This window comes from Equus caballus, chromosome 1, assembly GCF_041296265.1.
Source record: "Equus caballus isolate H_3958 breed thoroughbred chromosome 1, TB-T2T, whole genome shotgun sequence".
Lineage (NCBI taxonomy): Eukaryota > Metazoa > Chordata > Mammalia > Perissodactyla > Equidae > Equus > Equus caballus.
In genome coordinates, this window is record NC_091684.1 from 191785971 (window position 1) to 191858059 (window position 72089).

Sequence of the window (72089 nt, forward strand, 5' to 3'; positions counted from 1 at the left end):
AGGGCAATGGGATTCACATTTGGTTGTTGCATACACTGTGAGTTGCTGAAGGAGCACTTTTTCTTTTCTAAGCATCCAGGAAATAACCACATATTAGTTCTCCAGAGAAACAGAACCAATAGGAAGTATATGCATGTATACTTTATTATAAAGAATTGGTTCAAGGGTTTATGGAGGCAGAGAAGCCGAGAAGTCCCCGAATCGGCAGTCGGCAAGGTGGAGACTCAGAAGAGCTGATAGTATAAGTTCCAGTCAGAGCCCAAGTCTGAAGGTGAGAAAAGACTGATGTCCCAGCTTGGAGACAATTAGGAAGAGACAGCAAACTTCCTCACTCAGCTTTTTGCTCTATTTAGGCCTTCAGTGGAGTGGATGAGGGCCACCCACATCAGGGAGGGCATCTGCTTCTTCAGTCTACTGAGTCTGAGGTTAATTTCCTCCAGAAACACCCTCACAGACACACCTAGAACAATGTTTAAGCAAGTATCTGGGTGTTTTGTGGCCCAGTCAAGTTGACACGTAAAATTTCTGTGATCATGCGTAGATTGTAGGAATGACTGTTCCCACCTCTGCATCACTAAATCCTTCCTGGGATGGTGAGAAGCCATTTTACCTAACATTCCCTTTGTCCACGCCTTTGTCCTGCCTCCCCACTGCACCCAACCACACTCCCCCTTCCTTTCTACTAGGTGTTTGGAAGATGATTGACAGCAAGAAAATTGGTTTGAATCTTATTTATATTCCAAGAAATTGAGTTTGTGTTTCTTTTAGGTATATGCATTTAGAGAAAAAACAACCTATTTTTAACTCCATCTCTGATACTAAGCATAAAATAGAATCATCTTAATTACAAGAATGCTTTTTTCTTTTGATGAATATTAGCCCTGAGCTAACATCTGCTGCCAATCTTCCTCATTTTGCTATGCCCATTTTCCGCTACTTTATATGTGGGATGCCTACCACAGCATGGCTTGCCAAGCGGTGCCACGTCCCCACCTGGGATGCAAACCAGCAAACCCTGGGCTGCCGAAGCGGGCCGTGCTGGAACACGCAAACTTAACTGCTGTGCCACCAGGCCAGCCCCCAAGAATACTTTTATTTTTAAGGAAACCACCTATGAATTTGAACTGAACCTTTGCCTAAAGGCATATTCAGGAATTAAGAAAAGCAGACATGAGCTGTAAATACTTAGGAGAAAACCATATCCATAAAAATGACCACCCGGATCACAAAAATCACAGAAATAATTGACTAAGCTGTCACGTGTCAAACAGAAATTGTGCTGAATTATAAAATATACTTCTGAACTGGATGTGGTGGGGGGTGTGTGTGTGCTTGTGTGTGCACGTGCAGGACAGGGAATTCAGACACGAGAACTCCAAAACAAACGAGAAACATGGAAAAGAAACATATATTTATTAGAAAACAAAAACAAACAAAATCACTTAATTAGAGTCATTAAAAGAGGGAATTTCCAAAATACAGGAAAGCATGAATCTGACTTTTTTCAAGACTTCTTTTATTATCACTTTTCTTTCACTTAAAACATCACAAAGATAAAAAAGACAAAAGAGCAAATCAAAATACAGGTGTTTAATTTTACACTAAAGCTGTGTAACAAATCAACGTTCAGGTCAGGTGGGTTCCAGCCCATTGTTTTCCATAAAATTAAAGGCAACTCAATCTAGTTGTCACTGAGAGATCGTGGAAATGATTTCCCATGATAAATCACCCTGTTTTGTGTTTTTTTTGGGCATATAAATAAGAAGAAGTTTAAAGTATTAAGTCATTTTGCTATAGAAAAATTATTTTATTTACATTTAATTATTTATTTGAAAAAGTTTCTCACCATTTACTAATTGCAGCATTTAAAAATTACATCCAAATACATAAAATGAGGAGAAAAATACATAATACTTATTTCATTAAGTGAGGCAATTCCAATAAATATGAATTTTATACTTCTATAAATTGTCTAAATATTTATTATAATTTGATCAATTGCTTATTACTGATAATTATTATAATGATTACTGAAGTCAGAAAAATAAAAAGATTACACTTATGAGCACAACAATATAAACACATAAAATTTAATGTGTGTGCATGGTTTTGTTGTAGAGAAATATAAAGGCATAGTCAGACTTTCAAAAATACATGTCACATTAGGCTAGACCGTGAGGTCAAAGTAGGATAGAAATATGAGTCCAAGGGGGAAAACAACTTGTCGTAACATTGGTTTAAGTAAATAGTCTTCAAACTCCAATTTAGCCCTAATCTTGTGCTTTAAGTAGTATGTAATAGAAGCCCTGGGGGAAAAAAGATTGAGTGGAGCTGTGCTGATTAAAAGAGAATGGGGCAGATATCTATGAACCTGACCTTCCTCAATCTCCCAGAGCGTTTCTGAAACTGAGAACCACTGTTTTGAACATGCTGCATTTGATGATTTCTATATTCCTTTCCAAGAATGATAATTTTATGAAACATGATTAAAATGTTGCCTTTAAATTGGAGTATTCACATATTTCCTCTTCAATGTGTTTATAATCCAGTTTTATAAAATAGTTTGCCTGTATTGATTGTACTTAAATTCCATTAAAATTTTAATAAGTATTTTTGATTATAAAACAATTTAAATAAAGTAGAACTGTAATATATCAAATAAAGAAAGTCACCATGTCATACTCATCTTCACATTTTCTCCTCAGGAATTCATACCGTTACCAGTTTCGTGTGCCTCTTTCTCCATTTTAATGTACATACACATGTATAATCTGTATAAATACGTGTACAATTCTGAATGTATGCTTTATATAAAGATAAAGCATCCCTGTTTCAAAAAGCTGGAAATATTGGGTAAGGTGGAACCAGGTTTAAAGTAATGTTCTGAACTCACAAGAAAAATCGGTGCAGACGCAGTGCTGGTAAAAAAGCATGGAAAACCAGAGTGTGGGCATGTGAGCTGAGGCGCAGCAGCCCTGGAGAAGCAGGGGAGGGAGGCAACCAGAAGGTTTTAAGATACATGCAAAGAGAGGAGATAAGGGCTATGTCCACATGGGGCAGGGAGCTGGAACTGAGAGCCCCACACAAACGCATCTCCTGTACAGAAGGCCCCATACTTTCTACTTCATCTGTCCCACTTAGTCTAGCCCAAAGCCCCATGAGTACCCATGTTAGAGCAAATTTGTCCCCAGAGTAGATAACATGATTAACCAACTATGACAAAAATGTTAATAACTAAATGGGAATCTATCTATCTATCTATCTATCTATATATCCAACTATCTATCAATAACTTACCAAAATGTAGGCAAGAAGAAATGAGAAATTGGAATGGTCATATAGATTAAAGAAAGTAAATCATTAATGAAATCTCCATGTCAGAAATATCTAAGTATCTTCAAAGTCAATTCTTTTAAAGTTGAAATAAAGAAATTGCAACAATCTTGCAGTTATCTCTTATAGAACTGAAAAACAAGTAAATATTTCCCTCACTGTATTATGAGACCAGAACTGTAATAGTAGTAAAGATAATAAGTTCTTTATAAGACAATAAAATTATAGCTCAAAGTCCCTCATACACATAGAAAAATAATTGAGTTAGTAAAATAAAAAATTTCTTTATTTGCAGATGATCTGATTTAATATGTAGAAAATTCAAAAGAATTTGTAAAAAATAGGATTAATAAATACATTTAGCATTATTCTTGAACGTAATAAAAATAATAGTTGTATTTTGAAACACTGCTAATAAAAATTAAACAATTGACAATAAATGTCAAAAAAACAAATATCTAGAGTAAGTTTCATGAAATATCTGCAAGATTGCTACACTGAAAACTACAAGTATTTCTGGGAGAAATTAAAGAAGTTGGTCAGAAGCATACCAAGTTTTTTATTGAAAGAGCCAACACTTTTTAAATGTTTTTTTCCCAAACTGATCCCTAAATTCACTACAAGTACAAAACAAAGAAGAAACACTCTATAGAACTAGATTGCATATATTATTACAATGCCACAGTAAAGAAGATAGCGTGGTATTAATGCAAGAATAAAAAAGTTGGCAAAAGAAATGTATGTGTGAGAATCCAGAAAAGATCCACATGCGTATGTTTACCTGATATGGCACCACAACATAGTAGCAAAAAATAAATTATGTTTCAATAAATTATACTGGATCAAGTTGAGATCTATATGGAAGAAAATGTATTTGGGACTTTACCTCATATGTGAACAAAGATCAATTCCAGATGGTTTACAGATATAAAAGTAAAAATCAAAATAATAAAAACTTTAGAGGAAAACATGGAGGGATATATTTGTGATGTTGGATCAGGCAAAGGCTCTGAAGCAGGATGAAAACTACCTTAATCATTAAAAAAGATATGCTGGATTATATCAAAAATTTAAAAGTTCTATTCATCAAAAGACTCTATGAAATTTATTAAGAAACATTCAAAATATTTTTAAAGAAAACTGCAAAACATTCTTGAAAGATCCTAACATTGATATGAACATGCCTGGTTAGGAGGTCTCAGCACCATCAACATGAGGTATCTCCCTGAGTCAGCTTACAAAATTAATATGATCTCAGTAAAACATCAATGCTTTTTTAATGGTTCTACACAAGTTGACAATAAAATTAACTTAAATTTATAAACATGTGAGAAGTAGGAAAACTCTGAAAAAGAATGCCGTGAGGAGGGATGAGTTCTGGTAAATATGCGAGATTCTCTAACTAAATCAATATGGTGCTGGAACATGAACAGACAAAAAGACAGCGGAATACAGGAGTAAGTTCAGAAACATACTTCCATCTGCGTATAGAAACCTCAAATCACAGAGGCGAACATAGTATCATTACATGATCATGTTAAGACATCTGATTGGCCATTTGGGAAAAGAAAACATTAGATATATTCCTCATTCTATACAAAATATTAACTCCAAATGTATCAGTGGTCTTAATAAATATAAAGGAGGAAATTATGCAAGTAGTGGAAGAAAATAAAGGCAAATTCTCCCATAATTCTAGCACTGGAGAAACTATGATTTTTAAAAATAGTCCAGCTATAATCAAGGAAAAACAAGTGACAGAATAGACTATACAAAAATTTGCATGAGAAACAGCATAAACACAAATAAATATCTTATATCACCAATATATGAAGAACTATTAAAAATTTAAGTAAAAAAAAAAGTTCTATAGAAAAATGGACAAAATCCCTATGTAGATAAGAAATTACAGAGACAGAAAAATGGTTCTTAAACATATAAAAATATGTTTAATATCATGCTCAGAATAAGAGAAATACATTAAAATCACAATTAGATACAATTTCTCAAATATTAGTTTAGCAAAAATTCAAAATAGACTGTTGCTGAGACGAGAGGAAAATAGACACTCATATGTGGCTGCAGGCAGGATAGAGTGGCTCTAACCCTGTGGAAGAAAATTTGTCAATAACTAACAAAATTATATACCCGTTTTCCCTTTAACTCAGCAATATGTCTTAAAAGACAGTACCCTAAAGATATGCTTCTAAAGATATGAAAATACATAGGCACAAGATTATTCATTGTATAACTGTGTAATTACAAGCTATTGGAAGCTATATAAGTGTCCAATTTAGGAGATTGGTTGCATAAACTATGGTATATCCACACATTATTTGCATACCTACACTACGTACATATATATATATTACATTTTTTCCTGAACAATTTGACAAGTTACACACATCATGGCCCTTTACCTCGAAATGCTTCATTGTGGTTCTAAGATTAGAGATATTACATATATTTCACATTATAAATATTATTATCTAAACTACGTTCAATATTTCAATATGGAAATTAGGTAATGACTTGCATCACATTTTTCTCCTCCTCCTATAAAAATACACTCTGGAATCAGATATATCATTTCATTGTGATATCTTTTTAGTCTTTTTTAATCTGAACTATTTCCAAAGCACTTGTGTGTCTTTTACGATATTGGTAATTTAAAGACACTTTCACCCCTTATTTTCGGTAAGACATTTGTCATTTAAGGTTTTCATTGACTGATGTTTCCTTATGTTTACATTCAGGTTATGTATTCTCCAGGTGAATGCTACATAAGTGATTGCAGATTCTTCTCAGAATATCACGTCTGCATTAATATAATGCATATAGTGGATGCATATAACGTCCAGCTGCCCCTCTCATTGCTGATATGAATTTTCATCACTCAGTCATGGTGTTGTTCAAGTTCTCCATTATACAGTTAGTGTATTTTCTCATGTAAATACAAACAAATATGGGAAAGGTATATTAAGAGCATGGAAATATCTTGACCTCATCAAAATTTTTCCGTAGAGTTAGCGTTTATTAATGATTTTCACCTAAATCAATTTTTATAATTTTGATGGATACAAAATGATGATTTTCCAACTACATGACCCATTTTACATTTACCAGTTGGCATTCCGCATTCTACTGTAAACAGGAACATCTTCATTTATTCATCCATTCATTTTTATTATCATTCACGGGGTCTCCAATTTTTAATAATTTATATTTCATTACTCTACTTAATTATTTTTAGCTCAAACTGTCCAAGATTTGGCACTGGGGATTCATTCGATTTGGTGTCTGTGTCTTTGTGACATGTCCTTACCACTTTTTAAGCGTGGGCTTACTGTCTGGTATAACAAGATGCTCCTTGTTCATCTAGTACCTACCCCTCCTCTGCCATGTACAGAGAAGTTTTTCATGACAGTCCTGGTTCATTTTAACGGTCTTTAGATCAAGGTATGTTTATTATTAGAGGGACATCTTTGCTTCTAAGCCCTTTCAACGGACAGAGTTTAGGAAACAGAATATACATACATACATAACAGCTATATTTCAATAGAAACTTGCAGAAGAAAATCAGAGAGTGTCTTAAACAGCAAATTAGGTAATCTGGGAGAACAGTGTTACAGACAATAAAAGCAATGGGATGTCACTAAGGCATAGCGACTGTGCTTTCAAGGAAAAATAAGGAGATCGTGGTGAGCGCAGATGGGCAAGGGGGACTATGGTAAAACATGAGGCCAGGGAGGGCCAGGAGGCCACATTATCTAGGGCTTTAAGGAAAACACACTTCTAATTTCTCAACGATTTTCAGAGTTTAGAAACATATCAGTGAATGGTCTCAGTTCCAAAGCCAGCATACTTTAGCCTGATTTAACTTTCAATTACAGATCCAGTGACTCTAACTAGAGTCTGTCTGAGCACTGACCAAAGTATGAAGAATAACAAATTAAGGGATGTGTGGAAGAGTTTGCTAAAATTTTAGCTTCTTCTCAGGAGAGCTCTGTGCCTGTATCGCTGCAGGGATTCTTAATCAGAAGGCATTCATAATTATTTTTAAAAAGATAAAGGAACTCAACCACCCTAAGCCTTGTATGGTGGTTTATTGCTGTGAGGTTGCAAACTTGCTCTTCATGCGAACTGCAGAAGACGTGGCCATTGGAGGAATCCAACATCTTTGGCTCCAGGAAAAGTTTCACTGGTGACCTAGCCCGAGTAGTAACTGGATATAAATATGTTGCTCCAAAGGGGATGCCTGAAATACTCTTACCAAAAGTTTCTAGTATAAATCATCCTAAAAAGAATCTTGTTTCATGTGTTGTTTAAAGAATAGAGAAAACAATCGCTGTTTAGTTAACAGGATTAATTTCTTTAAAATATTATTTCTCAGGATCAAGACTTAAATACATTTTATTTAGAAACATAGACTGCTGGAAGTTGGAGAGACTTTTGGGATAGTCTAATTTAGCTGTTTCTTGTTGCAAATTGGGCTGAGGGGGGTTAAACGATATTCCCCAAGGTGACATTAATTGACAGGAAAGTTGAAACTAAAACAAAGTTTCCACAGTTCTGTTCTCCTCCGTTTTAAGTGCCAGTTCTAGAAACTACTTGGTCTAAAAGGAGCATCTTACCTCTGAAAATTTTCTTGCCACGTTCGTCGAAATTGAAGGACGGGTTGTGAGAGTAGCTGCCATGAAGAGGGAAGAGCTCAGGCAACATGCTCCATTTTTCCCAGTAGGAATTCACCAAGCAGTATATTCCTGTAAATTTCATAAAGTGAAAACACTAGAAAGGATCAGAATTCATATAGAGGACAGAGACAGTAGCTTGTCTTTTGAACTGGTATTCTGAGATATTTTAAAGACATATTTGGATCATTTTTCGGCTGAGAAAATTCTTTTTCAATCAACTATTAATGATTGAGATGTAGATTTGTGATTTCATTACACAAAAATAAAATATTATTTTTAAGTTAATGATTGTCAAGTTTAATACATATAAGAATCACCAGGGTGTTAAAATACAGAGTTCAGGGATCCCACACCCAAAGACTACTTCAGTAGGTTTGTGATGGAGTCCCAATCTTTGCATTATTACTTGTAACTAAGGTGATTCCAGTGCATTGGTCCCAAGACCACCTTTTGAGAAAAACTGTTTCAAGTCATCTAGACATCTTTAGGAGGATTTTCTAACTTTCCCCTGACTGTTGTTAATTCGCATTTGGTTGCCCTTGAGAAATTTTGTGATAGTCCCTCACCATAGATATACCAAGCCTGACTTTCATCAATATGTTTTATTCAGTTTTTTCTGTCAGTCAAAACACATTGTAATATAAATGAATATATACTTAAAAGGGCCATATTTATTATCACCTTTGAAATGTGTATCATAAACTGAATATAATCATGTATACACTTGTACTATACGAAGTCCCTCCAAAAAGTTAAACAGGAATTTGACTATCAGGACATCAGCTAAAGAAATTGATGTTATGCAGATTTGGCTTTTGATAGGAGATTCAAAAACAGACACTTATTTCAAAATTACTGCAAATATCTCTTGCTAATTAGTTGTGCTATGTTAGAGTTTCAGTTAAACTGTGCATCAAATTATGTATCCCAGAATGTGCTTTTTTTTTTTTTTTTTTTTTCAGAACAGTGTGTCTCTCTAGGAGATTTAACTTAAGAATTTCCTGTGAATTTGCTTTCATAAAATGAAGATTCTGCTTCTGTAGGTTTGGAGTGGGGCATAGAATCTGTTTCTACCATGCTCCCAAGTGCTACCGATACTGCTGGTCTATGAACCACATTTTGAACAACAGTGTTTAGAAGATAGTTTTTCACCAAGATGTGACAACTCCATATTGTGAATTTATTTATCATATTATTCTAACAGTAATGTTCTGGTAGAGTTTTATTTAATCTACCTGTGGAGCTCATTGACAGTATATGTTGAAGATTTCTTTTGTCAGTTCCTGAAAAGTGAAAAGTGAAATGTTTTTCACCATCTCAGGCAGTTTTTTTTCCTACCCACTTGTATGTGGAATGCCCTGTCCGTTTGCATTTTCTGCAAGCTAATTGATCTAAGATAAGAATCACTGGACTCCAGCTTGCGCTGGGCAAAGGTGAACTCGCCAGGCATCACTACCTTAACCTAATAAATCCTTGGTGAGAAACAAGGCAAGATCAAAATCTTTCCGTCGAACTAAATGGCTCATCAGATGAAGAAATAACAATATCCACCCTTCCCGAATTTTCTGGTCAAAAGGTCAAAAACAGAGGTTTCACATTTTGTGTACTAGAGGAGAATAGTTGGAACAAATTAGAAGGATATTTTGATTCATCCAGTTGAAAAGACAAAAGAGTATAGAGAATACCCTTTCAGGAAGTCCTGAAATGAACTATTATAAACCACGTACATGTTTAAGAAAGTCTCTCGACACATCAAGACGGAGACGTACACATGTCCCGCCACCACGATGAAGTCAGAATAGTATGCCCTTTTCCTAATTTAATATTCCATCTTCTTAATTGAACATCTTGTTTCCAGCTTGGTCACTCTGCCTCCTGCTATTTCCTATGACCTGCTGAGAGAAGTGAGGCTTATTTCCTGTTTGGTTTTTCCCTATCCCCGTGTGAAATGTCTCAGAGAAGATAAACCAAATTCATATCTACCTTCAAGGAGAGAAACATGTTCCTGGAATCTCCATCCTCCATCTGTGGGTTCCTGAAACCTGGAGTTCTGCTCCACAATCTAAAACTCGCTGAAAATTAAAGTAATGACCGCTGTGGTCCAGTTAGAGTTCTGCTTCCTTTGTCCGTCCTAAAATCTCTAGTCAGAATTACTGGTTATTTGCGCTGTGTAGGGTGTTTCCAGTTTACTTCCCATTCAGGACTCTCATGAGAAATATATTGATTCTTCTCTAACTGAAGCTGGTAAACATTTAAATGCTCTGTTGTGCACAGTAATATACTTTGGAAGAATGGAGCAAAAAATATGGTTCCTGATCTATAAACAACCGAAGCTTGTAGAACCGTAACAAAGCGTTAGTGGTAATACTGATAGAACGGCATTCTCATATTATTAACTGGGAAACAGAAACCAGCCTCTCTCTCCAGCTTCATTTTTCTCCTCAGGAAAATGAGGCCAGTTACACCTGCCTTCTTATTTTTCCTACGATGCTCTGAAGATGATTTTAGACAATGTGTGTAAAATGGATTTATAAACTGAAAAATTAGATATGAATATATTTTAAAATTTGTTGCTTTTATCTTCTACTTACGAGTGAGATCATATGGTATTTGACTTTCTGCCTCTGACTTATTTCACTTAGCATAATACCCTCAAGGTCCATCCATATTGTCACAAACAGCCGGATTTCATCATTTCTTATGGCTGAGTAGTATTCCATTATGTATATATACCACATCTTCTTTATCGATTTGTCCCTTGATGGGCACCTAGGTTGCTTCCAAGTCTTGGCTATTGTGAATAAGGCTGCGATGAACATAGAGGTGCATGCATCTTTACATATTTGTGTTTTCAACTTCTTTGAATAAATACTCAGCGGTGCAATAGCTGGATCATATGGTAGATCTATTCTTAATTTTCTGAGGATACTCCATACTGCTTTCCATAGTGGCTGTACCAGTTTGCACTCCCACCAGCAGCGTACAAAGGTTCCCTTCTCTCCACATCCTCTCCAATACTTGTTTCCTGTTTTGTTAATTATAGCCATTCTTACCGGAGTGAGGTGATACCTCATTGCAGTTTTGATTTGCATTTCCCTGATAGCTAATGATGTTGAGCATCTTTTCATATGCCTGTTGGCCATCCATATATCTTCTTTGGAGAAATGTCTGTTCAGATCTTTTGACCATTTTTTAATTGGGTTGTTGGTTCTTTTGTTGTTGAGCTGTATGAGTTCATTGTACATTTTGGGTATTAACCCCTTATCTGATATATGGTTTGCAAATATCTTCTCCCAATGATTAGGTTGTCTTTTCGTTTTGTTGATGGTTTCCTTCTGCACAATGATGTTCATGGCAGCTTTAATCATGGTAACCAATAACTGGAAAAAACCTGAATGTCAATCAACAGAAGAATGAGTAAATAAATTACGGTGCAGTCAAAAAACAAATAAATAAGTTTGTTGCAAGAACATCATAGTATAAGGTTGAAAGAATGGGTCCAGAAAGTAGTTCTTGTGCTTCCTAGTTCTCTGCCTTTAATCTGTCATGATATCTCAACCTATCCCACACATGAAAACAAAACAAAAACATGAAACAAGAGCTGGTTCCGTAGAAACATAGAGCAAGTGACTTATAAGGAAATACAGAAGAAGAAGAGATAAAATTGATAATAGTCAAAAAGTGGAAGAGAAAGATGTTGTTTCAAACTATTTAAAAGTATGTCATAGTTCCTTAACTTGTCATACCTATGAATTTGTCAAAACTCTTGCGTAGAGAATGATCCCGAGGGAGAAGAAAAAAGAAGGAACGTCTCCACTGCAGTTTCCTAAAGGGTGCACTAGGCATGAACGCTACTTGAAATGTTACAGTAAGTGCCGTTTATGCCAAGATGCTGTCCTTGACTTTGGGAAATTTTCACATTTCATATCAAGTAATTGACTCGTATTAAATAAAATCATTTTTCATGTCCTTAAATTTGTTACCTCATTCTCAAAATACAGTATTCGGTGCTGCAATTTGCTAGTAATTTTTAGATAAAACAACACTTTTTAATAGCTATTTTTATTTTCATAGAGTTGTGTTATATCCTTATGGAAAAGTTTATAATTCTTTTCTCTTTTCAATTTTTTTCTTCAATGCTCTAGTGCACATATAAGATAAAACAGCAGGAATGTTATGAATGTAGTTCTAGAGAGATCATTAAGTTTACTGAGACTGAAACTTTCAGTATCCTATAAAATATGCTATAATTTCTTAGAAACACAGCAAACCCTTGTTTCTTAAATTGTAGTCAATTAATCTTTGTTAGAAATATTTAAGATGCTTTTTAAAATAGACTCTTGTTCCCACCTTTTGCTCCACCTTGTCCTCAGTGTATCAGATCCCTTTGAATAGCATACTTGAATCCTTTTAATACACATTACAGAGAGTCTTTAAACACCTGAGCTGGAGAAAACCGATTCCTGCCCAGCTTCCCCCAAAATAATCCTTCACAAGAAAGATTGCTCTGTAGAAAACAAAGCAAAGTTTAAAATATAGTGAGAGATCATTACACAATAAAATTCAAAGAGTGTGCAAAAGTGAAAAGGGCAAGTCCAGTAATTTTTATTTCTTTCTCCTCCAGTCTACTTCTGACTCATGAGTCAGATGCCATGCTTTTCTTTACAATCCCTTAGAATTCTTACGACAGAATGCATTCCATTTTTGGAACGTGGTAGATTGAATTGCCAAACTGGGGAAATTGGCTGGTTTTCACAGAATTGACTAGTGTAGGCCACAACTGAGAAACACAAACTATCAGTATCCTGTATTCTGAGTTCGGAGAACAGCAGTCTGTGAGACCAGAGCCTAGTGAAAGGCACAATTTCAGCAAAACTGTCATTGCAATCATCTCCCACTTGCCTTCCCCTATCTAGGAGAACTACAGTTGAGATACAGGGACAAAGGTATCAAAGGGACAAAGGGACAAAGGTATTTCAAGGCAGGACAGACCGTGAAAATGAGTTATCCTCAAGGAAGGGATATTGACTGCTTCTCATTACCATCCTGACAGGTAGTAGTCATTGGAGAATTGCTGGTAATATCTGTGGGTATCTGTAAGGCAGCCTTAATTATTTGCTTCCTAAGTAGGATATTGGCTTGGCCATTGGCCTTAATGACTTGCACACGTGATACTGAATTTGTGTGGGATCAGGGTGAGCAGTAGAAGGATTGAGGAGAAATGCTATGGCCAGGCTAGGATTAGGTAAGGAAAATCCTTAAAGGTATGTTTCCCAAGAGGTGTAAAAAATGGATTACCTTTGCCAATAAGACAGGCCCATAACCTCCAGAGTTTTGGAGGACAGAGTACAGGTCTACTTGGCAGTTACACATTTGCTGGGACTGCCAGAGTGTGACTCAGAGTTTCAGACATATTAGGAATATGCCACTAGGCCTTTTAGCTGTTACATTGAATAAGTTGACTCTTCTAAGTGTCCACTGATGTACTGATGTTTAATACCTTCTTCTTCTTAGCCTTTCAGAATTTAACAAGCAAAACCAATTGAAAATTTAAAGATTTCTGTTGATATGTCATTAAAGGAGTCCATGACCCAGGTGGAATAGAACAGGTGGGAAAGATGTTGAAAAGTCACAGAGATGGCAATCAACCAATCAATTCTTAATGTTTATGTTTGAAAGAGCTGAGTGAAATTAATCAAACTATTCACGCTATCCTGATTTTCACTAACTATCCCTTATTCATCACTTTTACTTTTTCAAAAGAGGAAATACTACAGTCCTCTGTAAATGATTTGGATATGCAATATATCTTCTCTAAGCATTATTTCTCTCCTTTTATTTATTTATTTTTTTACCCATATAAACTGTGGAGGGTGAGGAGGAGAAGTGTGACATTCCCTTTGCTTTCAAGGTCCTTACAATATTGCTAGCATTTAAGAGAAATTACAAACACAGAGGTGTGCCTATCATCAATGAATTGCCTGTCAGTTTCAAATCCACCCTTCTTTCCCCACCCTGTGATACTGCATCTGGACCCTGTAAACATTTCTCCTCTGCCACATGGTGCAAGTCAATAGAAGTGCTAGAGATAAGAGGTAGGTCAGAGGGGTTCCTCTTCCCAGTGCAGTTTTCTGTTTCTTGCAGCGCACAGTGGCCAGTGCCATCAGAACACCCAGAGGCGCTCACTCCTTGGGGAGTTTCAGAGCCCCCCCACAGGGGGCTTCCTGCCAGTGTCAGTGGCGTTCTCAGAGGCAGCTTCCTAGCAAATGCCATTGGAACCCAAAGGGCAGCTTCTGAGAGTGTTTGGGCAACTTCCTGTGAATCTCTTCAGCACCCCAGCAAGCAGCTTCTTAGTGATTTTAGTCGGCACCCCAGCCACCAGTTTCCTGCTTACTAGCCCCTGTCTCAGCAAAGGTAGTAATGTTCCCCACTTTGCAGGGTGCCCGCGCCAGCACCCTGCCCACTGTCATCTGAGCCTTAGCCGGGGCTGACAGGGCTCTTCCAAATTTGTTCCTGGCTTAGGGACTCTGCTTCAACCCTCGATGTAATGGTTACCGTATATCTGCTATCCATGTGTTCTTTAGAATTATCCTTTACTCCTTAGTTGTTAATCCCATTATTAGTTAATAATTCTTTATACTAAATTCTCCTGTTTATTTCTCTCATTCTTAATATGCTAATAATACTGTTTCCCTCATAGGAAATATAATACTTAATTCCTGGCATGGACTACTTTGTGAGTAGAGGACTAAGACATTTCTGACTGATCTTCCGAGTGTCTTAGTCCATTAGGGCTAAGGTTGTAACAAAATACCACAGACGGGGTAGCTGATGAACAGCAGAAACTTCTTGCTCACAGTTCTGGAGGCTGGAAAGCCAGGATCAGTCGCTGTGTGGTTGGGTTAGGGCCCTCTCTGGGTCACAGGCTTTTCATTGTATCCTCACACGGTGGAAGGCGCTACGGAGCTCCATGGGATTTTTTTTATAAGGCTCAAATGCCATTCATTCAAGGTTCCACCCTCACAACTTAAGCATCTCCCAAAGGCCCCAGCTACTAGCACCATCACCTTTGAGGATTTCCACACATGAATTTGGGAGGACACAAGTATTCAGACCATAGCACTGAGGTTGAAATACATAGAAAAAAACCCAGCTTGATTGATCATATGTGAAAATGTGGATGAATTTAAATGTAAAGTAATATTCATTGTATTCCCAAATTTTCATGTAAACTTATATTCAAAAGCCTATATTGACTCCAGATTCTATTATTAAACATAATACACCATTCCAGACCCCATTACAAAAGGTCCATATTACTATTATATTATCTTTGGCAAGAGGGTATTTGCGTCAACCATCATAATGTCAAAAGTTCTAAATGTTTGTCCTAATACCACAATTCTACAAAGTTCAAAAATATGTTCTAACTAGGCATGGTAATCATCTTCTAAAACAATTTGACTTCTAAAAACAATTTGTAGGAAGCAACTATGAGCATTACTCCCCAGGAGTATTATATCAGCCAAAAATCCCTTACTTTTCACTTAAGCTATTTCTTTAATTTATTTTATAGAGTATGTCTATAAATTAATTGTACTTACTACCCTAATTTTGAATTGTGTCTATACTATCCATCAATAACAAATCAATAAGCATCAATGAGCCTCTGTGGCATACTAGGCATCATATGTTTACCACATGCTAGACAAAAGGAAGAAAAGAGTACATTTCCTTTTAAAATTTCATAATTTACAGATGTTTCATCTTTAAGATTCTTCAATTGATTGGAGTAAACTGAATGCTTTCATATCCCATATTATACACGAATTATAATTTTTAATCTGTTTAGCAAAACTTTTGTTGATTGCTTTTTATCTAATTAGAATACTTTGCCAAACAGAATAAAAATTACAATTTTCATATGCCTTAACATGAGTAGTCTGTTGGTGAATTTTTAAAAAACCTAAATAACTAAATATTAAAAATGAAATTAAAAATTATAGCAAAAATATAGTGGATTAGCCATCTTAATTTAATTATTTCTCAGAAAAGATATAAATGAAAATTAAATTATATGAAAAAAATAGCTGAAAATGCTTCTGGTGATTAATTTCAATCTAAAAATTTTTCTTTTTCTTCCATATCATTTCCAGGGCAGTCAGCTATTTCCAATATAGGTCATCATTCTGAGGTAAGTAAATATTCATTATAGTCACCTTTTCTGTTTCATTTCTATTTCAAAATTCTCATTGGTACTCTACTTTTCTGTCATTGCAAGGATTAGGTGACTGATTAAGAAAATTACAAAAACCTTGCTGTAAGGTATAATGTGAAAATTTTTGAGATCTGCAGTGTGTCTTAAACATAGAAAAATCCCATGTAAATGAAAATTATTACAATGATAAAATACTTGGCTTCACATCAAGCTCACATCCTAATGGATATGAGAATTTAATGGGGATGGCGGAGCATATGCATTTTCATCTGGCACTAAAGGACAAATTGCAAAAAAGTTACAGCTGATTGAAATTGCTTGGCAGAAACATTCGCTTGTACGGTCCAAAAATATAATGTCTAATGTTATGCTGGCTAGATTTCGGAAACAAATGTACTTAATTGGCACTTATGTGGAATATTTCAGATATTGCTGCAGATAATCCTTTATGAATGATAATCTGTTTAGAATAAAGTGCAGACAAATGTCTTGCCTAGCTGAGCCCTGCTCTTCATTTCTGTATGTTATGCCAACTTGAAGACACATTGTTACTGGCATGCCTGCGAAAGCAATTGAAGAGAATAGAAGCACTTATAAAAATTACCTGGAAGGAAAGATTTTATTGCAGTTTTATAATTAGGCACTTAAAATGCTCATTATGAGAAAGGAAATAAAGGCAACACTAATCGATAGTGCTATTTTTCTATGTGCTAAGTGACGGGGATGGAGCAAGTTTATTTAGTAATTTCTTAAATGAATTGCTAACTTTTAAAAAAATAGAAATTCTTTTGCTAAAATAATGGATGACGTGATTTTCAGGAGTCCATTAGCCTTTTCTATACAGATAGTATTTGCACAGTATGTATTTCAGGGTGCCATTTACCCCCACACCCCTGCCACAGGAAGGCAAAACATTTTTCTGCCGTTATGCTTAATGTGACCCACACAGGCTTGTTAGAAATCCTGGTATGCAAATATTATTCCGTTTTAACACACGTTATTAGCCTCAAATAAACTCTCTTGAAGTTAGTTAGTGTTCTGGATAATAAAGCTCTCAGTTTGCCAACTATAGATAGTACTTTTTAAATGTAGATGTTAGAATCTCCACATCTTTTCAGTACGGAGATTTGTAAGTTGCGGTAAGCTGCTAGTTACTGAAGGCATTCTGTGCTCACATATTGAACTCTACACATCATTCATGTACTGCTTCTTTAATATTTACAAAAATCTTGGGAAGTAGGATATATTCTCAAGTTATATCTGAGGAAACTGAGGCTCAGAGCTGTGTTATAACTTGTCTTTTTTTAATAAGCTCTTATATTAGGATGATAAAATTTTTAGGTTCAAAGCTTGCTGTAAGAAGACCGTAACAGCTTAGTGCTGTAGTCAAGATCTGCCTTAAAGCAATTTTGATATTTAAAAAAAGAAAACCAGGCATTGAAAGCAAGGTTATTAATGAACAGCAAGCAAGGGATTTCTGCCTGAAGACGTGTCATTACACAGAAAAGTTTGAGATTAATGGGCCCAAATTAAAAACCAAATAGTGCTATGGAATAATGTGTATATATTACTTTATCTTTCTGAATGTCAGGCTCACATCTCCAAAGTGTAGAAAATAACACTTGACATACAGATCATTCTGTGATTTAAATGATAAAGGATACACAAAGCATAATACCCACTAAAAGTCTATGCTACAATACTATCATCTTTTAAAAATTTCAGTCCTCCTCCTTTTCTTGTTCCTGTGAGGAAGTTGGTTATAAGTAAGCTAATAGCACAGGTATGAGAAGTTTAAGTTTTATCCAACTTAAAACTGTAATTGCAAAACTAGGGTAGGGCCATGATAAATTGTTGGAACGAAACAAAATATGCCAGTAGCCAACAATAGAGTGAGGGATTTTAACAAATATCTCTCAGGAAATGTGAGGACAAGAAGGCAGATAATCTGTAAGAACATACGGTTAGGAGACCATTCTCCATGGATCTCTTACATTTCTAAATATCTTGTGAGCAAAGGCACTGACTCTTGTCTGAACTATCTTTTCAAGGATATTGGTAGAGCAAACACCTTTGAAAATATAGTGCTTCGCTCCAGAGAAAAAGGCAAGTTTGTTTCCAGCTTTGGAAAATAGAGATAGCGTTTCCTGCTGAAACCATTGTCTGACAATCATATTGTTCAGTATCAAAGATTTGGATTCCATAGGCTCACAGGTCCTCTTTTATAACACTACTTCCTGTGCGGCCAGGTGTTTCCTGGCCTTCCTTCTGTTGGCTTTTGGGAATTGGGGCTTAGACAACAGTCTTAGTTTGTTCAGGCTGCTGTAAAAAATACCATAGATGAGATGGCTTATAAACACGGGAAATTCATTTTTTATGGTTCTGAAGACTAGGAAGTGCAAGATCAAGACACCAGCAGATTTAGTGGCTAGTCAGAACCTTCTTTGTGATTCACAGATAGTCTTCTTGTCACTGTGTCCTTACATGGTAGAGTGGGGCAGGCTTTCTGGGGTCTCTTTTATAAGGGCACTAACCCAATTCATAGGGACTCCATCCTCAAGACCTAATCATTTCCCAAACGTCCCACATTCAAATATCCTCACACTGGGGATGAGGTTTCATCATATGAAGTTTGAGGGGACACAAACATTCAGTCTATAGCATGAAATGATGCCAAAATAATGGTACCACAGCTACTGCCATTGCTGAGAGTAATGAACTGTCCATTGACCTAGAAGTCCTGCATCCTTTTTTTCTTGAGGAAGATTAGCCCTGAGCTAATACCTGGGCCAATCTTCCTCTACTTTATATGTGGGTCACCGCCACATCATGACTGACAAGTGGTGTAGGGCCATGCTAGGAATCCGAACCCATGAACCCTGGCTGCTGAAGTGGAGTGTGCTGAAATTAACCACTACACCACAGGGCCAGCCCTGGAGTCCTGATTCTTTTGTCATCATCCATGATAATGCAGTAGGCTAATCTGTTAGGTTGCATGTTGGTTAAAATCTCATACCCTTCACAATTTTTTACTGGTTGTTTTTGAGGAAGTTTAGCCCTGAGCTAACTACTGCCAATCCTCCTCTTTTTGCTGAGGAAGACTGGCCCTAAGCTAACACCCATGCCCACCTTCCTCTACTTTATATGTGGGATGGCTGCCACAACATGGCTTTTGCCAAGTGGTGCCATGTCTGTACCTGGGATCCCAATGGACAAACCCCAGGCCATGGAAAAGCAGAACGTGTGAACTTAACCACTGTGCCACCGGGCCAGCCCCGTTTACTCTTTTGATAATGAGGAGAAGATAATGAAAGAAACATGACTTTCCAAAAATGAGGAATGAGGGCCTCACAGCTGCTTAACAGAATATGTGGGAAGCCCACGGGATTCAGCTGTCGGCATGTCAACCAAATTGTATGGTCAACTAGGCAATAAATCATCTCCATTTTAGTGCCTGTTTCTGGATCCCAGGAAATAAGTTCAATGATTGTTACCCACACAGTGCAGTGGTTGTTCCTAACTCTCTTCCTTGTGGGAAGGCTTCCTAGCCAATCTGTTCATCAGCCTCCAGCTTGTCCCTGTATAATAACTAAAACAGCACTAAGATGCATCTCAGATGGGCAGAAGATTATGACTCCTTTCAGACACCAGTTACAGAAGCATGCATTTACATTGAGCAGGTAAGGAGAGAAGCTCACAACCATTGTGAATATGCACCAGGTAGATTGTTAGAATTTTGACTGGTCCACTTAGCAGATAAGAGGTGAGGACATGCAATGCTTATTAAGGAACTATAGCAACAACTGCATTGTCTTATGGCCCTATTCATGCTGCACTTATCACGCCAACCTTGGATCAATTTGGAGATGTCAATGAAAGGTCTCATCCTAGTTGGAATAAGGGAGCTTAGGTCCTCTGAAGGAGTTTTCCTTGAGACAGATAAACTCACCCAGGAGAAAAATAGGAGAAGGATTGACTAGAATCCATGCTCTTACTGTCCGAATTGGGGGTGACCCACTGGAGAATAAGAAAGTAATACAAAGAAACCTAAATAAATTGTTGTAGTCAACTCACCGCTTTGGAAAACTCCATTGCCCCTTATGTTGAAAATGGGTGAAAGCTTAGAGATATGATATGACTAGGTGATCCAGAGCTTTGGGTTCACAAAAAATATCAGAAGTTCATTTAGTTGAGCTCTAAGCAATTGCCACAATACTAGAAACCCAAAATAAAAGCATCTTGTTTACTGGAATGGAGCCAATCTCTCCTATGTCCCCTAATCTCTCTATCCTTCCCAATAACCGTAACTGCTTTAAGCACAAGGAAGGAAGGAAGGAGGGAGGGAGGCAGGCAGGAAGGAAGGAAAGAGGGAGGGAGGGAGGGAAGGAAGGCAGGAGGGAAAGAAGGAAGGAGGGAAGGAAGGAAGGAAAGAAGAAAAAGAGAAAGAAAGAAAAGAGGGAGAGAGAGGGAGAAAGGGAGAGGGAAAGAGAGAGAAAGAGAAAGAAAGAAAGAGAGGTGGGACAGAGTTTTCACTGTCCTCAAGAGGAACCAAAAGCCATATGAACCCATCTGAGCATGTTGGGAAACTGCAGAAGGGGGAGGAGACTCAAGCTTTTATGAGTCTCTTGGATGCAAGTGTCCAAGTCATCGACTCACTGAGTCTTGTAGAGGAAGGGGAGCCGAGATTTAACTGATGAAGTGTGAATGAGGTTCACAGTGGGAAGGGAAGTTAACATGACCTTGTGAATGGCAGCCTTTGGGCCAATTCAATTTATAGTTTTAGCCTTCTACTGTTGAATGTATAATGGTATTGACATTTTACTTGCTTGCTCTCTGAAAGTATTAAAATATAGAAAGGATTCTCCTGATCAGGAGAAGTCATGTATAAAAGTGCTAATGGGACATATAAATAGCTCCACAATTTGTCTCCCAATTCACTTTCAGGCAGTCCAACAAAAACGTTATAGGATCACAGGAGGGGAAAGGAAAATCACAGCCTTGAATTAGAACTTAAACTCTACAAAAGTAGTAAAATAATGTGATATCTCAATATGAAAGCCCTGTATGGCCCGTGAAAGAGCCAAATGGAGGGGAGGTTTACAGAGGATTATCATCAACTAATTTCAGTGTTGATCTGTTAGTCCTGGTTGTTCCAGATATTAAGGCTATAACTGAATCCATGTACGAACTGATCGCCCTTGATATGCTCTTTTGGACATTTCAAAATCCTTCTTTTCTACCCAAGTGGCACCATCATCAATTTATATTCATATGGCAAGGCCCCAGTAGTCATCTTCAGTACTCTCCCAGGAGAACTTAATATCCCCTGCCAATTCCCTCCAGTAGCTAGGTCAGTAGCAAGCACCTCTACCCTCAGATGTCCAAAGCTTTCACTAAATAAATGATAACCTATTGGGTAGCAAGTCAGAATCATCCATATCAACAGCCTTGAATTCACTGTCTCACCTCCACCAGCACAGAGAGCTGCAAATAGCTGACAAAACTCAGGGACTGCTCACGAAGCAACATTCATTAGGGCTACATAGGAAGATCACCTTGTCAATCCTTTGGCAGTGAGGGGAAAATAAATTGCTGCCTCTTCAGTCCCCACCACCTAAAAAGACTTTATTGAATACCTGAGGCCAGATGTGCCTCACTTGAACATTCTACCTGGTGCTGTATATCAGTAAACCCGCAAACCAGCATCAGTTGAATGGGACCCAAACCAAGAGGCTGTGCTTTAATCTGCTCAGCAAGCTGTGACACACTCTATTTTGGGTGCCCCACAACCCCAATACATATTCCATACAAGTAAAAGGCAAAAATATTCAAAATTTAACTATAGTTTTTGAGACGAATACATAGTTGGTAAAACTGTAAGGAAAAGTATGAACATAATTTATAAAAGTAACTTTCATTGTAGTAAATATATTTTCTACATTTTATTTAGTTGAATGATTTCTATATTGATCAGCCGATTTAAATACTGAAGTGAAAATTAAGACTGACAGGAGTGGCAAGGGGTTTGGTGGGACCTGCCATGTCTAGGTTCTTTGACTACATGCCGTTTTCAATCTGCCTACCTTCTAACCTGATGGGGAAATGTTTTGGAGTCTGGAAAACCTGAGAATAAGCAAATTTCCGATATGGACCAAACTTCTGCTGCCATCAATTTGTTCGACTCCAGGCAGATCTGTAATGTGTGTTTCCTAGTTATAGTTGAGACAATATTGCTTATAACCGTGCAAATATTAAACTTTGAAGGAAATAATATATGCATTAAGACCAAAACTTAGTGTTGATATTCTTAACTCTATTTTTGGTCATGGATCCCCCAATGAGTACTTTAAAAGTGCTGGCTGGCAGAAAGAAAAAAATCCTTGGTGTTTTCTGACCTACTTCCTACATGAGATAAATAACTGAAAATCAGCAGGAGAGACACCTGCTGAGTGACTAACAAGTGGAGGGACTTGAAAAGGAACTCCGAAAATGAAGTTAGAAGACTTATTTTAAACATGTAATTGGGATATTACATAATCTTTAAGGCTGTTCTCATATAGCCTTCCATGCTCATTATCCTCAATATAATATCTTCCAAAATGAAACAGAGGCAATAGAATTCAGAAAAATGTCAGCTGAGAAGTAGGAAAGAACTTGGCCCGTCACAAAGTGCTTGAGGAGAGACGAAATAAATGGACTAGGCTAGAGATTAGATTATTTTCCAATTTCTTAAACTATTTACATTTTACAAAAGAAATTTGTTTTTCTTTATGTGTATGTAAATTGAGAAAAAATTAGACATGCTCAAAATTGTCATCAAAATAGCCATTCTTTAAATGAATCCTTCTTCAAAAAATGTCCTTAAGAAATAGAAGAAATCATAAATTTGCTGAATTAGGAAATTAAGTTTGCATAATGGCATCAATTTCTCCAAACCAAGCACAATTCCTTTCTTTTTAACGTCAGGATTTTGCAAATTTTTAAAACTCTACCAAAATCTTAACATCCTGTGTACATAAACCTACTATCTACTTTGTTCTTTGAGGAACAAAAGGGGAAGTTATGGGAAGGGAATATATTGCCATCGAAAGTAGTCACTGCTCTCAGCTGAAGTGGGTAGAAATATTGAGCCAAGAGACAACACAGAATCACACAGCCCAGTGTTTTTCAAACATTACCATGAATATAACTCATCCGGGAACCTTATATAAATGGAGATTCTGATGTAGGTCTGAGGGAGGTTTGATATTTTGCATTTCTAATAAGCTGCCAAGTAATGCCACTGCTGTTGGTCCCCACACTGCACACCTCTATCATTTTATAGGAGACAAAAAACAGGTGAAAAAAATTGAGTGACTTTCTCAAAATGAAGGCACACCAGGCAAGAGAACACTTCAGGGCGACTGTCGTTCACTCCATCGTCCCTCTCCAGAGGAGGAATTACTTCATAGCCAGGCTGGGAAAGCCCTTAGACATAAAACTTAAGGGTCTCCAAGGAATAATTCTCATCCCAAACTCAGATCCATTTTAAATTTCACAGCATTGGTTTTTTTAAAGCCGTGTCTGCTGCAGGGATGTGCCGTTACCCAAAAGCCACAACTATTTTAGCTTCAGCACTGGTGTCTCGTGTCTGTCAGTGGTTGATTTATTAAAAGTTACATGGTTTAAAAGAAGAGGGACAGAGGTGTAAAGAAATAAGGGACTGGGGCTGGCCCAGTGGCATAGTGGTTAAGTTTGCATGATCCACTTCAGCAGCCTGGGGTTCACAGGTTCGGATCCCGGGTGCCGACCTAGCACACTCATCACGCTATGCTGTGGCTGCATCCCACATAAAATAGAGGAAGCTTGGCACAGATGTTAGGTCAGGGCCAATCTTCCTCATGAAAGAAAGAAAGAAAGGAAGGAAGGAAGGAAGGAAGGTGGGAGGGAAGGAAGGAAGGAGGGAAGAAAGAATGGACTAAAAATGTAGAAAAGATTAGTTTATCAGTTTGCCATTTTCTAAAATGGGCTATGTATCTAATTATTAGTTGACACTTAAACCATGTCATCCTCATGCTTCCCTAAGTGTTGGTTATCTTTCCAAGTATCAAAGACATGAATTTTGTTGGGCTGAGATTTGATTTCTGGAAACTCGGTATTCCCAATTACTTTATAAAACTTATTTTCTTCAAGAATTCAAATACTGGAATAATGAAAGCTATTTGAAAAAGGTTTGTACTTCCATTCATGAATTTTTCCTGTTTACATCATAGAAAGTTCAAATTGCTTTTCATTACTGATATTTGCTGTATATAAGTGATCTCTGATTTTCAAGTGCATGCTTTCCATCTTGAAGGACAGGAATTCAATTTGTCCTTTTTGCTTGTTTATTTTTCTAATGGCACTTCGGATACTGCTATAGACATTGCGAGTGCTCAATAAATGAGTATGGACATCCTGAGAGTTAAGTCCAAACTTTATGACTGGTCTGTTATAAATCTGAAATTTCACTGCTTGGTTTTCACATGGTTCTAATGCTTAAGGGAGCATGAAAAGAAACAGCTGCATCTCTATTATGACACAACCAGTTGCCGAAATGACTGGACAGGTGGTTGATGGACCCAGTGGCAATTCTGGAACAAGTGTTAAGGCTTAAATTATGTGAGGTCACTTTTCCAAGCTTGATGTTCCCCATTTGGTACAAGCATCTGAGAATGTTATTTTGTCATAAAGTGTATCATGTGCTGAAGTCATTCTCTATAGATGGAGTTGATGTTAATGTATTTTTAGTTGAACAAATAACTCAGTTTGTATGCTCCATCCATTTTTCATTTTTCTTGTTGTCCATTATCTCTTACCTCCAAATTTTCATGCTCTGAAAGCAAACTTTTATCTCATTCAACTTTATATACATGCTACATATGTATCCTGTCTATATTATACATAATATATATACTTTATATGTTATATATACTGTATATACTGTCTCTCTTGCTCTCTTTTGTGCTCTCTCTGCATATATATATGTATATACTGTAAATAAGATGCTATAAATAACTTTGACAAAATTTCTTTTCAGCCCTAGTTTATGTCTATTTTATTGCATATGTTTATTTCTTGTCATTCATTAAAAAGTTGAAAATGTGCAATCATAGTAAATTCCATCCAAACAGGACCATATAGTCAAAATTATTTTTGAAGTTTTATAATAGTCTTTTTGGGATAAAGTGGATAAAATGTTATTCTTATAATAAAATAATATATTTTTATGATGCAAAATTTTAAAAATACTGAAAAAATTACATGAGGGAAAACAAAGCCTGTATTTCCATTGTTCATTGATAGGTTTTGTTAGAATTTTGCTTCTTTTCTTCCAGCATCTCCCATCCCGCAGGTACAAACATAAATATTAAAAATGCACTTGTGAGGGGGCTGGCCCCGTGGCCGAGTGGTTGGGTTCGCGTGCTCCACTGCAGGCGGCCCAGTGTTTCGTTGGTTCGAATCCTGGGCACAGACATGGCACTACTCATGAAGCCACGCTGAGGCAGCGTCCCACATGCCACAACTGGAAGGACTCACAACGAAGAATGTACAACTATGTACCGGGGGGCTTTGGGGAGAAAAAGGAAAAGAATAAAATCTAAATTGCTATTTAAAAAAAAAAAAATGCACATGTGGTTTGAGATTCACTTCCTACATTTATTCTTGAATCATGATATTCTTTTACCATTATAGTGTGGCATGGGAATTATTGGTGATTGTCTGCATGATATTTTCTCATATAAATGCAGTCTAAGTTATATAAGTATTATCTGTGTTTGAACATTTCAATTATTCACATGTAATTACTGCTTAGCCTTCATGTTAGATATTTTAGATATTTAGAACTTGGAATTTTCTTGGCATAATAAATACTGATAAGTTTATTTCCAGGACAGTCAAGTTATTTCATGCTCACACCTAATATTTAATCAGAGTCCCTCTTTCCGCTCACCATAATAACATTGAGTGTTTGCTCTTTTTTCATTTTTTACTATTTCTGTGTTTGATAATTCTTCTTTAGTTGTCATATTTCTTTACTGTCTTATTGAGCTTATTAATTATTTTCCTACCCTTACTACTTCCTAATATTTGACTTGTCTGTCAAGATTAATGCGGAAAACATTACACTTTTATTAATTTTCTGGATTGTTAAAATATCTTCAGTAATTCATGACATACCTTTGCCCACAGTTTGGTATTCTCATTGCATATACATATATTTTTAATTTGATGTATAGCAGTTTTAAATGCTTATTTGCTAAAATCTAGCGAACTTCATAGTTTTCATTTCTTTGGTTGTTTGTGTGGTTGGAAGACATTCCTCAGACCAGATCAGGAAAATATTGACTACTAGTTATTTCTGGTTTGCCTCATACATTTAGTGATTTACTTTAGAGGAGATGAGGCTCTATCATATTTTTTCTTGAATAGCCATAATTATCTCATTTATTGAATTATCCATGAATTATGCATTATTCAAATGTACTTTATTTCTTTAAAAATATATTTATGTACTTTTCCAGTTACAATGGGGATATCTCTACATAGTAAACAAATATAAAAAATCAGATACAAAGGCTCTTTTGAGACATTCCATAGAAACAGATGAACTAATGTTATCCACCAATCTTTGGGAGAAGGATACAAGCAGAGGAATTTAACGCCACATTCAACTCCGCTCGCTCCTGCAGGGCATTGTCAAAATCTGAGAGCAGGGAAATGGAGCCCAAGAAAAAAACGAGAGGACTTGGAGAGGAAGAAGCAGAGATCAAAGATCGGTGTTGCCAAGGGACTTTGAGAGAGTAGGTAACAGAATAAGGACACAGAAAAGGAGTTCCAAAAATATGCATGCAGCTTCCCTGGGTTCCCGTCAAGTCCTAAGCCCCGTGAGCTCAGTGTGTGAGCCGGGAGGCCCAGCAGAACACCGCCACCCAGTTTTCTCCACAGAGCCTTCGGAGGCTACACAGTGCGACAAGATGTTAGAGCTCAGCCCCACGACAGGGGCAAGTTTGTAATAAACAGTCAAGGCTTTCGAATCCTTTAGTAATATTCAATGGTTTCTCCGTCAGTTCAGGGTGCACTTCCATAGTGAGAGTCCCATAATATAAAAAAAAGATACGTTTTGTCTCCACCCAGATGATGACGAGGAATAGTGACAGAGAAACTGCAAGAAAATTTCCAGCCTTTAGTTAAAGAGTGAGAAACCCATAGTGATGAGGAAATTGTGTTGTGAAACAATTATGAAGTATAATCGTGGAGGATACTCTTGATTGCAACATGAATCTGTATCCGGATGGAAATTTCTTGTTCATGAACTTTTATTTCTACACATAAAATGGCCGTTATGGATTACGCCCCTCTGGGGCTATACAGATGTACAGATTTCAAAGCCCACTTTATTCTGGGGCAAGTTGAGAGCCTCGAGTGTTACTTTAGAAATTCTTTTTTTCTGGTTCCAATACTCCTCCTTTCTTTGGGCAAAAGAAAAAAAGCAATAAAGGAGAATAGACTATTGTGGATTGAAGTCAGAGAGGTAAAGACCTGAAAAGAGCATTATTCCTACTCTTGAAACAAACAGAGAAAAAAACCTAGAAAAATTTCAAATTAAGGACTTTTCTTGAACCCACTGGACAACTGCAGTCATGGGGCAAAGAAAGTGAATATTGAAGGGAGGCAGATGTGTATGGGGAGAAACAGAATTGCAACGGTTGCTTCCCCGGGCCGGACATTGTAGAACACCACACAACACCTTAGGAGACTCTACTAGGCGTGTTTTACAAACTGCTAAGGGCTAACATGAAAGTAGGAAACCTCTACAGGGCATGGATATGGAGGGATTTGTACCTTCTTCCAGGCTTTTCCATCTAGGAGCCCCACCAAGTCCTCACAGTGGAGATTGAGAATAATCCTGAGAAATATTCCCCATGACACTGGTGAGGGAAGGGAGCAGCAGCTATTGACCACATTCCATCCCGAACAGCCCCTCCATACCTTATATGGAACCGAAATGGAAATCTCCAGGGGAAAAAGCCAGTAAAAATGGTTTCCTGAGGGCATAAGTAATGCCCTACTGCAGCTGGGAGGGAGGACTGTCAAAACAACTCCACCCAAACCTGTGCACATATCCTCCCTAAGGAACAAAATCCTCCATGTATGTCATCAAGAGCAATGGAATTAGAGTCTAAGGACACTGTTGGAACCCACTGCAGCTGTGAGAAGGGAACAGGAAAAAATAGCTCTAACCTGTGGAAGGGTAGGAATACATGCTGGTTCCAGAACTGCATCTGCAGGGCGACTGACATGGCAGGCTGAACAGTGGCCTCAAAAAATCGTCTACATCCTAATCCCAGAACCTGTGATACGTTACCCTACATGGTATAAGGGATTTGGATGGATGACGTGATTAAGTTCAGAATCTCATAATGGGGAGATTATCCTGGACTCCTGGGTGAGCCAGAGGTAACTGCAAGGGTCCTTTTAGGAGAAGAGCAGGAGGATCGAAGTCAGATAAAGGAGATGTAATGGCATGACTAAAGGATCAAATACTGTACTGTGGAGACGGGGAAGAGTCCACAAGCTAAGGAGTGCAGGACACCTCTTGTACCTAGGAAAGGCAGATTCTCCCCTGTAGCCTGTAAAAGGAACACAGCTCTGCTGACACCTTGATTCTAGCTCACAAGATCCATTTTGGAACTATGATCCCCAGAACTACAACATCATAAATTTAGGTTGTTTTAAGCTGTTAAATTTGTGATAATTTGTTACAGTAGCAATAGAAAACTAATACAGAATTACCAACTGTTTGTTGCTCAAATCAAATTTTGTGGACAATTCTGCTGGTGAATCTGGCATACCATATCACTGCAATGCATTTTTCACTGAATTCTTCAACTGCAAAAGTCAGAATAAGGAGATGTGACAACAGAACTAGAGGTTAGAGTGATGCACATTGAAGATGGAAGAAGCAGCCATCAGCTAAGGAATTCCTCTAGAAAGCGGAAAAGTCCAAGAAACAGAATTTACCCTGACTCATTCAGAAGGAATACAGCCCTGCCAATGCCTTGATTACAGATTTCTGGGCTTAAGAACAATAAGATAATTGCAGTTTGTGGTGTTTTGAGACATTGACTTTGTAGTATTTGTTATAGCTGCTATCATTAACTCATATAGACAGGACCCCTTGTGAAGGCCACACTCCCGGGAAACAGGTCCAGAGTCCCTACTTAAGGCTAAGCTTTTGTCAAAATCTCTGGGAAATCCTCATCTCCCAACCCCTACTACCAGACAAGAAGTATCAAGTAAAACAATGAGAACAGCAAGGGAAACTGCAAGGGAAAGATTCTCTCTGGAGAGCAGCAAAAAGGGGCTGAACATGTGTGGAGAACATTTTAACTGGGCCCAGTGTCAGACTCAAATAACGCTGACCGTCTCTCTGAAAGCATAGCAGAAGAGGTATACTCATCTCCAAGCAGAAACACATATTTCTATCAATAGTATCGTGCTATATAATATTTTTGACAAAACGTAATGAAACGCACCAAAAGACAAGAAACAATGCAAGCTAAAGAGGCAAGCAAATATTAGGATCAGAGTCAGACAAGACACAAATGTTGGAACTGACAGGGAATTTTAAATAATTATGATAACTATGATAAAGGCTATAATTGAAAGCTATGAAATAAATATTAGATAAATGATTTACTCAAAGATATAGATTGTATAAGAAAGAAGTAAGTGGAAATTCTAGAAATAAAACCATAGTGACAGAGATTAAGAATCTCTTTGGACAGACCCATCAGTTGATTAGACACAGTCAAGGAATGAATCAATAAGCTTGGATAGTCAGAATTACCTGAGCTAAAATGGAAAGAGAAACGACTATTGAATGAAAAACTGAACAGAGCATCCAAGGGCTGTGGGACAAGCCCAAATGATCTAACGTCTGTAATTGGAAACTCAGAACGAGAAAATAGAGAATGGAAAACCATCTGAAGAAGTAATGTGTGAGAATTTTCCAAAAATAGTGACAGACACTAAAACAGACCTGTGCAGCTCAGGGAGCACCAAGCAGGATTCATACCAAAAGCAAAGCCCAACCTTGTCAGACAGAGATAGAGCATGTTACCTCCAAAAGAAAGAGGGTGAGAATTATAGCAGACTTGCCATCATAATCCATCAATGGATGATTTAAATAAATAAGCCATCCATAAATAAAATGGAGTGACATCTGAAAGAAAGAGAAGGAAAGAAAGAAAAAGGAAATGTTCAAACAGAATTCTTTACCTTGCAAAAATATGTTTTGAAAGTGAAAGAAAAATCATTAAACTGATAAACCTCTAGCAAGACTGAAAAAGATTAAAAAAGATAGAGAAATAAATTGTGAATATTAGGAATGACACAGAATCATTCCTACAGAACTGCAGACACTGCAACTGTTAAGAGGATCATAAGGTAATAGTATGAATAAGTTTTCACTCATAAATTCAACAATTTAAAGAAATGGATCAACTCCAAAATATGAGTTAGAAAAACTAAATTAAAATGAAACAGATAATGTGAATAGTCCTACAACCATATTAAATAAACTAAATTTGTAATTAAAAATTTCCTGTAAAACAAATCTCAGATAACTTCTCTAGACAATTCTTCCAAACATGTAAAGAAAAATTAATAGTAATTTATCACCATCTCCTCCAGAATATAAAACAGAATGAAATACTTCTCAACTCATTTTTGAGGCCAGTATTACCCTGGTACCAAAATCATACCAAAGTATGACAATAAAAGAAGGCTATCTGTTATAAAATTAGATACAAAAATCCTCAAGGAAAGGTTTGTAAATTGAATTTAGAATTGTATAAAAATTATATGTCGAGCCTAAATGGAATTCATCCCAGGTGTACAAGGCTGATTCAATATTTGAAAACCATTCAAAGTACTCTACCATATCGACAGACTAAGGAAGAAAAATCACATGATTATACCAATTCATACAGAACAAGCATCTCAAAAAGAACCCAACATCAATTATAATAAAAACTCTCAGCAAACTAGAAATAGAGGGAAACTTCCTCAACTTCATAAGATCACCTATGTTTTTCTTAATAAAGTAATTTCCAGTTAATATTGTACTTAACGGTGAAAGACTGATTGCCTGCCTTCTAATTTTGAGAATGAAGAAAGAATATCCATTGTTGCCACTCCTAATCAACAGTGCACTGGATGTGGTAGCCAGCACAACAATGTAAGAAAAAGAAATAAAATGCCTACTGATTGAAAGGGAAGACATAAAACTGTTTTGGTGGTTTTTTTTTTTGTTTTTTTTTTTACGTGCAGACGACATTATGATCTATGTAGGATATTGCAAAGAATCTGCAAAAGTATCTAAGAATTAATAGATTTGTATAGAAAGTTCACAGGAATATAAGAGCACCACACAAAAATCAATCACATTTCTATATACTAACGACCAACATCTAGAAAGCAAAGTCAGAAATAATGGTACTATTTACAATCATTCATAGAAATGAAATGCTTTTGTATAAATCTTGCAAAACCTGTACAAAACTTTTAAACTGAGCAATTTCAAAAACACTGATGAAGGAAACCAAAATGATCTAAATAAATGGAGATATACTGTGTTCATGGATTGGAAAACTTGACATACTAGAGATGTCATTTCTTTCCAAATTGATCTATAGTTTAAAATAATTCTTACAAAAATTCCAGAGAGAATTTTTTGTATATAGATGGACTTCTAAAATGTATATGGATATACAGTGGACTTAGAATAGGTAAAACAATTTTCTAACAGAGGAATAAAGTGGGAAGACTCGCTCTACTTATGTTAAAATCCACTTTATAGCTACAGTAGTGAAGACAGTGTGGTGTTGGCGGAGGATAGACACATACATTGATGGAAAAGAACGGAAGCTCTCAGAAATAGATCCACACCAATATGCCCAACTGATCATTGACATCGATGCAAAAGCAATACAGTGGAGTAAGAATGGCCTATTAAACAAATGATGTGGAACGATTAGACATTCACAGGAAAACAAAAGCAAAAACAAAAAAGAACCTTGAACTCAAGCTCAAATCTTATACAAAAATTAACTGAAATGGATTACTTTTAGAGAACGTTCAGGAAGAAAGGACCTAGAAAAATCTAAAATTTTAGAAAAAATAGAAGATAAGATTCAGTAATTAACACTGGGCAAATAATTTTTAGACTTGATACCAAGAGCACAGACCACAAAAGTAAACTTTATAAATTGGACGTCATCAAAATTAAAAACTTTTCTCTGCAAAAGACACAGTGAAGAGAATAAAATGACTAGCTAGATTGGGAGAATATTTGAAAACTACGTATTCTGCAAAGGTCTTGTATCTAGAAGATGTAAAGAACTCTCAGGATTCAAAAGTAAAACAAAACAAGCCAACCAACAACAAAGCATTCTAAGTGGAAAAAAACCAAAATACGTGAACATACATTTCACCTAAGAGAGCACACAGATGGAAAATAAGCCTGTGAAAATATGCCCAACATTGTTAGCCATTAGGGGAATGCAAATTAAAACCACAATGAGAGACTGCTACTGGCTATCAGAATGACTCACATGCACAGTACCGACAACATCAAGTGCCGACAAGGATGCAGAGAATCTGGATCACTCATACTCATACAGTGCTGCTGGGGATCTAGGATGATGCAGCCACAGTGAAAAGAATATGAGAGTTGACTTAGCATAAAACCCAGAGATTTCCTGTTAAGGCATTTATTCCAGAGAAACGAAAAACTTATATTCACAAATAAACAAAGACAAATTCACACTCGAATGTTCACAGCAGCTTTATTGCTAATAGCCTACAAGTGGAAACAGCCCAAGTGTCTTTCAGTGAGTGAGTGGTCTAACAAACTGATGCATCTGTCTCACAGAACACTACCAGCGGTTCAGAGGAGTGGATTATGGATCCCTGCAACCGCTGGGATGTATCTTAAGTGCACTATGCTAACTTAAAACCCCGGTCTCAAAAGGTCATGCAGTGTGCAGTTCCATTTGTATAAAGGTCTTGAAATGACAAAATTATAGAGATGGAGAATAGACAAGTGGACGGCAGGGGCCAGGAATAGTGAGGAGCAGGTGTCTGGGGGAGACTATAAACGAGTAGCTGCACAGAGATTTTTGTGGTGATAGAATAGTTCTGTATCTTAATGCTCTGTGTATCACAAAATGACATAGAATTACACGTTCACATTTTGCTAATGTTAATTCCTTGGTTTTAATATTGTGCTATATACACACTAGAGGTAACTATTCGTAACGCTGGGTGAAGCCTACATGAGGACTCAATGTACTGTCTTTGCAGCTTCCTGTGTATCTGTAATTATTTCAAAATAAAGTGTAAAAAATGTTATAAAAATGGACGGAAGATCTGAGCAGACCTTTCACCGTACAAGATAAATAAGTGGCAAATAAGGACGTGAAATATACTCAATACCACTAGTCACTAGGGAAAAGCAAGTAATACCATGAGATAGCAGCTCACACTCACTAGAAGGACTGTCATCGAATCGGCTGACAGTCGTGAGCTGAGCCTGGGGTGTGGACTAACGGGAACACTCATCCATTGCCGTTGGGAATGTCAAACGGCACAGCCAATTTTGACAAGTTTGATCACTTCTTATAAAGTTAAAAATACACTTACCACACCATTCACAATCTTTATCCTAGGTATTTCCCCAAATGCACCACAAGCTCTTCACATAAGGCTGTGTGTGAATGTTTATAAGAGCTTTTATCACAGTTACCAAAAACTGGAAAGAAATAAGTTATACTTCAACAGGTGAAGAGATAAGCTGTGGTACCTACATACAATGATATATTTATCAACATGTAAACAAAATCAGCTATTGATTCTTTAAAAACATGGATGACTCATATGTATTTTGATATGTAAAAGAAGTCATACTCAAAAGACCATATATTGCATGATTTCATCTATATGGCATTCTAAAAAATGCAAAATTACAGGGACAGAAAACAAATTAAGGATTGCTAGGAGCTGGAGGAGAGCAGAGTGGGTGACTAGAGAGGGACGGCACAAGTCTATTTGCTGAGTGATGGAGCTGTTCTATATAGCACTGTCGTGGGGCATATATGACTCTGCATTTGTCAAAAAACATAAAACTATGCATCAAAGAGAGAAATTTTTACTGTATGCAATTAAAACAATCATTCAGGGTGTTAGAGGATGCGAAGATGGACTGCAGACTGTGAGAAATGAAGCTATCTATATTCCAAATGTACGATAGAACCTTACTGACAAGGGGAGGCAAAAACGGAGCTGTGTAAGGAATTCTGGAGAGCCGTAGTTTTAGTGCCTACTCTAAATATAAAATCAGAAGAGAGCTGTTTTTAAAAACTGTAATCTAGTTAATAAAGTTGTTGCTCACAGTGGTACAGATTAGTAATTACGAATCTATGTGTATACTAGGTTGAACAAACAAGTTAAAAAATATAGATATGTAAATATCTAGATAACGGGAATCAGGTTTCTCATGTCAAAAAATGGTTATAATAAGCAAAGGCTAAGGCTAGAATGAACCCTGTGTAACTGATTTAGAGTTGGAGACACATACATTTTAAGCTTATATATATATATATATATATATATACATATAATTTAACTGTATATATAACCATACACACACACACACAGATGGACAGACTGAAATTATGATGGATATGTGTATATAGGAGCTAATACATATACATTTATTTTATAACTCCTGTCACTAAAAGAGTCAAAAGTGGTGACAATGAGGGGCTGGCCCAATGGTGCAGTGGTTAAGTTTGCACGTTCCACTTCCATGGTCCAGGGTTCTCAGTTGGGGTCCTGGGTGTAGACCAAAGTACCTCTTGTCAAGCTATGCTGTGGTAGGCGTCCCACATATAAAGTAGAGGAAGATGAGCACAGATGTCAGGTCAGGGCCAGTCTTCCTTAGCAAAAAGAGGAGAATTGGTGGCAGATGTTAGCTCAGGGCTAATCTTCCTCAAAAAAAAAAAAAAAGTGGTGATGATGAGTAGCAATGACCATTCTAAGTGCCTACATCTTAGATTTTTAAATACCATTCTCTGGTAAAAGGAATCATGTTTCCCCAGAGTAATGACTGATTCTAGGGCTAGGACAGCATATATACAAGACAAACCTGGAGCATTTTGTGATGCTGAAAACAAAACCAATGACAACAAAGCAAAGGTCGGAGGCATGTCAGAAAGACACTGGAGCTAAGAAAGACATTGAAAGAGCTCCCAATGGACAAAAAGGCAAAATTTGAGCAAATAAATATCTATAGCATTGCACAATAACCCAAACAATAAAATATATGTGTTTATATGGATATATATCTCCGTGAATTCATACTGGTATGAATAAGTGATTGGATATGTAAAATAAATGGGGAAGAGGAAACAAATCTTCTTTATTGAAATCCAAATGATAAAAGAAAGAATGAGGGAAATGGAAACTCAGCATTAGAACATGAGAGTAATCAAGTAATAAAGCAGGCGAGGTCCGTTGATGGATACCAAAATTAATGTGCAAGACTTTGAGAAACAGAGAATTTGCATAGCCTCACAGTATCTCTTCCAAAGTGTTCACTAATTACCATGATAGTTTTGACACCTGCCCACAAATTTTTTGATACTATTCTTTCTCTCCCCTTCATAGTGGCCTGGACTAAATCACTTTCCTCTGATGAATCAGAAGATGGAAAAGAGAAAGTGACTTCACAGTAGAAACTTGGCCCATACCGCATGAACTCTTAAGGGCAGGCTCCCATCGCCATGATTGCTCAAGGTGCTGTTATGTTCCCACTTGCATGCTACAAAGAGAGGGCACTGATCTGTGTGAATCTTTCCCTCAAAGCCACAGCCCCAGTCTAACCATGAGAAAATATCAGACAATGCCAAAATGACGGACGTTCTAAAAATACCCAATGAGTAGTCTTCAAGTGTAAAGATCATGAAAAACAAAGACGGACTGAAGAATTGTTATCCCGACTGGATTCTGGAGCAGAAAAAAGAACATGGGTAGAAAAAAAAATGGCTAAATTCAGATAAAGTCTATAGTTTAGTTGATATTGTTCTCCCAATATTAAATTCTTAGTTTTGATAAATGTACCATGCTTGTATAAGGTGTAACATGAGGGGAAGCTGTTCGAAGAATATAGAAAAACTGTCTGACCTATCTTCACAACTCTCCTATAAATCTAAAATCATTTCAAAGTAAGATGTTTTAAAAGGAGGAAAAAAATCCTAACTGTCTGTTCTTTTGGCTTTCGACGTAATGCATTACTAATAACACGTATATCTTTTTTTCTGAGACTTAAGGTATTAAGTTAACTTTCTTTCTTTGCTTTATTGCCATCTTTCTTTTCTTACTTTAATAGAAAATTTTGAGCCAGGTGAAACAATAGCTTGTGTGGGAAGTCAGCACCCTTAATCAGAGCTTTGCCTCAAGGCCAAGATTCCTTGTTTTCAGAGAACTCGTATCGGATCTTCTTTGCTCACAGCCTTTTCCATCATATTTCCTGTCGTTTAGATCCAGAAGGTGTTCGCTTCCCTCACTCTGATGGGTCTTACATTTACAGATGTAACTTACTTTCATCTCCACTTGAAAACTGAGTAATTCTTGCCTCAGCTAATCTCTTTCTTGTAATATCTTGCTAAAAACAGCAAGGAACAGTCAATATTCAATAATGTACCAACTTTATCCAGTCTTTTCTCCCAGAGCTACGGGCTAAGTAGTCACTGGATTTGCTTTTCAAGTTATTGTAGACAGTACATTTAGTAAATATTTTTACTGATAAACACGCTCTCTTTTCAGCCTCCAGAATCAGTTTATCTGCCACCTACAAGCAGATACTATTTTCTTTTGAATAATGTGAAATTGTTAAAAATTCACATGTTGGTTTGTTTTTTTGTTAACAGCCACATTTCAGTACCAATTTACATATTAATCTTTGTAGGCTACATTTTACTAACAAATATACCCAGATGGGTGGGTGGCTTACAGGAAATGAAATTGGTTTTTGCTGGCATAACAATCTGAGGCGGGACTTCCTGGCTGGTGACAGGAACCAAAGGGCCAAAGGCTGGCTCCGCTTTCTCCAACAGATGGTTCAAAGGTGACCTTAAATGTAACCTCCATCTCTGGCTCCCAAACAATGGGAAGGGGGAAAATTTTACCCGTAAAATAATATTCCTAGGAGCTCACTCCCTATATATGATACAAAATATGGGGAGAAAGAGAGCTAGCCTCCGGAAATGTGGAGGAAATTTACATACATTCTCCAAGCCCTATTTTCATCTGCAAAATTAGTGGTTTGAGTGAGATATCATCTATGAATTTTTTCTGTTCTAATAATTTATAATGATGTGATTAAAAATAGGAAAAAATCAGAAGGCTACGCATTCCCTCTCACTGAGAACATTGTATATTTCTCTCACTTTCCTTCTGTTTTGTCTTAAGTCTTACAATGAAGAGGACATACCATTGTCATGTTCAACTCCTGGAAAAAAACCTTATAGCAACTCTAGTTATCTAAAAGGTAAACACAGGTTGTCTCATGATTAACACCACCTCAGTTTTTTCATACTTCCTGAGAATTTGAACAAATAACAATTCTTGGAAAATATCTGAACTTTGATTTATCTTCCAAAATCCACATATGAAATCTTTAAGCCTCTTGTCCCCTACCCTCCTCACAGCAGTCATCTTGAGATCTTCTGACTTTAGAACATTTTAACATCTTTTTACTGTTGCTGCTACTTCTGCACTAAAAATATGAATGACGACTTTCTATACCTAGGCTTTATCTATGTCCGAATTTCCTCTTCTTTTGTATCTCCGCCAGCACTCCAGACACACTTGGGCCCTTTCCCACTCTCCCAGGAATAGGACTCCTTTTTGCGAAGAGCTTTCACCTTAAGGTAGACAGGTAGAATGATTATCTCATTGATTACTGCTCAGTCTTGATAATGTCTCAAGTATTGTTACCTTTGTCTGTCCTCATTTTTTAATATTTTCATTATTCCATCAGCCAACCCATCAGCAATTTCTGACTCCAAAGTACATCCCAAATGTGTCCGCTCCTCACTCTTTCCAATACTGTGGGCTAATTGAACCAGCCTCATTTCTCTCCTGCTCTACTTAAGAATCTTACTGTGTGTTATTTTTTTAAAAATTTTATTTTTCCTTTTTTCTCCCCAAAGCCCCCCAGTACATAGTTGTGTGTATATTTTTTTTACTTGTGGGTCCTTCTAGTTGTGGCATGTGGGATGCTGCCAGCATGGCCCGACGAGTGCTGCCATGTCTACACTCAGGGTTCGAACTGGTGAATCCCCGGGCCGCCGAAGCAGAGCGCATGAACTTAACCACTTGGCCAGGGGGCCAGCCCCAAGAATCTTAGTGTTTTGTTTTTTGTCCCTGACAAAGAGGATTCTCCCTCCTGTAGTAGTCTTGTTGTTGTTTGTGTTATAAAACATAAAAGGTCTGGTTATGTTATTCTGCTTTAAATCATTCCAGTGGTTTTCCATTGTGTAAATAATAATATTTAAACACTGTTTATGGCTCATCTAGCCATGTGTCATCTGGCCCTAGCCTGCCTTGCGGACTGCCTCTACAAAAATTCCTTCACTCAGGTTAAAGAATCTGATAGTCCCTGGAAAACAACAGGATCATTCAAACTCAGGACTGTGATAGCTCCTCTTCTGACTGCCAGTAACACTCTTCCTCTAGATTGCCACATGACTGGCTTGTCCTTGTAGTTAGGACCACTGGTCACATGTCACTTCCTCCGAGACCTTCCCAGAGGGTACTGCCAAAAATCCTATCCTCCCCCACCACCAAGTCAAGCTCCACTTCACTTTATGTTTTATTTTCTTCGGACAATAAAGCATAGACTATAATTTTACTATTTATTTATTTGCCCTCTTATTATCATCTGCCTTTCCCTAATGGGTCTTTTATTTGACAGGGCCCTTGTCTATTTTGTCACCTCTGTGTCTCATCATCTTGCTTTCATTCAGAGACATTTATTGAGTTCCTGGCAAAATATAGGCAATCGGTAAATAATTTTGAAAATGAGAATGAATCCCCTATGAATATTTATAATATTTCTACATTTACCTTAAGCAAAGTACTAAAAAAAGAAATAACATCACATTTATTTCATTGAGGATAGGCCTAATATAATTATGGCTTATAATAAATCATTTCTAGCAAATAAAATATATAGAAACTTCCCTCTGTACCCAGAAGTACTATGATTCACTTCAAGTTCCTTTTATTCTTAATTAGCCAGTCAATTCATTAGTCATAGAGAGCTTTAAAATGCATAGTGCTTTAGAAAAACCAGAGATTATTATAATTTAGAGAAATTCAAAATTATTAGTCGAAATATGCTTAGAATATTAGACTGAATGAGAATAATTGAATCAAATTAAGTAGATTCTATTTGTAATTTTTACATTGATTATAATAAAATTGATTTTATAAACCAAATACTTAATGTGTATATGACGATAAGCAGCATAAAATAAAATACAAAAGCATATTTGAAAATTAGGTACTTTGGAAATTTATACAAAAGCTAAAAGTGTATTTTTGAATGCTTCTATCAAGTAAAACACATACTTTTTATGTGAATGGGACAATGTATAAAGCATTTCCACTAACTGAGATTTAAAGTTAAATTATATGCTATTTGCTAGGTAATTTTGTCCATGATTTTTCACCTGTGGAGCAAATAAATAGCAAGGTATTCCTGCTACTACAATGCCTCAGGCTTCTTTTTTTAAAATAAGTACATGTCAGCTGCATTTGTACATTAAAATTCAGTTAGGAATTGTATGTAAATCAAACATTTTCGTATGCTATAACATTTTTATTTGATTCCATAAAAATCTGAGTTGTCTTTCCAACTTTACATGTTCCAACAAAAATATAAAAATCACATAGGCCTTGTAAAATTTAAGTATCCTTTGGCTTTTCAACAATACAATATCACGAATTACTTTAGGCAAGAGAAAAAATGTACAGTTAGTCCATGTATGTGTGTATCAATGGTTGGTACTTTTGCATTAAAATCTTTACCATGATTTTAATATCATTTTGACCTAGCATATTGCACATTTAAATAGACAGATTACATTTTGTGGTATCAAAAATACATCATATGAAGATGTGACTGCATCCGTTTACCCTTCTTGTTAAATATGTAGTGTATATCTTTCAAAATACATAGGCTGTTAGTGGATAGAAGAATTAAATATGACAGCATAAAATAGCTTTCAAATTTTTGTTGATGATACAAACTTTTTAAGGGTGAAGTACTTGGAAAAAGTATTAGGACAAATATTAAAATACATTACTATTGAAAGTAAACACATTTTCAAGAGATTCTAACATAATTAGAATACAGGGGAAGTGGAATTGGTTACTATGTCATCTGCCCTTGAGGAGGAGGAGAGCAAAACCACATGGATTATATTTAGTTCAGATTCTGATTGTATTTTGGTTTAAAAGGTAGACTGAATCTTTTCAGTTACTTTATACAACTCTTTGAGATAAGCTCGGAAGAGCACTTGATTGGTGAAAATTGCCATCTTTAGTAACAAAATAATTGAAGCCTCACTCCTCTCTATTATGACTGGGTCATAGTATAAAAACCTAACAAGAAAATGAGGACATCTTGTTCAATCAGTTAATGAAGGATGTTTCAACCTGATACCCAACCTATAAAAAATCAGTACAGGAAAAGAAAAATTTAGGCCATTCTCACTATTGTGTATTGCAAATTTTAAATTTAATATTAACAAATTGAATCTGTCAGTGTGTAAAAAGTAAAAATATAATCTGATGACCAAGAAAGATTTATTTTGGAATTCGGAGATGACAATATTAGAAATATCTATTTATGTAATTCACCACTCTGAAAGATGACAAGAGGAAAACCTTATGATGAACAGAATAAATTCAGATAAAAGCACCTGATAAAATTTAACACACATTATTGAAAGATTTAGTTCCACTTGAAGAAATAACCTTTGGGGAAATAGCTAGACAGGGCAGCCTTGCTTGCCAGTAGGAAGGAGTAGGCAATAGGAACACGAAAGTTATTGCTTAATTTATGATTACACAGTTGAACTGTTTTAAGGGTGCTCTGATAATCAAATCCTCCTTCACTCCAAATAGGCACTTGATGGAGGAATAAGAAAAAAAACTCAGGACTCAGAAGGAGCTAATGACAACTTAATTGTGATCACCAACATCTATTCCAAGGAGACAAATGCCTAGGCCCTGAGAGAATCTTGTCACGGGTCAAAGGTAGGTCAGTGGAAAGCTGCGTGTCACATACTCCTCTAAAAAAGAACCCAATAAATAGATTTATTTTTCTTCTTCACATTCTTATTGAAAAGATTGTTTAATTTTTCTTAATTTTGTGGTTGTGCTTGGAAAAATTTTAATAAAATAATTTTGTTTATTTTAGGATTATACACATACACACTGTTTTAGTAACCTATTTCCATTTATTATTACATTATTATAATATTTTTATTTATATATATATACATTTTTCTTGTTGCTTTTAAACTAAACACAATTCCATTATGTGGACACATTAGAATTGATTTAAATATTCCTATATTTATAGGCACGTCTGTGGTCTACAATCTTGTGTTTCTGTTTAGAATACAATTACATAGGTAAATTTGCAAATATTACTGTTTTTAAGATGATTTATTGGTGACATAATTCCTGGATTCATTGATATGATATTTTGTTTAATTTGGTGCCGATTGCAATTTGGTATTTCCAAATACACTGTAATTCTCTTTTTACATCTGATACAATTTATTCTCTTTTCACATCTGTATACAATTATTTCCACAAAATCTAGGCAACATGTGCATTTTAATTTGTAGTCATTGCAAGTCGGATAAATGAGAACAGAAAAAGTCATTATTCTGCATTTTTAGGTCACTGGTGATACTTAACATATACTATTTGCTTATTAGTAATTCAGAATTATTCTCTGGAAATTAGATGTTATTATAGTTCACCTGTTTTTCTATTGGGGTATGTACCTTTCTATTTGTGCATTGTAGTATTAAACACACTTACTGAGTATCTCCTGTGTGAAATTTACAGTACCAGGACAGCAACTAAAAAATATGCACAAGTAAATTTTTAACTGTATATTGAGACTATTTAGAGTACATTTGTATATTAAGGATTACAACTTTTATCATATATTTGAAAATTTCTCCACTCACTCATTTGCCTTCAAACTTGTGACGGTTATATTCTTTTACATTTTCCAATCCTTCTGTGGTTTGGTGCTCTAATTTTAAATGTTTAACATATCATTTTGGAGTAAGGTTGTGGTAGGCATCCAGGATTGCCTCCTGCAGCGTGCAGACTGCATGAGGCTCAGCTGCTGTGGGGATGCCAAAGCAGACTGCGGGGCGTGCTCCTCAGCCTAATGTAAAGTGGAGACATAGCTATTCTTTTTCCAAAATCTTTAGCTGGTACTTTAAATAATATTTATTAAAAAATTGAAGCCTGTATTCACTAATTGTAAATTCTGCATTTACCATAAGCCATATTTTTATTCTATGCTTTTAGTTTTCAGGCTTTGTGTAAAATTTAGTCTCTGGTTTTAGTAATATGGATGATGTTTTATTTATGTTATATTACGCAGTATTATAGTAATGTATACATACAAATTTCTGAACAATTTAATATTCCCCTTAAGATTATTAATATATTTCTTCACTTTAGTTGTCAAAATGCATGGTGTCATTTGATCCTTTATAAATCACAATATATTTTTCTTATCCTTCTTTTAATATTTGTTAGTATAGGTACAATCTTAGTATAGATAATTATTATTAAATTCTCATTATTATATATAATATCTTAGAGTTTGGAAATCCTTATCACCTTGTGGACTTAGTTGTACAATTATATAAAGAATAATTATTTAGATTTTCCAGTGTATTAAGTAATTTCTCTGTTTCCTGAGAGTAATATTGTACCAAACAAAAGTAATTTTGGGGGCCGGCCCAGTGGCATAGTGGTTAAATTCGTGCACTCTGCTTCAGCGGCCTGGGGTTCACAGATTTGGATCCTGGGCACAGACATACATACGGCTCATCAAACCACATTGTGGAGGCATCCCACATACAAAATAGAGGAAGACTAGCACAGATGTTAGCTCAGCCACAGTCCTCCTCCAGCAAAAAGAGGAGGATTGGCTACAGATGTTAGCTCAGGGCTAATCTTCCTCACAAAAAAAAGAAAAAGTAATTTTGGAAGTGGTCACTGGGGATATGTTTTCTGATTTCTTGAAAATCTGAGCATGTTCTTGGCTGTCTTCACAGATGAATAAGTTTTTTTGATAGGTTCTTCTCTTATTTTCTTAAAATAATGATGACATGATTAATATATTTTGATATTTAACGTCAGGAAAATCTCTGTCACCTTTTTTTGTAAGAAATAGAATTAAACATTGAAGTAACTAGTCAATGAGTGTACCATTAAGATAACACAGACAATTAGGCAAAAAAGAATGCTGAAATAAATTTACAAATAGAGGTAAAACTTGTCAATATTCACAGTGCAATAATCAGGTGCATCTTATGGTATAAAATTCATTTGCTTTACTATGGACGAGAATCAAGTGCTTTATCATCCATTTTTTTTTACAGTCTATGAAGTTGTAAATAAAGTAGGAGATAACCCCAAACGGTGCTCCAGACGACATCCGGTAATAGTTTTCACTCATTTCAGTCTCATTTCAGCTTTTTCCTGATGGTTTCATCACTTGTGATCATAATGACACACAGAAAGATTCTTTTTGATAGAATAAGCAAAGCATTATACAATAAGCTGCCGTTATGTTGTTCTGATTATTTACGTAAGTACAACAGGAACGTCAATTACCCATACATTCTTCCTTGAGTTTGCTTTGTAAATCCAAAGCCACACAGTATTGAATAGCCCCTAAAGCCATAAATTTAACTACTAAACTATTATCTAAAAGATTTCATGAGGAAAGTTGGATTGGACTCTTAAGAGCATTTGCTATTTGCTAGGAAACCAGTCTTAAGACACTCTATCAGGTTTTACCTTCGATACCCATAAATTTGTGTGAATTCTCCTCTTTTCAATATTCCCAAAGTTTGTTAAGATTCCTGGCCTACTAGGACATGACCTTACTTACCACCCTCAGCTGAGCCCCTGTCACCCACGTGCCAGCCGGTCTTCCTGAGAGGGCTGTGTAAGCATTGGCTCTGTAAGCACAGACAACCTTTATTCTTTAAAAGTGGTCTGTTTTACCTGATTAAATGAGTACCTTTCTAAGGTAAGACCTCAGTTACACAATTGATTTCCCTTAATATATTCTAGAAAATAAGTGGATGAATGCTTACTGAACCTTTGCAAAGAAGTATGTTTCCATGGAAAATAAGAAGGTCTAGTAAGTTTATAAACACTCAGGGATCGGTGAGAATCAGATATCATTTAAAAACATTCATTTCAGTTTACGCAACTAGAGTTTACTAAGCTGTTGTGTGTTACCAAGAGTTTAAGATGGACGAGAAATAGATTCCTGATATGTACATGAAAAAGGACATTAAAATAATCTCAATATTCCAAACGAATACCTCAATAAATTTTCCTTCACAGGTCATTCCATCTTATATAATTAATTATTGTTCCATAAGGCCTTGGGTGAGCAGTCTGCTTTTATGAAGCCCTCTAAACTAAAAAGAGTTCTGGAGATCCTGACTCAGCCACAGGTACAGTCCGAATTTCTAAGTGATGGGATCTCAGAAACCTGTAGCCAGGAATCTAGTCTCTGAAGTTGCAATAGTTTTAAATACCCAATACAATCCTTTTCCACGAGACCCTGAGACCTTCCTTATTTGTTGAGAACACAAATTCTGGCCGTAACTTATAACTGAGCTCCTTCAAGCCAGAATCAGAGTAAAATAAAAACTATCCGTAGATGACAAAGAGTTAATGGCTACAGTCAATATATCACAGCAACTGATATAAACAGAATGGAAGAGAGTAATATTCACTATTGAGGTGCATACCTATTAAATAGACACTTTTATTCAGGGTTTACCCTGAGATTAAAAATATGTTATGCACAGTAAGGGCATTGAAATCTTCAGGGACTTCCAATGAAACATAGGCCGTCTGAAATATATCACAATATTTTACCTACACGGATTTGACCTCTTCTGACTTGACAGCTCTTCCCCTGCAGCTCTTACAGTAGTCACATATCAGTCAATCATGTTTCAAGCATCTTCCTTCTTAGGAGGTCAAAAAACAATTATGATTTTCCAGCAGCCTTCTAGGACATCTCAGAAATAGTCTTAGTGTAAAGGATATTCTATTTTTCTATTCAGGAGCAGTTTTAGGGAATAAAATTTTTTTAGAAGCTATCAGAGGAGAATTGAAAACTTAATTAAGACGTGATAATAAATCACATTGTTAACTCTTGAAACAAAGTGATAATGAAACATTTAAAAATAAGCATAGATGATTGAAAAGAGCTTAGCTCCTCCATAAGTGAGAAACAGTTATTTTTGCTTTTTTCTTAAATAAATAATCAAGAACAGAATACAGTCAGCATAAATCACGAAAATGTATTCCAAGACATAGAATCTTTTCTAACAAGACAGATTGCCCATAAGGCACAGAAAATTCTTTTATAGTGCAGCCAAAGTTTTTCATCAGCGACCCAAGGAGGCAAGCCCATCAAGTATGAGTGAAAGTTGCTTGATTTTGACACATTTTATTGTTTCTTACACACTCAGTCATTCTATACAAAGCAGATAAATTTCACTTTTCAAGTTTTATCTTTCATTATTTCATATTCTGAACAAACTAATATTTTACTTTAGGTCAGCTGTTCTTGCTCCGAGAATTCACGAGGTCAAAACTATTTTCACGATGATACCAAGATGTTATTTTCTTAAAATGCACTGTGTTCATCATTGCTCTCTTCAGATGAATGGACAAATATGCTTTTAAGAATTTTTACAGTTTACTTTTTCAACCTGGTAAACACTGATGGTTATAACCCATGTCAACAGAAGCTCTGTAGGGACTTCAGTGACTGCAAAAGTATGAAGAGAGCCAGAGACCAAAGAGTCTGAGAGGCAGTGCTGGAGAACAGCCAAACTTCTCTTTTTCCTTGAGAAACAAAAGCATATGCATTGTTGTATTCCTCTGTCACTACTGCTCCTAGGACAGACTCAATTACTCATATTAATTCACTTTAGCCTAAGTTACTATCTCCTATTCCACAGAGAAAAGTGGGGAGTGGGGATGAACAATTGCGCACTGTCTGCCATACACAGGCGTTGAGCAGACTATCAAAGTCGTAAGCACACATAGTACAAACTACACAGCCACACACATCCCTTTTTCACCTTCTTAAGTAATAAACAAAAATAAAAAAATCAGTAATATGACCCTAAGATATAATCTCACTATAGAATATAAAAATAAGAAGTAAATTATATAAGCTTAAATTTATGCTTTATACTGAATGTTTCAGAATTCTCCCCTTAATAGAAATTATTTAGAGATCCATTAATCAAAATTTATGTTTTATATCTATCCAACATTTTAAGTTACCTAAATATCTTAGAAATTATCATCAAACTGGCATACTACAAAATATGATTATTGTTGAAATAATCTTATAAATTATATAGAAATCATGCAAACTTATTTGAGCAGTAATCCTGTATAAGCTCAGAAAAGCCAAAAACAAGTAGAATAAAATGTATGCATGTATAACACTTAAGACTGATAAATCAGAGAAAAGACAGATTTTTTAAAACATAAATTATTAAACTAGCCTAGTTTTCCAAATGTTATCTTAATTATGTGAGTGTGAATTCATAAAATATTTATGAGTTAGTTTCTGTAATATGAAAGTTATTTTCAAGTTTATCACTCTAATGTATTAAGAGTCCAATTCTCTTATTTTGGGGGAATTTTAGGAACATATGTGTGCTTACTTCTCTCCCCAAGCCAATCAGATAAGATCTATTTTAGAGAGTTTATAGTTTATTGATACTCCCCGAAGATAAGAAAACATTACAAATTCACACAATGAGTGGTAAAGGCTTTCTGAATGACAGACACCTAGAGTACCTATGGTTTCATATCGATAATGTCAGACACAGGTGAAGAGCAAAGAAAGAAAAAGATTCACTATTCTAGATATCAAAGAGCTGTTCTCCTTCACTGTGAGCATTACACTCTCATCGGTATGAGCTAAAATATAGACAAATGAACGAATGATAGAAGACCAACAAACCAGATTTTCTGCCATTTCTTAGCCAAGAGAGCATAGGTACTTATTATTAATCTACAGAGATCATCAAATGATCAGAGCATACAACCAAATACCCAACCATTGTTGCCACCGGTGGAGAATAATTTACTGATTGTAAGCAAAGGAAAAATAAAACCAAGATACACAATTAGAAGAAAGATCAAGTAGAAAACCCAGAGAAATTGAGTCAATAACATTATGTCCTGTTGCCACTTGGGTTTCACTTCTAGAAGCCAAGCTAAGATTTATCGGAGCTCAAGCTGTCTGAGGTCCACTTTCCTAGCAATGTAATTTATCTGGCTCTTCCAGGTGAATCCATTGCACATTTTGGCATACGATCTGCAAACTATTCAAGAATAAATTTAACAAGAAGGCAAAATCATTACTCTCATAATAATTAGTAAATGACAATGTCAAAATTTAATGCATTAATTAATGAGGGAACAAGTAAGATAATACAAATGAGTCCCTGTATTTCAAAACATTTAAAAGACTGAAAGTTTGTGTGTGTGCTTATGTTTTATTATTTTTTTACTGCCTATGAACTTGTAATATTTTCATTTATCTTTAAACCCCACCCTATATTTAGGTTGTGTCATTGTGTTGCATTTTCATTGACTTCCTATAAAATCTGTCAATCCACACACAAAATTCTCTACACGACACAGAAAGATATTCTATTTTCCATTGATTGTAAGTGTTCACATTTTATAAATTAAACTTCCTTGAAGAGCAATGTTTAGCAGAACGCTTTTCCTCTGTTCAGTTTATTTCTTTATTTTATAGTTTGTCCTTCTTTTCTGTCTTGACACTACTTATTTCATTGATCCCATCTTCTGTGCCATCCATTTTGTTGTAAGTTTGTTGTAATTTCTGATGTGAATTGTTTTAATGATATTTTTCTTGCATTCCTTTCTGTAGCCTACTTGTCTTCCTTTTGTTTTGTATGTAATTGCTTTTTTTCTGAATATGTACTAAATATTCCAATCAGCGTTGTGACACCAGGATTCTTAGTACCTAGTCTTAAGTCATATTCCTAAATTTCCGGGATGCTCTTAGTTTTCTTTTTACTACAAAATGCTTTTCTTAGCTCATTTTTTCCCATTCTTCAATCTCAAACAAACTACATAACTTCAAGACTTACTCTGTTAACAGACAATTTAACTTAATTTAATTTCTGTTACTTCTGTTGCATCTTTTCCCCCACTTTCTTAGCCTAGTTATCCAAGAATGAATGGGGCTCATTGGACATTACAGTTTCTCCACGTTCCTTTTTCATCATCCCACATCACTTAGCTAAAAACTCTGTATCTCTTAGAATGTACTAGGTCCCTATTTGTATTTTTCTCTTATTTTTTAACAGAGTATTTTCTGAGATTTACAATATTTAACAGAATTTGGAATGGGACAGATCTTAGATTCCTGAAATAGGGTAAACAGAATTGAGATTGTACCGCTACCTTTTCTTAGATGGCTTCTCTCATGACGTGGAACCTCAGTGCACTAGCATCTAAAGCTTTGGTGTCTATATTGTTTGTCTCCTTCACTGTAATTCTTTTAAGTAATATTTATTTTATTATCATTGAGTGAGACTTAAATTTAAACATTTAGTTAAACTTTTCATTAAGTTAAACTTAAGTTCACATGTAAGTTTGTCATCTTTTGATTATTCCAAGTAATGATGTGTAAGATATTAATTTTATGAAGCTAAAGCCATGTAAGCTATTTTGTTTACTGTTATAGAATACTGGTTGGCATATGCTAGGCACTCCATAAAAGTTGTTACATATTTATCAGGAGACACATTTCCTGTATACATTAATATCTCTGATTTTGCTCTATTATTTATCACTATAGATTTCATCACTTTGGTGTACTTATGTCAGAGTATAATATTCTTTTGGTAGCAACAGACTATATTGTAGGCACAGTTACCTGTGACAGAGATAATTAAACATATTTCAGGGATTTAACTATTTCAAAAATCAATTTGATGTTTTTCTGGTGAAAGAAAGGCAAATACTAAAAAACTGATGAAAAGTACAAAGAAAGCAAGATCATTGTGTTAATTATGTATTTGGAATTTAATGAAGCTTTGAATCTATCTTACGGTTTCAGAATTGTACAATGTTACAAAAATTGATTATGGGAAAATGTTAATAGAGATTTATAAATACAATTAAAAACATAAGAAATACTTCCTGAATGGACTTGAGACTAATGCAAATATATAGATAATTCTTCTAAAGTTTATTATAAAGTACTCCAACTGAAGCAATAAAACTTATTTAAGTAATTTGTCAGAAAGTCAATACATTTTAATTTAACACCTACAGCTAATTTAACATTTTAATTTAGCCACCTACAGTGGCTGGCCCTATTACAGACATTGAGAACGCAGAAAAGATGAAGTTGTAATCCATGCCCTTGAAAAGTTCACACTACACTTGCTGAGAAAATAATGTTTCAAAAGTCACTGGACATTGTTAGGCTTTACAGATATGCATATTGTTTTATTAAAGCAAAGAAACCCAATTCTGAAAAAGTAAGAGAATTGGTAAACATGGCAATTCACCACTGAACATGCTGGCCTCCAGGAAGAAGGAAGTAGAGTGGAAGGGGTAGGGGCATGGTTTTTTCTGAAGTTGGAAGACAGACTTCAAGCCTAAGGTCTAACTCTTTATCTTACCAGGGGAGCAATCATAACCACATGACTAAGCATTTCTAAGATTTTCCATCCTCTTTGGTAACTTTAGAATAATAATGCCATCTATAAAATACAATGTGATGATTAAATCAAAATTGCACATAAGCATCTAATTCTATATTTTAAATATATGAAGTACTCACTAAATCATGCCCTTAAAATGTACTGTTGAAAGCCAAATTCAGTGAAAAAATAATTGGAAGAATGGAGGTCCTCTAATCTCTTTCTTTCTTTCTTTTAAATAGGATTCAGAATGTTAATATTGCTTTTAAAAAACTAATAATCAATACATACTTTATAGCCTCTAATGTTTTCCAATATGATTTATGAGAAGAATGAAAGTGGATATCACAGGATTCTCCCTACATAAATTTCTCCTTGTCAGCCTAAATAACAAGGGAAAAGTGAATATAGCCTTTACCCCAAATACAGAAAACCTAAATTTAAATCATCAATTATAATTAAGCACATACATTTTAAGATGGAGAACCTACAATGCGTATTTTACAGCAAACACGTAGAACTGATCTCAACTATCACAAAAGCAGCATATGTGAATTCTAAAAAGCGCATAAACTAGAAACAAAAGAAGTAAGAAATGAATTACTTTTAAGGCTATTTTTAAGTAGAATACTTTCTTGATGTAGGAAATTAATCGATATTTACTGATGACAAATCTCTTAAACTTGTGTGAGATTTTCTATTTAATTATTTAATAATTCAACAATTACAGGTTGAAAACTGGAATTTGGTACTGAAGAGTTACTGATGAACAGGTAGACACAGGCTTTGGTGAAGACCCTCTTTTAGGGTGGACAAAAGAAGCGAGAGAAATGTCAGGACAAGCGAGATGCTGAAGGGCGTACAGGTTCCTGCATACGGGGCTTGGACTTCCATCTGGGTGGTTTCAGGAAGGAGATGTTTGGAGGGACTGAGATTTTGAGAGTGACAAGACATTACAGCCATTCTGGGGCTGTGACTTGGTGAAGGGGCGGGCGTCAGTGTCGATAATTTTCCAATAGTTGAGGACAGTATGTTTCAAGATCAAATGAACAGGTCCAATTATTGGAAAAGAAGCAGATTAAAATACTTGGAGAATACAGAGTTCAAGGAAATGGAAAGAGGTCATGTTCAAAGCAGCGATCTAGGAAAGTTTGACAATGTCATAAAGGACTAGAATTTAAATATTTATTTTATGTATTATTAAACTCATTATTAAATAAAACTTTTTTGGATTTTACAGTAAATCAATGATACTTCAGATAAATTATTCCAGGGACGGTTAAATACAAAGAAGGATTTTAAGGCTACGACTTTAAAGTAACCCACGGAGTTTTCAACTGAAACGCACTATACCCAAACCCTAACTACTTTCTCCGGCAAGAGGTAAAATAGCACAAATACATGTGTTTTTAGTTCTTTAATATGGCAGTGCTAATTCTGACTCCATTTTGATAAATGGTAAAAACTGTACTGCAGTGTAAAACTTACGACCAAGAACCTGGGACAGCAATTGTATTAAACCGTCTGTTTACAAATGGCACATATTAAACCCTAGAGAGCCATATTACCAAAGGGATTACAAAACTTGACTTTGAACTATACAACAAAGCCTGCTCTTCATATGGTCCATTTTGTGGTGAAAATACAGCCTGCCATGCCGATTCTATTACTGGATCAGTTCATTTTATTCAACTAGGGGAGAATTAACTTTTATGTTTTAAGAAAGAGTTTCTTAAATCTTCAAGCTTTATGGAATCAATAAAGTTCAATTATTGTTTAATTCTCAAATTATAACCATGATTAAATTTATTTTTAGCATTTGTCCTGTATTTAAGATAGTGACGACTTCTTCACAACAATCTACATTCATACTAAAATTGTAAAATGCATGTAAGAGAAAAATTACAAGTAATTAAAATCTAAAACAATATTTATTAGAAAGATTTCTTTGAACAACAAGAGATTCCATTTAAATAAAAAACAACTTTCTTCATAGTTAGAAAATCATCAGCTCATCCTCTAAAATTTTCCTCAGCTAATACAATTTCAAATAGGTAAGTTATCTAAATTTATACACATCGAAAAGTATTGGCTATGTAAGCTTTCATGTATAAATCCTACTAAATATGAGTGGAACTGTGCACTATAATATGTAAGTCCATAAGTTATTGTTACTGTATGTATCACTTTTGGTAATTTAAATTTATAATGAATTTAAAGGGCCTTTAAAAAGTTAGATATTTACACCATACATTTTACTTTAGTACAATATTACAATATTTAGTACAATTCATTTAGAACACTATCTAAAAGGAGAATGACAATATATGCTTTACTCATATTTAGAAATAATTTTATTGTACTGCATATTCACTGGGTAAAATTATAAAGATTAAAATTATAGTTCATGTTTAATTCAAATTGCTCTAATTTTAGATTGTTAATTTGCTGAGATAGTGGGCATCACTTAATTAGTGTTCAGTTTTCCAAATGATAGGATTATGAACAGGATAAATTCAGGTAATCATAAAGTCAAAGACAGTAAGAGCTGAGTAATGTTTTACAAGTCATATCAGTTTAATATGCTCATTTTTCAGTTGAAGAATTTAGAAATAGATCAAAGTTGTTTCATATCACATAAGTAATACAGATGCAGAAGTGCAACTAGAAATGTATCATACTCTGTTCTTTCCAACTCCTCACGTCCTTCCTACTACTGCTTATTTCAAACAGGTTGCTAACTGGTACATTAATTTAAGAAAATTCTAATCAAAATCCCAATGGGCTTTTGAAACATCAAAAATTAATACTCAAAGGTATCTGAGAGGATAAGCATGAAGTAATAACCAATTCAGTTTTAATAATAATATTGGTAACAATAACATAGATGGGTTTATAAGACTAAGTACTAGAAGATAGCATTACCATAAATATATAGAATGTCAGAGTCAAGAAAAAGGGTCAATGCAACAAGGAAATTTTTAAAACATAAACATATATGAATATATAAATAAATAGTGCATATTATATATGTTACAAGTTGTAAATGAATGGTATGTTTCTATTTGGAAAAAATAGTCATATTCCTACCATACATACCAATGTAGTATTATTTTTTTAAGTAATTTTTCGGGGGATCATAATGGTTTACAGCATTGTGGAATTTTGGGTGTACATTATTATTTGTCAATTTCTGAATACACTTCATCATGCTCACCTCTAGTGGTCTAATTTTTATCCATCACTCTATATATGTGCCCTTTTATCCCTTTCGCTCCCCCCACAACCCCTGTCTCCTCTGGTAACCACTAATCGGTTCTCCTTATCTATGGATTTGTTATCTTCCACATATGTGTGAAATCCTGCAGTATTTGTCTTTCCCTGTCTGACTTACTTCACTTAACATCATACCCTCAAGGTATTTCCTCCATGTTGTTGGAAATGGGACAATTTAGTCTTTTTTTTATGGCTGAGTAGCATTTCATTATATATACTTATATACACACACCACATCTTCCTTATCTCTCATCTGTAGAAGGCTGCTTGGGTATCTTCCACATCTTGGCTATTGTGAATAATGCTGCAATGAACTTAGGGGTGCATAAATCTCTTTGGATCATTGATTTCAAGTTGTTTGGATAAATACCCAGTAGTGGGATAACTGAATCATTTGGTATTTCCATTTTTAGTTTTTTGAGAAATCTCCATATGGTTTTCCATAGTGGCTGCACCACTTTGCATTCCCACCAGCAGTGTATGAGCATTCACTTTTCTCCACACCATCTCCAACATTTGTTGTTTTTTGTCTTGGTAATTATAGCCATTCTGACTGGTATAAGGTGATAGCTCATTGTATGTTTGATTTGCATTTCCCTGATGATTAGTGACATTGAGCATCGTTTCATGTGTCTGTTGGCCATCTGTACATCTTCCTTGGAAAAATGTCTGTTCATATCCTCTGCCCAGTTTTTTTTTTTTTTTTTTTTAAAGATTTTATTTTTTCCTTTTTCTCCCCAAAGCCCCCCCCCCACCCCACCCCCCCCACCCCACCCCCCCCCACCCCACCCCCCCCACCCCACCCCCCCCCACCCCACCCCACCCCACCCCACCCCACCCCACCCCGGTACATAGTTGTGTATTCTTCGTTGTTCTTCGTTGTGGGTTCTTCTAGTTGTGGCATGTGGGACGCTGCCTCAGCGTGGTCTGATGAGCAGAGCCATGTCCGCGCCCAGGATTCGAACTAACGAAACACTGGGCCGCCTGCAGCGGAGCGCGCGAACTTAACCACTTGGCCACGGGGCCAGCCCCCCTCTGCCCAGTTTTTGATCGGGTTGTTTGGGTTTATTTTTTGCTGAGTTGTGTGCGTTCTTTATATATTTTGGAGCTCAACCCCTTATCTGATAAATTGTTTACAAATATTTTCTCCCAGTTGGTGGACTGTCTTTTCGTTTTGTTCATGGTTTCCTTTGCTTTGCAGAAGCTTTTTAGTCTGATGCAGTCTCATTTGTTAACTTTTTGTTTTGTTTCCCTTGCCTGAGTAGACATGGTGTTCCAAAAGATGTTGCTAAGACCAATGTCAAATTGCGTATTACCTATATTTTCTTCCAAGAGTTTTGTGCTTTCAGGTCTTACATTCAAATCTTTAATCCATTTTGAGTTAATTTTTGTGTATGGTGCAAGGTAATGGTCTACTCTCATTCTTTTGCATGTGGCTGTCCAGTTATCCCAACACCATTTATTGAAGAGTCTTTCCTTTCTCCATTGTATATTCTTGGCTCCTCTTTCAAAGATTAAGTGTCCATAGATGTGTGGTTTTATTTCTGGGATTTCAATTCTGATCCATTGATCTCTTTGTCTGTTTTTGTGCCAGTACCATGCTGTTTTAAATACTATAGCTTTGTAGTGTGTTTTGAAGTCAAGGATTGTGATGCCTCCAGCTTTGTTCTTTTTTCTCAGGATTGCTTTGGTTATTCAGGGTCTTTTGTTGTTTCATATAAATTTTTGGATTCTTTGTTCTATTTGTGTGAATAATGTCATTGGGATTCTGATTGGGATTGAATTGAATCTGTAGATTGATTTGGGTAGTATGGACATTTTAACTATGCTAATTCGTCCAATCGATGAGCATGGAATATCTTTCCATTTCTTTATGTCTTCAATTTCTTTTAATAATATCTTATAGTTTTCAGTGTACAGGTCTTTCACCTCTTTGGTTAAGTTTATTCCTAGACATTTTATTCTTTTTGTTGGGATTGTAAATGGGATTGTATTCTCGATTTCTCTTTCTGCTAGTTCATTGTTAGTGTATAGAAATGAAACTGATTTTTGTAAGTTGATTTTGTACCCTGGGACTTTGCTGTAGTTGTTGATTATTTCTAACAGTTTTCTGGTGGATTCTTTAGGGTTTTCTATATACAGAATTTCTATATACAGGATCACATCATCTGAAAGCAAAATTTCACTTCCTCCTTTCCTATTTGGACTCCTTTTGTTTCTTTTTCTTGCCTAATTGCTCAGACAATACTTCCAGTAGTATGTTGAGCAGGAGTGGCAGAGTGGGCACCATTATCTTGTTCATGATCCCAGAGGGAGGGCTTTCAGTTTTTCACCATGAAGTATGATGTTGGCTGTGGGTTTGTTTTATATGGGCTTTATTATGTTGAGGCACTTTCCTTCTATACCCATTATATTGAGAGTTATTTTCATAAATGGATGTTGGATCTTGTCAAATTCTTTTTCTGCATATATTGAGATGATCATGTCATTCTTATTTCTCATTTTGCTAATGTGGTGTATCACACTGGTTGATTTGCAGATGTTGACCCATCCCTTGTGACTAGAATAAATCCCAGTGGATCATGGCACATGATCATTTTAAAGTATTGCTGTATCCAGTTTGCCAATATTTTGTTGAAGATTTTTGCACCTACATTCATCAGCGATGCTGTCTGTAGTTTTCCTTCTTTGTGTCATCCTTGTCTGATTTTAGGATCAGGGTAATGTTGGGCTCATAGAATGTGTTAGGAAGCATTCTATCTTCTTCAATTTTTTGGAATACTTTGAGAAGGATAGGTATTAAATCTTCTTTGAATGTTAGCTAGAATTCTCCAGAGAAGTCACCTGGTCCTTGACTTTTGTTTTTTGGGAGGTTTTTGATTACTGTTTCAATCTTCATACTTGTGATTGTTCTATTCAAATTCTCTGTTTCTTCTTGATTTTATTTTGGGAGGTTGTATGAGTCTAGGAATTCATCCATTTCTTCTGGGTTATTGAATTTGTGGGCATATAGTTTTTCATAGTACTCTTTTATAATCATTTTCATTTCTGCAGTATCTCTTGTAATTTCTTCTCTTTTATTTCTAATTTTATTTATTTGAGCCTTCTCTTTTTTTCTTGGTGAGTCTGGCTAAGTGTTCGGCAATTTTGTTTATCTTCTCAAAGAATCAGTTCTTAGTTTCTTTATTCCTTTCTGCTGTTTTTTTAGTCTGTATTTCATTTATTTCTTCTCTGATGTTTGGTATTTCCCTCCTTCTGCTGACTTTGGGCTTTGTTAATTCCTTTTTGTCTAGCTCTGTTAGGTGCATTTTAACATTACTTATTTGAGATTTTTCTTGCTTGTTGACGTGGGCCTGTATTGCTTTGAATTTCCCTCTTTGACCACTTTTGTTCCATCCCATAAGAGTTGATATGTTGTATTTTCATTTTCATTTGTATCCAGGTAGTTTTTAATTTTCCCTTTTATTTCTTCATTGATCCAAAGGTTGTTCAATAGCATGTTGTTTAATCTCCACATATTTCTGATTTTCCAAGTTTTTTTTGTAGTTGATTTCTAGGTTCATAGCATCGTGGTCGGAAAAGATGTTTGGAATGATTTCCATCTTCTTAAATTTATTGAGGCTTGCCTTATTTCCCAGTATGTGGTCTATCTTTGAGAAAGATCCATGTGCACTTGAGAAGAATTTATGTTCTGCTGTTTTGGGATGGAATGCTCTCTATATATCTTTTAAGTCCATCTGGTCTAGTATTTCATTTGAATCCACTATTTCCTTGTTGACTTTTTGTCTGGATGATCTGTCCATTGATGTAAGTGGGGTGTTGAGGTCCCCTACTGTTGCTCTGTTGCTGTTAATTTCTCCTTTTAGGTCTGTTAATAATTGCTTTATGTACTTTGGTCGGCCTTTGTTAGGTGCATATATATTAATGTGTTATGTCCTCTTGGTGTAATGTCCCTTTTGTCATTATACACTGACTCTCTTTGTCTCTCATTTTTTTTTTGAACTTGAAGTCTGCTTTGTTTGCTAAAAGTATGGCAACACCTGCTTTCATTTTTTGGCCTTTAGCTTGGAGTATTCTCTTCCATCCCTCACTCTGAGCCTATGTTTGTCTTTAGAACTGTTGACTTTGGGGGGGGGGGGGACCCAAACAGACATAATGTCAAATTGTATGTCTTACAGAACAGCCTGAGATAAGGTTAATCCCAGATAATTCATTTATTTGAGTAAGAACTTGAAACTTGCCACACTTGCTTTTAAGAGTAGACAAAAGAGCAGAACTCATCATTCTCTTTCTTCCAAGAGGTCCAGCCTGGAGGCTGTACATTGTTGGGTCTTTTTTTAAAATCCATCCAGCTACCTTGTGTCTTTTGATTGTAGAATTCAGTCCATTTACATTTAGAGTGATTATTGATATATGAGGGCTTGATGCTGCCTTTTTATCTCTTGTTTTCTGGTTGTTCTATATTTCCATTGTTTCTATTCCTTTGTATTTCTGACTGCCATTTCATTTTGTTGGTTTTTTGGGGGCTTTTCTCAGTTTTCTCTCTTTCTGTGAATTGTGCCTCTGCTTTGATTTTTTGTTTAGTGGTTACCATGAGGATTGTATAAAAGATATTGGAGATGAGATGGTCCATTTTCTCAAAGTCTCTTATCTCCATTAACCTAAGCAGGTTCCTTCCATTTCCTTTCCCCTTCTGAGTAATTGTTATTACAGATTGCTCTGTTCTTAATGTTATTAGTTTGTGACTAAGTTGAAGTGTTTCTTATTACTTTTGATGCTTTCTTTCCCTTTCTCTTTTAAGTTATAACTGAACCTTTGCCTCCCTGTTCTAGTAGAGAGCGGCAGTTTTCTGATTACGTCCGTCTATTTATCTCCTCGCTCAGAACTTTGTAGGCCTTTGCCTTTTTGTTGCCGGTGTGAGGGCATCTTTAATTATTTCTTGTGGGGGAGGCCTAGTGGCGATGAACTCCCTCAGCTTTTCTTTATCTGGGAAAGCTTTTGTTTCTCCATTGTATCTGAAGGAAAGTTTTGCTGGATAGAGTATTCTTGGCTAAAACTTTCTGTCTTTCAGTATTTTGAATATATCATTCCATTCTTTCCTAGCCTGTAGGGTTTCTGCTGAGAAATCTACTTAAAGCCTGATACGGTTTCCTTTGTAGGTTATTTTCTTCTGCCTTGCCACTCCTAATATTTTTTTCTTTTTCATTGACTTTTGCCATTTTTACTATTATGTGCCTTCAAGATGATCTTTTAGCATTGATGAAATTAGGTTTTCTATTAGCTTCGTTTATTTGTAAATCCAGAATCATCCCCAGGTTTGGGTATTTCTCAGCAATTATTCCTTTGAACAAGCTCTCTGCTCCTTTCTCTCTCCCTTCTCCCTCTAGAATACCTATAATCCTTATGTTGCTCTTCCTAATTGTTGGCTATTTCTCAAAGAATTCCTTCATTTTTTAAAAATCTTAGTTCTGTCTCCTCCTCCACCTGTACTATTTCTATGTTTTTACATATTTCGCAAATTCTTTCCTCCATAATATCAGCTCTATTTCTTAAGGATTGTAGATTATTTTTTATTTCATTAATTGTGTCTTTCACCTCCAGAATTTCTGCTTGTTTTTTTTTATAGTTTCAATCTCTTTGGTGAAGAGATTCATTTTATTGCTGAGCTCCTTGAATTGTCTTTCTGTGTTTTTTTGTAAGTCGTTCAGTTTCCTTATGACAAGTATTTTGAATTCTGTTATTTAGGTTGTAAATTTCTGTGTCTTCAGGGTGGTTTCTGGAGAACTGTCCTTTTCCTTCTGGTCTGAATTGTTGCTGCAGTTTCCCATGGTGTTTGATGAAGTAATCTTTTGTTGGGGCATTTGTGGTATTATTAGGTCACAGATTCCCAGCTGTTAGTGCTAGGGGGAAGCTGGAGCAGAACTTCTGGCTCCACTTCATCTGCTGGAATTTGTGGGGGTATTATGGGTGCTTGCTTTGGCCTGGCGTGCATTCAGGTGCTTGTGTGGACTGTGCTTAGTAGGCGTGGTTTCCTTGCTGGACTGAGCTAGTGCCACTCCTTGGCACTGCAGGGGCACTATGGGCTCCCCCTCCCCACCAGGAAAGTGATCACCAGTGGGCTAAAAGCTGCCACTGCCTCTTCCCACAGCTGCCTGGACCATGTTCCCTCTTTCAGTGCTTAGCAGCACTATGCGTGCTCAAGTGGGCCTGCAGTGTGATTGCCCCCACTGTAGATCTCCTCGGTCTCTGTTTATGGTCTGTGGGGTCACTGTGCTTGGTGGGCAAGGCTTCCTCAACAGACTGAGGTAGGGCCACTCCTTGGTGGCACAGACGCACAGTTGGTACCCCCTCCACACCAGGAAAGTGATCATGAATGCAGGCTAAAAGTTACCACCACCTCCTCCTATGGTCACCCAGGTGTGTATTCCCACTTTCGGGGTGTTTGTGCCAAGCTGGAAATCATTCGTCTGTGTGCACAGGGCTACTGGGGGAAAATAGGGGGTGCTCAATTATCTCCACCACTTCCTGAGGGGCCAGTCCAACCACCCTCAGATGTATAACTGCATGTGTCTCTCAGGCATCCTGTTGTGTTGTGCAGGCTTCCTTCATTGGTCAGTGAGTGTCCATTTAGTTGTAGTTCAAAATGGGGAGAGACAAAGGGGACAACTCACTGTGCCATGTTGCTGACATCCTCTGTTTCTGTACTGTTATTATTTTGTTTTTGTAGTTCAAGGGGGAATAACGGCTTTTCCAGTCAAGACTCACAACCACAAACTTTTAAGGAAAGGATTGATAAATTTTAAAATGCAGAATAAACACGTTTATTCAGATAAGTCATGGATAAAAGTCTTTTAAGTCTTTTTGTCTTTTAAGACAAGCCATGGACCATGGAGGCTACTTTTATATCAAGTGGTCTACGTCTAAAGCTGTGGTTGGGAGAAACAAGTCATGCTACCAATATGTTCTTCCGATATCTTGTTTTCCTGCTAAGTAAACTGCCTTCTGGGCTCCATGTCTACCTGGAAGCACTGAATTCCCGTGTACCTCCGTGATTTACACTCAATGATCTGAATGCTTCCTGTGTCCATTCCTTTGCATAGCCCCACTTTCTTCAAATCTGGTACTCAGATTAATCACTTCAGTGATTATCCTATGATGCTCTCCTGCTCATTGTTTCTCACACCTCTGAGGTTGGGCATCCCTATGAAGACCCCACTTTCTGAAGCAGTCTTTTCTAGAAGCTGTGTTCATTTTGTTTTCTGTCCTTGGGAAATTCAGTCAAATGATGTCCATTCAAGACACATTTCCTTTTCCTTTACTTTTCTATTTTAGTACTGATTATTTTTTAAAAGGTTGCTTTTTGTAATTTCTACAGAGTTTACTAAAAAACTGAAGTGAATATCTGCATTTCATCAACCCTCTCAATGAATTTCAAGCTTTTGGAATTTAGTAAAATGATGATTTGCATTCTCTTTGAAAATAAAGGGACAGGAGTAACTGGAAATTACACACTTCTTTTTAATAATAGAAGACATGGCAAAGAACAATGTTTTAGAAATTTAATGATTTATAAAATAGCATAGAAGGTCAGGTAGTAAAAATTTCTCTAATGACTGGATATATGTTTTTCAAAAGACTTAATTAGAAGAAGTTAATATGTCTTTTGTAGGATATAACATAATAAGCAATATATTTTAAAAATCTAATTTATGTAGTATTTTCCTTTGTAATTATAGCTATGGAACTAAAGCAAAATCCAAAATATTATTTACATTTAGAATGTCAACTCTCTTGTGGTATGTATTAAAAGTATACGAATATTTCTATTACGTAAAACATTTTCTTTCTACAGAATGAGTGGCCTAGACTAGGCAAGCCTTGTTTTTCTATCCTCAATATTATCATATGCTAACTTGAATAGGCTGTGCCTTTTAAATTGTAACAAAATGTTCTTCTAGTACAATGGTAATTTTGTGACATTCATAATTCTTAGGAAAAGAAATCATTATTTACTGTCTTTATTTCTTAAAATGAATTATGATATATTTTGTATATCCTTTATATCATATCTATATATATATCACATATATTTATATATTGTCTATTGTATACTCATGGTGTATATAATAAGAAATATTATTTAATAGGCTATATGATAAAAACAATAAATATTGTAGTACTCTAGATGGAATTTGAGTGAATACCAAAAGAAGTAAAAATACCAAATAGATACATAAGCATTCTGAATAGACCCTATATTGATACAGTCTGAAGACATATTAAGCTAACTTGTAACAATAAAATATTTTCTGTAGTATTATGAAATGTGATAAAAGGACATACTGCAAAAATCAAACTTATATGGGACTGCAACCCATATTTTTTCAATGCCTTTTGTTTTGTTTCTTATATACAGGAATATGTGCATTTGAGTCCAACAACCATACCCACAAGATATTTTAAGGTATTAATCCCTGCTTCATTTTGTATCATAGTATTTTATTCATTCAGAATTAGTACATAGAGTTTTTGATACTGTGCATAAGATCAAAAATTTCATCATTGATCCTAATTGTGAAACTTATTACTCTGAATCATATCACAGTTTAGAATATTGAACTGCTGAATTGAGCTAAGCTATATACATAATTTTGTAAAACTACGTATCTATAAATTTCAGATAAAAAGAAACATATGAAAATCAGATTAGAACTTTTTGTGCCCTACAAAGTGCTCAAAGAAATTTAGTTAGTAATCGAATCATCAGCATACAACCTTTGTCCTTTTTGAATGTTCCTAGGGTGCATAAAAGCAATTCATAGAGAAGGATATGGTAATGACAACCGGCATTGGATCGAATTCATAACACTGTTAGAAAAAAACTGCCATTCTAAACACTAGAAAGTGATTCAGAAGCCAGAAACATCACCAGTACTATATATCATTCAGCATCCTAATTCTGCTTTGTCCCAATAAGCTTCACTAAATGCCAGTCTCTCTGCAGATGTAAGATTGATTGAACATTCTTCATTCAATGCAAATATGAGTCGTTAAAATTATAAGAGCGCTTCTGTTATATAAAATATTTTCTTCCTGCAGAATGAGTGGTCCGTTATAAATAGAGATAAAGGGGGTTTCTTGATCACTGTAATTAAACACTTTGTCACTTGATGAAAATCACTATTATAAATTTAGGTGATAAAAATAGCATGAAAAATGTAGCATTATCACCACTGTATTTAAAATACAATCATTTGTTTTATCCATGTTTCCACGAGATTGCCAGATTATAAAATTATTTTATTTGGGGGCAAAATTGGATTAACCTGATAAATTTAATCCACTGCGCATGCATGCCCCTGTGTTTGTACAAACTGATAAGTATTTATGAATGTGAGTAATGAGTTCTTCCCACTGAGGGTTTAGTCATAGTAAACCTCTTTTCCCCCCAAGTTATATTTTAAACAATTGTTTACCAAACATCCTAGATGGAGATCAGTCTGGAGCTGCCTCAGACTTTGTTAGGTAAATGTGTGGTTGAATTGCAAAACCAATGTTATCCATTTCAATACTACTTCCTGAAAAGTTTATCATTTGAATGAAAATGTATTTTGCCTACTGCTCCTGATTCTTAATATTTAATGCTCTCCTCTGCTGGGCTGTGTAGTCTCTAACTCAAACAAAGTGTCTTGTGAAAGGACTGAACTACTGGAATAAGCATTCTCTACTCGGTATCTCATGGTGGTTTTCTTGTAGGAATAAAATATTTTTTTGCACAATGTTATATATATTTTTACAGAATGTTCATGTATACAGAGGTTTGTTCCCTAACCGTTTTGGTCTCCGTGATACTAGGTGCTTGATGGGTGAGGAGATTTCTCAGTCTACTTCATTATAGTGATTCAGGGCTGCTTTTTTCATGACATGTGAAGAGTTTCAGATTTTACTCAACATGCATGCTAACATCATGGATTCCAGTAGATAACATGAGATTCCTGGGTCAGAGATAAAGGAGAGTTTATTATTTACAACATTAACCGTAGCCAGTTTCTCCACGTTTTGTGCCAGTTCACTGAGCTCTATTCTCACATGGTGACATGACTGAGGCAGATGACACTGTATATGCAGTAGATTGTGGTTCAGGAGAGGACACCTACGTTCGGTGGACTTTGTCTCTCACTAATGGGAAGTAAGCATGCTTGCCCTTTGCTCTGTAGGAGACACTATCTCTATTTTCTAAGATCCTAAGCGTATCTTCCCTTTGCTACAGAGGGAGTCACCACAGCTTTCAAAGCTCTTTTCTACACAAAAGTCCCTGAAAAGATACTCTGAAACAAAAGGTAGTCAGAGCCCCACTTCACAAGACATGAAGAAATATGACAACCTATGAAGAATTTCCTCTGAACAGTTTTAAGCCAGAAAGAGTCACAGTATCTTTTAGTCCAAGCTGATTGTTATTTTGCCAATATAAATCCAAAATATTTAGTCAGCTTTGTGTCTATTTGATTTATCTACATGCAGCTAATAGCCACACCCATAGTTACTATCAAGTATACTTCTTTTCTTTAAATTACTAGTTTTATTGAGGCAGATTTTATGTATAATAAAATTCACTGGTTTTAAGTATACATTTCAATGATTTTTACCATATTCACAAAATTGTGCAGCCATCACCAAAATCTAAATTTAGAACATTTCTATCCCCTCAAAGAGAAACCTCGTGCCTGTTTACAGTCGCTCTTCATCCCTACGCCTAGTACTAGGCAACCACCAATCAACTTTTGTCTTCAGTTATTTGCCTTTTCTGGACATCTTATATAAATGGAATTAAAAAATGAATTTTGTGGAGGCTAGCCTGGTGATGCAGCAGTTAAGTTCGCATGTTCCACTTCAGTGGCCTGGGTTTCACTGGTTCGGATCCCGGGTGCAGACATGGCACTGCTCATCAAGCCATGCTGTAGTAGGTGTCTCACATATAAAGTAGAGGAAGATGGGCAGGGATGTTAGCCCAGGGCCAGCCTTCCTCAGCAAAAAAAAGGAAAAAAGAAAAAAAAGAGGAGGATTGGTGGCAGATGTCAGCTCAGGGCTAATCTTCCTCAAAATAAATAAAAGAGTTCTTTTGAGTCCGGCTTCTTTCACTTAACATGTTTTTGAGGTTCATCCATGTTGTAGCATGAATCAGCAATTTACTTTTTTTTATGGCCAAGTAACAATTCATTGTATGTATGTACCACATTTATTATTGTTCATTGATTCATGGGTATTTGCACTGTTTTCTCTTTTTGGTTATTGTGAATAATGCTGCTTGAACGTTTATATACAAGTCTATGAGTGGACACACATTCTTTCTCCTGGGTACCCAGGAGTACAATTTCTGAATAATACAGTAATTCTGTTTGATATTTTTAGAAACTATCAAACCGTTATCCAAAGTTACTCCTCCATTTTACATTCTCAGTCACAATATATGAGGTTTTTAATTTTTCCACATTTTTGTCAACACTCATTACCATCTTTTTTATGATAACCATTCTAGTGGGTGGGAAGTAATATCACATCATGCTTTTGATTTGCATTTCTCTAATCACTAATGATGTGCATCTTTTGATATGCTTATTAGTCAGTCGTATATCTTCTTTGCAGATATGTCTATGCCAATCTGTTGGCTATTTTTAAAGAGGGTCATTTGTCTTTTTATTATTGAGTTGTAAAAGTTTTTACATATTCTGGACATAGGTCCTTTATCGGATATCTTATTTGCAACTATTTTCTTCCAGTCTGTAAATAATCTTTTTTGATTAATGGTGTGTTTTGAACTGTAAAAAGTTTTAATTTTTATAACATGGTTATGTTTTTGTTTCTCACTTCAGCTATTGTTATCATATCTAAGTAACTGTTACACAACCAAAGAGTCTACCTTTTTTTAAGAGTTTTATAGTTTTGGCTCTTACAGTTGAGTCTATGTCAAATATACTTATATTTTTTCCATTTCTGTGATTCTTCCCATATGACTGTCTCTTGGATTAATTATAATTATGCTTAATTATCAGGCTTTAGTAGAAAATCTTACTGATTGATTCCTTTCCACTAAGTCCTTTGTTCTAAGTAAAGTAATTTACTTCATGACACATCATTAATTGGACCTTAACTTTGAGAAATTTTTATGGATTTAGTGATTAAAACTGATGGGTGTGACCATAGTATACTTCATTTGGTCCTTTGTGCAACAATGAGTTTAATTGGAAATTATCCCTGAAAGCAATTCTCAAGAGTGATTTTTGCTATTTAGGAATAGAACCAGTGGTATTTTCAAATCTGCAAATTTCCGAATTCGTGAGCTTCTTCTAGTCTTTCATTCTTGCTTTCAAACTAGCTAATTCTTTTCTGATATATTTATTTCCTATATTACCTTGTATTACTTTACCAAACATGGCCACAGAAATCAAATCACAGTAATAGTATTCTATTTCCTGACTCTTCTCCAAGAGCTGCAAGATCGTCATGCCAGATAGGCTTCCAAGTTCCCATAGACACATGTTGACCAACTATTCTGCCACTACATGAATAGGGTCATCATCTTTCTGGCCTATTATAAAAATTTACTTACCGATTACACACACACACATCTTGAACTTTTGTATGATATGATAATACTTACCATTGATAATAATTTATGTATTAGACAGGATATTTTAAGTTATGTTGCAGTAACAATAAACAAAAAGTCTTGGTGGCTTATAGTAAAAGTTTTTCTCATGCACAACACAATTATTGCAAGTGGTCTGGGTGGTCTGAACTACATGCCCCACTCATGAACCCAGGCTGACAGAGCAGATATCATCTGACATATCTCTGGTCAGACTTGGAACGGTCTATTGGCCACCATAAAGGCGCAACCACTAAAAGACCAGAAATAGAGGTTATAACTTTCAGACTCTCGCATAAAAGGTGATGATAAAAGAGAATACCTCATTCTTCTAAAAGAAGACAATAAAGGAAAGAAAAAATGAACAAAGAATAATAAGCAAATGTAGAAAGCACTTAAATAAATGATAAATGTGACCCAATAAAACTGCAGCTTAGATAAATGCAAATAAACTAAATGCTCCAAATAAAAAAATATTTTTAGGCTGCATAAAATAATTAAACCCAATAATAAGGTCTTTACAAAAGATGTCTATAAAGGACAAGAATATTTTTAAAAATCATGTAAGCAAAAGGATGGAAAACATACCATGCAATAACTAACTAAAAGAAAGTTGGAGTTTGCTTTATTAATATAAAATAAAATATATTATTAGAGACGAAGCCATAACTTCCTAGAAATAAAAGGCTTGCTTTAATATAACACAAATTAGACTTCATTTTATGCATCAAAATGATGCATAACCAAATAAGACTCTAGAAAAAAATAAAGAGATCGTGAGAAAAGAAAATTGCAAGTCAATTTTATTCAGGATTATAAATCCTAAATAAAGTATTGACAAGCTAACACAGCAATACATAAATAGGATAGTCTGCCATAATCAGATTGAGTTTTGCATTCTGAGGAATGGAAACTAACAACATTGGAAAATCAATTGATTAATATAGAATATCAACAATTAAAATAGAAAAATTACATAGTTATCTCAGTAGATGCAGAGGAAAGTTTGACAAAAATCCTAAACTATTAATTATTTAAAAAATTATGTATTGGTGAAAGATTAAAAGCTTTCCTTGTGCGTTTGAAAACCATTATCGTCTAGCATTTTATTTCAGGTATAAGTCATTGAAGTAAAAAAATAAAAGACAAAATGTATAAAAATTACAAAGAAAAAATAATGTCCTCATTTTCAAAATTACAATTATTAGAATATTATTATGCAATAATCATAATTATTATCTAAAATACTATTATTCCTTATTAGAAAATTAATAATAACATGTAGGAGATTGTAGTAACATGTCACTGCATATTCTACATACTACATTTCTGAACACAAAATTTTAATTGTATTTATATATACTTGGAACAAACAAGTGGAAATTACTCCATTAGGGAACCAAGAATGAATAAATATTTATCTTCTGAAAATATATACATATGTATATTTATGTGTGTATATATATAAATGTATATGTGTATGTATATATTCATGGATATATGAATGTATTTATGTGTGTGTATAAATATATCTTGCTGTGTCTATACAAAAGATTAAAAATTACATTATATTATATAGCACAAAGTTAATACAGTGCTGATTAAACTATTGTATGGTGCTTTTTTAACAGTTAGAATTTTTTGTACATATTGAAAGAGTTCGGTTTCACTTATTTAGACTACTGTAAATCATTACCATATATTCATGAAAATAAAATACAGTTCACTGAGTTATTTTAGAAATTCCTAAAGTGTCTATGAATTTACACTTCTAAATAATTTTCTGACTCAGAATTGTTGATATCCGTGTGTTTAACAATATTTTCTTTGTTCCAAGTGTTTTAGTGATTCAGGGTTTTCCTTAAAATTCAAAACGTGATATTCTAAAAATGTTGAGGTCTTCTTATTTGACAAAATTTCTAGCTTCTCTTTTTCTTTGGTCAAATAATGTTTCCAGATTATAAGCAGCTTCTCAAGAATGTAACCATGAGTTTCAGATGAAATGACCTTCAGTTATCCTGTGCCTTCGTGCTTGGTTACGCCAGCTTGTACTGGGGTTCTGACATTCCATTGTCTCTCAAGAGGGACTGGTCCATTTCTTCAGCCTTCTGTTGGATGGTTTTGGTGACACAGGCATTTCATCCACACTCACTCACTAGTAAAGCATTAACACTTTTTTATTTACCCACTGGCTATTCTTAGGTCTCTTTAAGTCTTTTTCTTTTTTTTTTTTTCTGCTTTGGAAGAAAATACGGAATTTCCATAATTTCAGCAATGATGAGTGTTTGCTTCATAGCATCAAATTGATGCTCCATTTCTCTGTTTTTGTGTCTTTCTGTGCAAACAATCTTTCCGTTTCAATTATCAACGAGTCTAATCTTTCTAATAAACTTTATATTTTTGAATAATTTTAGACTTATGGAAAAGTTGCAAAAGTAGTACAGAGATTCCTGTATATCTCTCATCTAGTTTCCCCGATTCTTAACTTACTTTACCACCTTACATTTGTCAAAACTATGAAAACCCTTGTACCTTACTGTTAATTAAACTCCAGCCTTTATTTAGATTTCCCCAGTTTTTCCAGTAACCTCACCTTACATCTTTATGTTCCAATATCCAATCAGGGTACCGGATTTCATTTAGTTGTCATGGCTCCTCCCCCTCCTCGGGTCTCTCACACTGTTTTAGTCTTTCTTTGGTTGTATGACATTGACAGTCCTGAGGAGGACTGAACAGGTGTCCTCTGGAATATCTTCTAATCTGAATTTGATATTTTTCTCATGATTAGTTTAGTTCAGTCCTTTTGAAGACAATTTAAATAGTTAAGCAAACCCAATGTATTTCATAACAAAGCACACTTAACTGCACATAGCTCATATGAAAATGTAATTATGTGAATACCTGTGACTATGGTGATGCTGCCCGTCTAATGACAACCATCTACTCTGGCCACCTGGCAGACAGTACTTGCAAGACAGCATTGATGATAAGCCATCTCCTGTCTTCAACCGTTAAAGTGTGCTAACAGGTACATCTTGGAATCTACGAAATAGAGCAGTATCTCATCGACTGAAGATAACTTGCAGAACAAGTTAACAGACACCTGGGGACAGACATTACCCTAGTGCTCACAAATACAGGTTCAAGAAATCCCCTTTTGCATTGGTAGAGAAAAGCATGTCTTAAGAAGGACAGGAGTTAGTCATGGCAATATATGTAGCTATTTCTGGGCATTTTCCATCTTAGCATGAGCCACCACCAGATGAGGGGGTTAATTATGCTAATCAAGAAGTAAATTAAAGAGACGAGATTCTTTCTAAGATAGAAAGGACAAGCAAATACAAAGTGCTCCTTTTTCCAGGGGCAGTAACTACAGCTGCACCAAGTTAGAGTTGATCAGTGAAGAGAGATGTCGTTTAAACCAAAAATTTTTTATTGAATACAACTTCAAAAATAAATTACCTTCAAGAAAGAGGTTATTTGTAGGTCTTGAACAAAAGCAAGGACATGAAAACTATTTTACTAGAAGGCAGAGAAAGTAGCTGAATCACACTTCACTCAGCTCTTCTTCTCTAAAAATTATAGTTAAGTTATTCTAAATAACAGAGAAAATGTAGACTAATAAGTACGAGGTAGTATAAAAGAGATGAAGTAACAGTTACCACAAGAAAATAAGAATGGGCTTGTGTCTGTACGTGGGCACTATTTGTGACCACTCTGAATAACAGAATCTAGATTTGAAGAGGAAGTCAGCTCCCTTTATCTGAGAAAATCTGTTTAGTAACAAGAAAAGGTTTAAAAAGTGGATATCATAAATGCACAAAATGACAAGTAGACTCTCATTCCACTGCCCCAGTGGAATAAAGAGAACCTTTTGGAATAAAGTGGATCGATTGCCTCAGGAGCTCAGAATCCAGTATTTTTTTTTAAAATCGGTATCAATTACTAATGTATATGTTGCACAAAAAAGGTGCCAAAGCGATGGTAATTATTAAATAATTTTTATTTGAATGAGTATAGGTATATAAAAAAGGAAAAGAACTTATGAGTAGGGTAAGCAGAAAATCTCCCATGAAGAAAATGACATTTGAATTGGGAAAGGAAAGTGACACTATTTCTTAAATCTCTGTGTAAAAAGCTGGTTGGTCTGTTTGGGAAAAGCAGATCGCTATGGAAGTGGAAGACGCAGCCAGAAGACCAAGCTGTGAGAAAACCGAGGTGCATTTTAATGTCTGCTTAAGGATTGAAGATGTGATTTGGTAGAAACAGGAGCCACTGCAGGTCGTTCGGTGAGTTAGTGACATGATGAAATAGCAATTAGAAAGATTAAATTCAGGGTGTATTTAGGATAAATTAAAGTAAAAGAGGTGCAGTGCTGCTTCAAGCTTGTCGCTAATGAATTTATCCTCATGAAAGCAAAGATTGAGCAAGATTCTCTCTTGGGAGCCAGGACCTTCCGGGCAGGTGGACGCTCTTTTGTCTCGTGCTTTTTCATAGCAGCGTATGTTAATTTGTATTTTACTCTGCATCATATCTTACTGTTTTAACACAGAGCATGATGTCATGCTTTCATAAAGATGCACCCTTTCTAATTTTTAGCTTCACTGAGTAAGCTCTAGCACATCAGTTTAGCCGGGGAACATCAGTGCCGATTTTCCAAACCAGAACTATGAAAAAGAACGGCCTTTGAATTAAACAGAAAAATACAGTAACATCCGATACAATGTTAGCAGTGGGAAAAGAAAGTACGTTGCATATTTTGCCAAAGGAAAAAAATATCTAATTAGAGATTCATTGAATGAGGAAGTAGTTTTGAATCAAAGAAGGAGCTTAGGTTTCCAGCCGGGAGGTCTGAGGGAATAGTGATGCCATTAACAGAAGGAACCCTGAAGAAAGCCCTCTCATTGAAGGACAGCTTTTCCATTCTCCCTCTAAACTGTTCAGAACAACAGCATACTGACAAAGTCTACCCTCTTTTCATAACCTTCATTTGATGTTCTATAACTGATGTTTATAAGTGATGGACATTTTTTCCAGATATCTAGTATTCAGAGTAGATAACTCATCATCTTTAGTAATGTTTAAAAAAAATGCATCACAAAGTATTTTTTATTTCCTTTAAGTTTTTGTGTCCTAAGTCAGTTGCATTTCCAGCCCTACCCTTGTAATTTTACCTTTCATCAGTGTTTTTTTTTAGGACAGAGCACTGTCTGGTACTGTCTTGTTTCTCTTCTCTGACCTGCTTTGAATTGTTCTTTATTGCAGTTGGGATCAATACACAAAGCTGAAAGACATATTTGGGAATTTCCTTTTAAATAAAGTTCAGTAAAGCTGAATTTCTCATGTTCAAAGTTAATTACTCAAACAAAAACGTAACACTAAATAATAAAAAAATAAAATATTTACCCAATGTTTAGAATATTTCAGGTAATGTACTAAGTACAGGCATACCTTGTTTTATTGCATTTTGCTTTATTGTGCTCCATAGATATTGCGTTTTTTACAAGACCCTCCACCAGCAAAAAAATTGCTACTTCATGAAGTCTCAGATGATGGTTAGCACTTTTTAGCAATAAAGTATTTTCTAATTAAGGTGTGTACATTATTTTTTTAGACATAATGCTATTGCATACTTAGACTACAGTCTAGTGTAAACATAACTTTTATATGCACTAGGAAACCAAAAAATTCATGTGACTCACTTTATTGCAATATTCACTTTATTGTGGTGATCTGGAACAAACCCACAA